Source organism: Coptis chinensis, chromosome 6 (assembly GCF_015680905.1).
Source record: "Coptis chinensis isolate HL-2020 chromosome 6, ASM1568090v1, whole genome shotgun sequence".
Lineage (NCBI taxonomy): Eukaryota > Viridiplantae > Streptophyta > Magnoliopsida > Ranunculales > Ranunculaceae > Coptis > Coptis chinensis.
The window spans coordinates 15,147,397-15,218,670 of record NC_141461.1 but is presented as its reverse complement, the minus strand read 5'-3'; the positions used below and the strand labels follow the sequence as shown (position 1 = coordinate 15,218,670).

The 71,274-nt window shown below is 37.0% G+C and overlaps 7 protein-coding genes across 9 annotated transcripts; 6 read left to right on the top strand and 1 right to left on the bottom strand.

Moving 5' to 3' along the window:
* The first annotated feature begins 1,228 nt into the window (after positions 1-1,228).
* On the top strand, positions 1,229-5,440 carry PUB15 (Plant U-Box 15). The gene is made up of 4 exons (XM_086566647.1): positions 1,229-1,602; positions 1,695-1,811; positions 2,491-2,919; positions 4,175-5,440. The coding sequence occupies exons 1-4, from the start codon at positions 1,267-1,269 to the stop codon at positions 5,234-5,236; spliced, it is 1,944 nt and encodes a 647-aa protein (XP_086422773.1). The 5' UTR covers positions 1,229-1,266; the 3' UTR covers positions 5,237-5,440.
* Positions 5,441-21,478: 16,038 nt separating this feature from the next.
* LOC147491690 (uncharacterized) lies at positions 21,479-21,844 on the top strand. The gene has a single exon (XM_086567307.1). The coding sequence runs from the start codon at positions 21,479-21,481 to the stop codon at positions 21,842-21,844; it is 366 nt and encodes a 121-aa protein (XP_086423433.1).
* A 10,440-nt stretch (positions 21,845-32,284) lies between these two features.
* LOC147491689 (ubiquitin domain-containing protein DSK2b-like) lies at positions 32,285-39,115 on the top strand. Its single transcript, XM_086565111.1, has 8 exons — positions 32,285-32,865; positions 34,694-35,458; positions 36,151-36,368; positions 36,454-36,567; positions 36,873-36,955; positions 37,732-37,760; positions 38,383-38,472; positions 38,631-39,115. The coding sequence occupies exons 1-8, from the start codon at positions 32,619-32,621 to the stop codon at positions 38,777-38,779; spliced, it is 1,695 nt and encodes a 564-aa protein (XP_086421237.1). The 5' UTR covers positions 32,285-32,618; the 3' UTR covers positions 38,780-39,115.
* A 981-nt stretch (positions 39,116-40,096) lies between these two features.
* LOC147491688 (uncharacterized) lies at positions 40,097-43,124 on the top strand. 2 transcript variants are annotated; one of them, XM_086565115.1, is made up of 4 exons: positions 40,097-40,235; positions 40,745-41,701; positions 41,784-41,867; positions 42,790-43,124. In XM_086565115.1, exons 2-4 carry the CDS (start codon positions 41,029-41,031, stop codon positions 42,888-42,890), a joined length of 858 nt encoding a protein of 285 aa, XP_086421241.1. In that variant the 5' UTR covers positions 40,097-40,235; positions 40,745-41,028; the 3' UTR covers positions 42,891-43,124. The 2 variants fall into 2 exon arrangements, with proteins under 2 accessions (XP_086421241.1, XP_086421242.1); XM_086565116.1 differs by lacking the exon at positions 40,097-40,235 and adding an exon at positions 40,254-40,590.
* Positions 43,125-44,192: 1,068 nt separating this feature from the next.
* Positions 44,193-48,458, bottom strand: LOC147491687 (PLC-like phosphodiesterases superfamily protein). Of its 2 annotated transcripts, none has more exons than XM_086565113.1 (8): positions 48,124-48,458; positions 47,883-48,005; positions 46,462-46,599; positions 46,281-46,379; positions 45,875-46,178; positions 45,522-45,745; positions 45,158-45,244; positions 44,193-44,670 (listed from the first exon to the last, which is right to left on the bottom strand). In XM_086565113.1, exons 1-8 carry the CDS (start codon positions 48,205-48,207, stop codon positions 44,635-44,637), a joined length of 1,095 nt encoding a protein of 364 aa, XP_086421239.1. In that variant the 5' UTR covers positions 48,208-48,458; the 3' UTR covers positions 44,193-44,634. The 2 variants fall into 2 exon arrangements, with proteins under 2 accessions (XP_086421239.1, XP_086421240.1); XM_086565114.1 differs by having other exon boundaries at positions 47,930-48,005; positions 48,124-48,186.
* A 1,177-nt stretch (positions 48,459-49,635) lies between these two features.
* On the top strand, positions 49,636-50,343 carry LOC147491686 (zinc finger protein ZAT3-like). Its single transcript, XM_086567306.1, has one exon. The coding sequence runs from the start codon at positions 49,636-49,638 to the stop codon at positions 50,341-50,343; it is 708 nt and encodes a 235-aa protein (XP_086423432.1).
* Positions 50,344-50,676: 333 nt separating this feature from the next.
* Positions 50,677-55,509, top strand: LOC147491685 (catalase isozyme 1-like). The gene is made up of 8 exons (XM_086565112.1): positions 50,677-50,825; positions 51,237-51,333; positions 52,002-52,279; positions 52,953-53,729; positions 53,952-54,041; positions 54,638-54,705; positions 54,790-54,883; positions 55,088-55,509. The coding sequence occupies exons 1-8, from the start codon at positions 50,811-50,813 to the stop codon at positions 55,145-55,147; spliced, it is 1,479 nt and encodes a 492-aa protein (XP_086421238.1). The 5' UTR covers positions 50,677-50,810; the 3' UTR covers positions 55,148-55,509.
* The last annotated feature ends 15,765 nt before the right edge of the window (positions 55,510-71,274 follow it).

Sequence of the window (71,274 nt, the reverse complement as noted above, 5' to 3'; positions counted from 1 at the left end):
TCGATGGTAAACAAAAATAAAACGTAAAATATCCACTCCTTTGTTATAAACCCGAACAACTTTTCCGTAGCGAGAAAACCCCAAAGATCAAGTCGACCGTCCACAAACCGGACGATCTTTTTTGTTCAAACCCCCATTTTTTTTCTTCTCAGTAAAACTCTCATTTTTTTTTTTAAAAAACTCTCGTTTTGTTTTTCCTAAAACTCTACGTGAGAAACTCTATTTTCTAGTTTTTAAAAACTTCTCAAAAAAAATAAGGATAACTCTTATATAGTTATTTACGGGCTTTTATCCGTAACTACTGGATATCCTATCTCTATTTTATCTATTACATTATTATTATTATTATTATTATTATTATTATTATTATTATTTTATTATTATTAGGAAAAATAAAATAAAAGACGGGGTGTTATAGTATATGTACTGAGAGAGTAATGAGTTATTAATAATAAAATGTTATCTTTAGCAAAAAGAAAACAGCCATGAACATTTGCTAATAATGTTGCTATTCTTACTAATTTAATAACGTTACCAAATGTGCTTAAAAAGACATTGTCATTAGGATTTGGTGGATAATCATACATGGGCCATGACGCAACTCTCATCCGCCAATTATTGAGCTAGACACTTTTCCAACATAAATAATACATGATTGCTCTCGCATTAATTAATCACTAATACTACACTAGTGTGTTATTTTTCTGTGTCAGTGTAGTATTACTTTTAATTAATTGGGAATTTATATTATGTAGATGTCAAACACTAAAAAATAAATAAAAATACATAAACATTTCGTTGTCATTTTCTGATTGTTTGTGCTTGGTTAGCCTGTAATTTTTGTTCCTTTTAAACCCCTGTTACAAACCTAAGAAATGCCTAGACCATAATAATTTTGATCTAAACAATAAAATACGAAGAGGCCGGATGCATGGCTTATTACCCATTTATTTTGGAGGCACCAAATAAATCTTATTGATCAACTAGTAGTCTAGTACTAAAACAAATCTCAAATCCAAAAATATCTACACACACGTGACACGTGTATATAAAAACAAAATAACTAATTTTCAAAACAAAAAAGACAAATCATTCAAAAACCCCCGCGAAATTCACTCTCTTACCATTCAATTTCATCCACCCCCTAAAAACCCGCCAAAAATCTTCCCTAACAAATCATTCAACCTCTTCTTCTCCCCATTTCTACAACCCCCTTCTTCTCCTCATTTCGACACCCCCCTCCTTCTTTTTTACGTAGTGAAAATAATGGAGGAGCCATTTGGAATTGCAGGAGGAGGAGGGTGTGTTGTTAACGTATCGAAAATCGAGGATGTGAGAGATGAAGGTGATGTGGCACAAGAAATAATGGATGTAATAAAAGGGATTGGATCATTTGGAGAGTATAGAAGGACACAGAGGAAAGAATGTATTAATCTTGTTAGAAGGATTAAGTTATTAGTTCCTTTCTTTGAAGAGATTATTGAACTTGATAATAAACCGTTACCTGATTCGATGGTTGAGTGTTTGTGTAATTTGAAGATGGCTCTTGTTTGTGCTAAGAAGTTGTTGAAAGTTTGTAGAGATGCCTCCAAAATTTACCTGGTTAGAATTTGTTTTTATTCTTTTTTCGCCGTTCTTTTGTTTTTTATTTTTTCAATTATGTGCTGATTTTAGTTTTGTGTCTTTTTTGTTAGGCTTATGATGGTGAGACAATCATGACTAGATTTCATGCTCTTTATGATAAAATGAGTCAAGCATTGGATGGTATTCCTTATGGAGAACTTGGTATTTCAGATGAAGTGAAGGAGCAGGTGTGTTTTTTGTTTCAATTTTTTAATGTTTGGTTTTGGGCTTTTTGTCGCATTTTTATTAGAGTTCAATGTTTTCCATATGAAGGAGTGACATGTGATCGACATTGTTGATCGTTATATATCATTCTAACTGATTGTTGAGAGTGATTATATTGTTAAACCGTACCTAAGCTTGTTGCTATTTGTAGTTAAATATATCATTGTTGGTGCTTTCCTAATCCCTTTCCTGATTGTTGCATAAATAACATGATGGTACCAATTGACTTTGATTGCACATAGCATATATGACAGTACATATCATATTTAATGTGTCCTCGCAAACTCATGAGTCCTCACAGATGATGCATAGTCTGTCCAAGGTTACTTCCATTGCAGAAAGGTACTAAACGATACCGAGAAAGATAAAAGGATATTTGAAGTTGGGCAAGTGAGTAGAAGAAAGCTTAGAGGGGAGAGAAGCTCAATGCAAGTACTTTTATTTATTTATTTAATTAATTATTGCAATTATAATTTGGAATAGTCAAATTGCAGTTCATTTATGTTTTGACCTTTATATTTCCTTGCATTGGTATAATCAGTATTCTTGAACCATGCTAGACTCAGTGTTTCCTATGCACTAAGCATCTTATAGCCTGCTCCCTAATCTGCTGCATTGCTTTGATGTACTTATCTGTTTTAGGTTGAGTTGGTGTCAGTTCAACTTAAAAGAGCAAAGCGGCGGACAGATACACAGGATATAGAGCTTGCAATGGATACAATGGTTGTATTTTCGGAAAAGGATGATCGCAATGCAGACAGTACCATATTGGAAAGACTAGCAAAGAAGCTGGAGCTACATACCGTAGTAGTAGACTTGAAGATGGAAACTATAGCTATAAGGAAAATTGTGAAAGAAAGAAATGGTCAAAATGCAGAAAGCACCCACAAGATGATAGACCTTCTGAACAAATTTAAACAAATTGCCGGGGTTGAAGTGTCTGATGTGCTCAATGAACTTGCTGAACCGAAAACTCTTGTGAAGTGCCCGTCTCTGTCTGTCCCTCACGAATTCCTTTGTCCAATCACACTTGAGATAATGACGGACCCTGCTATTGTGGCTTCCGGACAGGTAAACGTTTGGCCCTTTTGTTTTTTCCTTTGTAACAAGGGTATCCCATCTCTTAAAAGAATGTCTATGTTACTATTTAAGTTCATTTGTCCTTGTTCAACACCTGTAGGATACATGCTAATGGGGAGTGTCTTTGTCACATATCAGGTTTTCTGCATATAATTATTTTGGTCTTGAATAGCTAAACTGCCAATTGATTTAAAAACACAGTATAGGGCCAAAAGTGAGAACCTCAATTAGGAACAATAGCAAGGAAAAGACAAAGTCTGATTCATTCAGTAATATTCCACCGTACCAATTAGAATGAGAGCCTCAAACATATACTAGGTTTTTCATAGGTCAATGCCTGACACCAAAATGTAGTGTTGCACGAAGGGAAACTCTTCCAAGCAATACTTTATTATTGAGGACTCGCCCATACCATTATCTCCATATAATCCAATCAGCCGCGTGCAAGGGTTGGATTGAACCGTAATCCTGTAAACTTGCTCTAAATGCCAGCATGACTTACTCCCATCATGTCGTATTCCTTCAGAGGATGATTACTCTATACTTTATGTGCTGTATATCATTGTTAAAATTACTTTTTGACAAAGGAATTTAGAAAAGAAAAAGAAGAAGAAAAATAATATTTGAGTAATTTTTGTTCCGGACGTTGTGGCTGAGTGAAATATGTTATTTTTAGAATTTTCCTGATATCCATATCTTATTATCTTTTGATTTGAAAGTATCGTAAAATTTCTCACACCACCTTAATCCATGTCATTTTACGTTTGTTCTAAGTTCCAACTGGATGTGCTGCGCAGATCCAACAAAGAGCACACATGAGCTAGGTTGCAAGTCTTAAACATTAAGAACAGTGCAAGAAGAATGTAAAAGGTGGTGGTGGTGGTGGTGGTGGGGAGATACAGGCCAGGCACATGCCTTAAGAAAAGATACAGTTTTGTTTAGGCCAAATGGAGGCTCAGCACTCATAGGCAGAATCTAACTAACAGAAAAACCTGTTGACATTTCTGTATGAATCTACTTATGTTAACTTTAACCGCTAACCCCTTTCTTAATTCATTTCTGCCGTCTATGGTTGCATGGACCTGTTACTATTTTCCTTTCTAGATGAATAACCTATTTCAATTTCAGTATCTAGGATTCCTATATGTTCCCGTCGATGTTATTTTCTACTGTAATGTGCTGGAGAGGTATGTAAAGGGGCCTAACGCATTTCATTTCTTTTTGCATCTTTCTTATTCCTTAAAAGACTTACGAAAGGGAAAGCATACTGAAGTGGTTTGAGGCGAACCACAGAACCTGCCCAAAGACCCGACAAATTTTGGCTCACCTATCTCTAGCTCCAAATTTTGCCCTCAAAAACCTTATTCTAAGATGGTGTGAGAAGAATAAGTTGGAACTGCCAAAAAAGGATTCTGGTAGTGCTGAAGCTGATAGTTCCTCCCGTGAGCACGAGGAGAAAATAACTGCTTTAGTCCGAGACCTATCATTTAGTCATCTGGATGTGCAGAGAAAGGCTGTTAGGAAAATTCGTTTGCTCTCCAAAGAGAACCCTGAAAACAGAGTCCTGATTGCCAAGAGTGGAGGAATCCATCCATTGGTTCAACTCTTATCTTATCCCGATTCTAAGATCCAGGAGCACTCTGTAACAGCTCTTTTGAATTTATCTATAGATGAGGCAAACAAGAGACTCATATCAAAAGAAGCGGGGGCTATTCCAGCTATAATAGAAGTCTTGCAGAATGGAAAAGTGGAAGCCAGAGAGAATTCTGCAGCATGCTTATTTAGTTTATCCATCCTTGATGAAAACAAATTGATAATTGGATCTTTAAATGGAATCCCTCCCTTGGTAGATCTGCTGCAAAATGGAACGATCAGGGGCAAAAAGGATGCTGCCACTGCTCTCTTTAACTTGTCTCTTAGCCAAGCAAACAAGGCCAGAGCAGTTAAGGCCGGCATTGTGACACCTCTATTTCAGTTACTTACAGGGAGAAACTTGGGTATGATTGATGAGGCTCTATCTATATTCTTACTTCTTGCATCCCACCCTGAGGGACGAAATGAGATTGGGCAGCAATCCTTCATTGAAACTCTTGTTCACCTCATTAAAGATGGAACTCCTAAGAACAAGGAGTGTGCAGTTTCGGTTCTTCTTGAATTAGGATCGAACAATTCATCTTTCGTTCTAGCGGCACTCCAATATGGCGTATTTGATCATCTAATGGAGGTTGCAAGGATTGGGACCAACAGAGCCCAGAGGAAATCGAATTCCCTTTTGAATCTCATGAGCAAATGTGAGCAGATCCTATGAATATGCAAAGCACTGTCTTGTAACGTTCTTGTAGTTTCCACAACAACTTTATACTTGTTCTCTTATGACTTCGTTGTTGGGTCTGCTTGTACTTCATGTTCAGTGGCTGTTTACCTCTGTATTCTTTGTATGATAATCTTCTTCAGTGTCATCTACACTAATTTAACTTCATATATTTGTGCTCTTACTGTTCTTACTTATGGATCCCCTCTACTTTATTTCGTTTAGTTGAATGCATAAGCTAGTTATAATCGGAAAAAAAAACAATGCATAAGCTAGTGCAAATAATGGATCAAGGATCCATCCCCTTGTGAAGAAAAACCCGACTCTCTTCTTTCTCCATTCACAGAGAAAACAATTTTTTTCTCCATTTTGAAGGTGCCGTCTTGAAGCCCGTCTCTCATTTTTATTTTCTTTTCCCCCCCCTCTTACAAGGCATCCATATGAATTTAGTAAATGACCACTCAGATTTCGTCTAAATCTATTCACTCCACACTTGTACAGTTGTAGGCTTGTAGCATACTAGTGTGCGCCTGCACCTCCGACCCAAAATATCCTTTGTTGACTTTGACTGTATGAATGAGTTCCCCTGACGTTGTTAGATGGTCCGCGTGATAAGATATCATGAACTGTAGCATCAATGGTTTGCCTACTATATATTTGCCTACTATATATATATGGTTTGCCTACTAGAAATTCCCTTCATATATATATATTCAAGGATTTTTCTCGTAAAAGGCCATTTTAGAGCTGCCTGCAAATGCCTATATTTTGTTTTCTTTTTACTGTTGTAAATTGCTGTAGGAAGCCATAATTTCCGACATTTGGCTTCTGTTTTGACAACAAACATTCTATATTGCACAAATGAGTGTAATATTATGGTAGAATTAAACAACCAATTAAAGAGACAAAACACAAAAATTTATATTGGTTCGGAACCAATGTGGCAACCTACATCCATGGGAGAATAAATGTTTATTGCTTGATTGATTTCTTATGGTTCAATTCCATAGATATATATATATAGGCACAACACAAGTGCACAAAATCGTGTATATTCTAATAATGGAGTCTTCCCTTTTATAGAAACACCAATATCGGTCGAACTTGTCATGAATTGACTGAGCGCGCACGCGCTGTCTCTTTCTTCTCCCACACTCCCCCTCAAGTTGGTGCGAAAATATCCAGCGAACCCAACTTGGAAAGTATATCATGGAACTTGAAAGTTGGAAGTCCCTTGGTAAAAATGTCTGCAAGCTGTTGGTCACTTCGAACAAAGGAGGTAGTGACAATGTTAGATTACACTTTTTCACGCACAAAATGACAGTCAACTTCAATATGCTTAGTTCTCTCATGAAACACCGAATTTACAACAATATGCATAGCAACTTGATTATCACAATAAAGTATAGTTGACAAATGCAAACCAAAACATAAATCCTTCATAAGAGCGCGAAGCATTATGATTTCACTGGTGGTGGAAGCTATAGCCCTGTACTCAGCTTCAGCACTAGAACGAGCCACTATATTCTATTTCTTGCTCTTCCAAGTGACCAAATTAACTCCCACAAAGGTACAATAACTAGAAGTAGACTGCCGATCAACTGGACATCCTGCCCAATCAGCATCTATATAAGCAGTAATAGATGTATGCTCATTTTTCCGCATCCAAATACCTCTGCATGGCGACCCTTTCAGATACTGCAGTATTCTGGAAACTGATTCGTATGTGGAGTCCTTGGAGCATGCTACAGTATTCTGGAAACTGTATTCGTATGTGGAGTCCTTGGAGCATGCATAAAACGACTAACCAAACTTACTTTATAAGAAATATATGGTCGGGTAATAGTTAAATATATTAGTTTACCAACTAATCGCTGATACTGACCAATGTCAGTAAGAAGATCACCGGTGTTGTCCAACTTGGCTCCACTGTCAGTTAGAGAATCAGATGGTTTTACCCCCAGCTTTTCTTCTTCACTCAAAAGATCTAACACATACTTTCTTTGATTTAGAAATATACCTCTTTTTGAATAAGCAATTTTGATCCCAATAAAGTACTTCATAATACCCAGATCTTTAATGGCAAATTTCTTGTGCAGTAACTCCTTGAGCTTAGAGATTTCAATATGGTCATTACCTGTGATAAGAACAGCCACCAAGCCTGACATGCTAGACTCAACAAATAAGAAAGGATCAACATCACTCCGCTTAAGACCGATCATAGCTAGAACAGAACTGAGCTTGGCATACCACGCTCGTGGAGATTATTTAAGTCCATATATAGCATTTTTTAACTTGTATACTAATCCAACCTTAGTCTCCTTTGGATGTCCAGGTGGAATGCTTATATATACTTATTCTTTAAGATCGTTGTGTAAGAATGCATTTTTAACATCCATCTGAAACAATTTTTAGTCTTGATTTATAGCTAGAGATACAAGAACTCTAAACGTGTTCATCTTTGCAACTGGTGCAAAAGTCTCCTTGTAGTCCTGACCATATGTTTGGGTGAATCCCCTTGTAACGAGTCGTGCTTTAGACCTCTCTACGGAACCATCACTGTTGAACTTGTTTCTGAACACCCAACGACAATCAACGGTTTTATTTCCGTAAGGCAACATAACAATCTCCCAAGTTTTATTCTCGTCTAGAGCACGAAGTTTTTCTTGCATCGCATTTCTCTATACCGAATGAGAGTTAACTTCTCTAAAGTTCTTAGGTTATTGCACATCATCGAAAGTACTCAAGAAAGCATGATGAGATGAAGTGATATTGACATACGTTATATACTTGTACGCCCGTATTTAAAATACGTATTTATTTATTAATTAATTTAATTATTTATTTAATATTTGATTGGATTGGATTTGGGATATGTGGGCTTGGTTTCTGGGCCCGAGTTTGTGTTGGGCTTGGGTTTCAAACCCAAGTATATAATCACATTGTTATAGAGAATAGGGTTTTTAGAGAATAAAATAATAAAAATGGAGGCGGCTTGTTTGCTCGAGTGTGGGGAGCGCAACGAATCAGACGAAAAGGATTCATGGAGATTTTTATTAAGGTGAGTAACTACTTTTTACCTATTTCACCAAAGCACGGAATGATCTAAGCTTTCTTTCTTTGTCGAGTTTTGCTTCCATTAAACGTATTTTTTTTATGTACGCTTTCTGTCAATAATTTTTCCTCTTGTTGTATTGATAAATCGTTACCTCCAAAACTCGGAATTGGCTGTCGAAGCTTTATGGCCCGTTAAGGGCAGTTAAAGCCCAACCTATAGAAATCGTCATGTTTCTCTGTTTCTCTGTTTGCACTCTTTTTCTTTACTGTGGCTTGGAATTTGTTGATTGATGTCGGGGGTGTAGTATTTGAAGTTGGTTGTTGAGCTTGGATGGGGTGTTGTCGGGATTGAAACTTGGGGGTGGCTGTGAAGCTTGCACGGTTCATCAATGGCATCTTCGCGATTTGGTGGAGGGTGAGCGGTCGATGGTTAAACTGTCGAGATTGAAATCGATGGTGAAACCGTGGGGATGGGTGAAGTGTGTTGATTTAACTATGATTGGGTCGTGTACTGAAGGATGGGGGTTGCTGAACCTTGGATGTTGTTAATGGCGGCTCGCCCAAACTCTCCAGTAAAAGGTGTTGAACTGTTTTTCGGTTGTTTATGTGGTGAATTGAGGATTGGTTGAAGTGGGGGAGTGTAGTAGAGTGAGGGGGCAGCTGTTAAAGCTTGAGGAACCATTAAAATAAGGCGATATCATGCATATTGTTAAAAAGTCCTGATATTGGTAACAATATTAATATCAGGCATATTGTCAAAAAGTCCTGATATCATAAACAGATGCAGATATCAGGCATAAAAAGTCCTGATATTGGTAGCAATATTGATATCAGGCATATTGTCAAAAAGTCCTGATATCATAAACAGAGGCAGATATCAGGCATAAAAAGTCCTGATATTGGTAGCAATATTGATATAAGACATATTGTCAAAAAGTCCTGATATCAGAAATAGAGGCAGATATCAGGCATAAAAAGTCTTGATATTGGTAGCAATATTGATATCAGGCATATTGTCAAAAAGTCCTGATGTCAGAAACAGAGGCAGATATCAGGCATAAGAAGTCCTGATGTCGATAGAAATGTTGACATTAGGCGTAAGAAGTCCTGATATCAACAAACGTGTTGATATCAGGCATATTGTCAAAAGTTCTAATATTGACAGAAATGTTGATATTAGGCATAAGAAGTCCTAGTATCGGTAGACGTGTTGACATCGGGAATATTGTCAAAAAGACCTGATATAAAAAACAGTGGCAGATATCAGGCATAAGAAAGTCCTGGGATTGGCAGAAATGTTGATTTCAGGCGTATTGTCAAGAAATCCTGATATCAAAAACAAATGCAGATATCAGGCGTAAAAAGATCATAGCTATCGAGCAAGATATTCGTAGAGAAGGAATCATGGAAGATCATTTGATAATAAAGGTATGTGGTAGTGCTTTGATAAAAATAAATTGGCAGACTGATTTGATTCTAAGTATCACCGATACTATTATTTTAGTTGAGGATATCGAAAATGGTATTTTCTTTCTGGTTTAATTCTAAGTATCGCCGATACTATTATTTTAATTGAGGATATCGAAAATGGTATTTTCTTTCTGGTTTAATTCTAAGTGTCGCCGATACTATTATTTTAGTTGAGAATATCGAAATGGTATTTTCTTTCTGGTTTAATTCTAAGTATCGCCGATACTATTATTTTAATTGAGGATATCAAAAATGGTATTTTCTTTCTGGTTTAATTCTAAGTATCGCCGATACTATTATGTTAGTTGAGGATATCGAAAATTGTATTTTCTTTCTGATTTAATTCTAAGTATCGCCGATACTATTATGTTATTTGAGGATATCAAAAATGGTATTTTCTTTCTAGTTTAATTCTAAGTATCGCCGATACTATTATTTTAATTGAGGATATTGAAAATTGTATTTTCTTTCTGATTTAATTCTAAGTATCGCCGATATTATTATGTTAGTTGAGGATATCGAAAATGGTATTGACTTTCTGGTTTAATTCTAAGGGTCGTCGATACTATTATTTTAGTTGAGGATATCGAAAATTGCATTTTCTTTTGGTTTAATTCTAAGTATTGCCGATATAATGCAAATATGGGAAAATTACAAATAATGGTGAAGTATCAAAAACAAAAGATCAATGGAACTAAGAATTTAGAACAGTCCAGAAATATATAGTGTTAGCAAATTATGGTTTTGAAGCAAAAGGAGGATAGTTTAAAGAGGATTGTTCAGAAGTGCATCAACATCAGATAAGGTGGCCTCAGTAGTTGGAGTAGCATCAGGTGGAAGCTCGGGGTGGTATCACCCACGATTTGCATCTTCATCTTCATCATCCGAAAGCATATTGTTTTCCCTAAGGATGTTACAGGGAACAAAAGGCTTGCAGATATCCAAACTTATCACCAAGGGAATTAATAGTTGTCATGACATTATTGAATTCAAAGATCGCAGCCTTGAGAGGCCTCCACACTTCTCTATCTTTTCGGCAGCAAAATCATCAATCATTTTCTTCGAAGTTCGGCATGATCAACTTCTTTATCGATAACGTTTTTCGGTTTTCTCAGATTGTTGTTTCATAGCAACCGTTAGTTGACTAATTTCCTTTCGAAACCTAGTGATTTCTTGGGATAATCGGTCGAATTCTAATCGCTGGGTAGTCAGGGTTTTTCTAATGCGCCCGATTTCGCATTCTTGCTTATGAAGTAGATCAAATTATGCCATGGCAAGTGCTTTCGCCTATAAGAATATCCAAAATAGATAAGTACAAAGTAAAAAGACAAAATTGGTATGAAATAAAAGAAGACAAGATATAAGTACCTTCTCTATATGGTCGAAATACTCGATAAGCCGTTCGGAGGAGTCAATGTTGAGAGCAGCAATTTTGTCTTTCGGAAGAATAAAGCTGCTGGCTAAAGCAACACCTAGTTCAGTCTTATGAGTATCTTCGAAAAGAGAGGCAGTTAAAGGGATAGGGCTGCTATCAGCAAGGTAAAATTCAAGTTTAAAGATTTCATGAGTATCGGCGGATGAAAAGGAGTGAAGGTGTTGACCATCGGAAGACTACTTTCACCCCATGAGGGAGTTTTTCTTTTTTTAGAAGAGGCATTAGTAGTTGGAGGGGGATTGGAGGTATTGGGTTGGGATGCAGAGGGAGGATGATTTTTAGGAGTAGTAGGAGGATTAGTAGGGATGGAAGGGGGAGCAAGTTGTTTATCAGCAGCAGGGGTTTTAGAGGAGAGATTTGGTGTTTTCTTTTTCCCTTTCTCAGATAAATAACGACCAGCGTTGGCATTCATCGGCATTCGAGGAGCCATATCTATGTACAATAAAAGATGTTAATTAAATATATTTTCCAATATCGAATATTCATAAAAATTAGAAACTTCTTTTTTAATATCAGGGAAAAGATTGGGAGTCATGGTACAAGTGTTATCTAGATAATCATAGAAGCTTTTGGGAAGTGTGGGAGGCAATTCGTGCAAGGTAAAGGAAGATATAATAAAGGGTAGATCGTCTGAGGAGTCGTTTAAAGGAGAGTGAGGGGAGTTGGCAACTGACCCATTTTTTGAAGAGCTCGATGTTTGAGAACATAAAGAGGTGCCCGATAGTGGGAGATATCGAGCAAATGAACAGTAACCCTAGGATTCCCTTCTTTATCGGCACCCATTTTAATATCAACATCGGCTTTAGTTCATTCTAAAAGCCTCAATACTCTGTCAGAATTGCCACGAGCTTTGGCAAAATGAGGTAGAAGTACTGAAAAGACGCACATGAGAGGGAAATTAGATAAAGGATTCTGAGGGCTGAAGAAGGAAAACAAAGGAAAGGGAAGGACATACTTGTGGGAATGAAGACTTGATGTTTCAAAGGGGGATTTGCTGGTCTATCGGAACTTTCCCAGTTACCTAAAACAACAATAGGATACTGGGTCCACTGTTTGTCGCTATTGCGGTTTTTCCTAAGAATACCCTTAATGTTTCGTTGGGTATGTTTTTTGGGATAAAAGTATCCGATAATCTTTTCATAGAATCTATAATGCATAAGAATATCGGATAACCTAATACAATCAGCAACATAGTTATCGGGAGAAAGGTGGCTGTTATAATAATTACATACAAACCTCAGCCACCAGAAATTACCACTACCCTGACCAGGAGAAATATTTAAATGGTTCATTACTTCACGATCAAGGGTGGATAGAGGAAATCTCAGACCAGCAGCGAGTTGGCCGACAGTAATAATGATTCCATTCTTCGTACCGCTCTAGCATTGAGTAAAAGCCCGAGTACCATCATAGTGTTGTAGATAAAGTGAAGAAGGAATTTGATAGGTGGTTTGAACTAACGATAGATTGGGTCGTTTAATAAAGAAATTGCAAAGACCAGATCTCTATCGGCTGGTATCTTCTATGGTATCACGTTCAGATTCAAAATCAGTGGTTGCAAAATGATGGCATGGAATACCTTCTACAACATAAGATAGGTCCCAAGTAATAAAGGGCGAGAGTTATTGCTTGAAGTTGAAGCAAAGTTGTGACTAAAAGGTCTATCGTCAGAAATAATATCGTCAGAAAGAATGCTATCCGATATGGTATCCTCAGAAGGGAGACTAGCATCAGAGATGATATCTTCACTGGCCATTAAGATGACTATACACAAAAAAGGAGGGACAAAGGTATTTTTAATATCGGTATTTCAATATTTATAATATTATTAGCCGCATAGTATTGTAGTATCGGCAAAGCCGATATAAGTCATTAGAGATACAAATGAATATAGTTGTATCGGAATAAAGTGATATAGGGAATATTGTGATACATGTCGATAGTCAAGCCAGAACAAACAAAAAGATAAAAACTAAGGTAGGAATAAAAAGATTCAAACTTTTATATATTTGGAAGTTCAAGGTAGTAATATATGCCATTACATAAGCATTAGTACATGCAGACATGCAAAATTAAGTGATTCAAATGTAAGCAAATAAAACTAAGACAAAATATAGCAAGTATATCAATGCGTGTGTTAGAAAGATTAATAAAGTGCAGGATGAAATAACATACTTTATGGATTGCAAGAGAGATGAGTTCTGGGAAGTTAAAGAAGAAGAAAACTTGAGTTTTTTTTTAGGTATTTGGAGGCGTAATGAAGAATCTAAAGAAATTATGTATTTAGGAAGTGTACTGAAGAAGCTAAAGATGTTTAAATTTATTTATTTTGAAATATTGGATCAGGTGTTTGTTTGGGCCCGATAGTTTTCATATCCGTTATTTGGTTTAATTTCTTCTCGAAAAGTTGAAATTTCAAAGGAAATTTCAAAATTTCGAGAGGGGGCGATGTAGTAGGCAAATATCGTACTTATAAACATGTTCGTTTTGATTTTTTAAAAACTAGAGATATTGGCATAAAAAAAAAGGCCAATATCTCGGTAAATCTCGTGGGTGTTCAAATTATGTTGCAGGTACAAAGCGGGAAACAAAAAAGAAAGGCAAGTGACACGTGTCAAAGATTGATTGGATCCAGGCCAAATGAGACACTATATAAAGACTAGAAGGGCATCAGAAAGGAAGGAGTTTTTTCATTCAATCCAGATTCTAAAAAATTGTAAAAACAGGAGAGAGAAACAGAGAGAAAGAGAGATTGTAAACATTTATTGCCAATCAATAAAACTTTGATTCAATTTCTTCATTCACTCTTCCCATTCATTCTGATTCATTAGTAAGGTTGTGTGATCTTAGAATACTTAAGAAAAGTGTTCTTAGACATCACAAGTCTGACTAATGAAAAAGGGAATGCAAATTCCCAATACTAAAGTAGAGTGATGGCTCAACTCTATCCTTTATCCCTAATAACATCATCAACGCATTGTTATAATCCATTTCCAATGTGACAGTTGACAATTTATTTGGCAATTTTCGTCACCAACGACCGCCAAATCATCGTTTTTATTTTAACAATTGTCAAATCCGAAACCAAATTCGTCAGAAATATAGAAATGACTCGCACGGGACAAGTTGTCCCGTCCAAGATTTTTTCCTTTTTTTTTTAATAAAAAATTAAAACTTCTCGATTTTGTATGTGGGGCCCAAGATGTTGGACGGGACAAGTTTTGCCATCTATAACTTTTTCAATTTTTTTTAATAAAAAATTAAAATTAACAAATTAAAACTGGCTATATTTTTTTGGGCCCAAGATGTTGGACGGGACAACTATTCCCATCCAAAATTAAAAACCAAATTTTGCCCAAAACGCGCTGGTTCTTTCCTTGGTTTTAGAAATTTTGAAGTACAAAAACTGCTGGGGTGTCACAATGAAAAATGGAAATGCGTTGATGATGTTCTAATGTGCATATTTTAGTTATGTTGCTACAATGCTACAGACAGCGCAGAGGCATTCGAAGCAAGACCTCTTGGGGGCATATTACTCTTGCAACTCAAAGCAAGGCCATCCAAGAAATGAAGTCCAGACAACTAGTGCTAATTAATAAAGCAGCAGCACTCAGTTGAACACTTAAAATAATTGTGGGAGAAGAAATAGATCGCGCGTGTGCGCTTCAGTTGCACATGATGAAGGCGCGTGCGCACTAAGTCGGTTCATGACAACATCTTTACAAAAATTCAACTCGTTTGATATCCTCTAACTTAGATAAAAATTAGACCGTTATTTAACGGTCTAGAAATTAGACCCTCTAACATATCTAACGAAACTAGACATTTCTAGACCGTTAGATATTTTTTCAAAAGTGGACAACAATTTTTATCTAAGTTAGAGGGTATCAAATGAGTTAAATTTTTGTAGAGATGTTTTTTATGGTTAGTAGATCATATGCACAAAAGATTAGGTTTTAAATCATTTTGTAGGTGAAGTTATGGTTATTTTAGATTTGGTACTTATTTAAGGTCATTTTAGGAGCCGGGCTATATATATATATGATCTACTAACCATAAAATACATCTCTACAAAAATTAAACTCGTTTGATATCCTCTAACTTAGATAAAAATTGTTGTCCACTTTTGAAAAAATATCTAACGGTCTAGAAATATATAGACATTTCTAGACCGTTAGATATGTTAGAGGGTCTAATTTCTAGACCGTTAAATAAAGGTCTAATTTTTATCTAAGTTAGAGGGTATCAAATGAGTTGAATTTTTGTAAAGATGTTCTTTATGGTTAGTAGATCATATGCACAAAAGATTAGATTTTAAATCATTTTGTAGGTAAAGTTGTGGTTATTTTAGATTGGGTCTTTTTGTAGTACGTCACACTATAATAGGGCATATTTGAGTTTAGTCACACGAAGTTCAAATATTTGATTTTAGTCACACTCTGTCAACTTTTCTGTCTCAATCTGTTAGTCAACGTATTTGACTAAGTCAAACCGTACATTGATATATATATATATATATATATACATAACCTTTTTTTTTAATACAATCCATCATCACTCACCACTATACTCGAGGACAATCTCAGTGGTAGAAAACAAATACTTGTTGGGAGAAGTATAAGTCATTGGGTCAACCTCCAAATATATCAACTCTAACAATCTCTCGATCTCTCTGGCTCTCTAACAATCGAGCTCTCTCAAAATCTAACAATCTCTCTCAATATCGGGACGAAATGGGAGGAGGGGAAGAAGGCGAATCATCTAAACAGGTAAAGAATTTGACCATCTCAAGGAAATTTGGGTTTTTTGAAGAATGATAAAGGTATTGATATTTACCCTTTTTGTTTTGCATTTTGGGTACAGGGGGGTTGCTTTCTTTGTGCTGATATAGACCACATGAAGAGAGACTATCGTTGGTTGAACTACTTATGTGTGTTGTGCAAATCAAACACAATGACTCTATTTTTTTGTAAGCAAGGCAAAAACACTGGTAAAAGGTTTCTAAGGTGCAAAAGTCAGCCTAAATGCATTGCGTTCAAATGGATTGATCTCCTAGATGAAGAACTTAATGAAGCAAGGCATGAAACACTTGTGAAAAGTGACAAGGTGGGCACTGAAGGAGGGAAGGTGAAAGTAACAGTGGAGGGTACCTCTAAATTGATTGTAGAAGGGAGTGTGGAAGATGTATGTGCCCTTGTTAAGTCTTTAGGGTTTGCACCCTAAGTTGTAATGGATGTACTGCTATTTGAAATGAAATGAATGTATTTTGGGTTTGGGTTTTTCAGTTTGATAATGCATAATGGCTTTTGAATTCTGAATGCACAATGACGTTTCTGAATTTGACTTAAACCAACATGATTACATATGTTCCTAATAACAAATCTATGTTTCCAAAACCTAATAACAAATCTATGTTTCCAAAACCTGATAACAACCACCAAAAACATTCAGTACAACCCAAAATACATATAGGGTACTCATACATACATTTGTTCCAAAAAAAAAAAAAAGTAAAAACAAGTTCACTGAGTTCCTGAAGTTAAACTTGGTGGCTGAGAAGCACTTGCAGCACGACCCTTTCTTGTTGGACCCTTTGTTTGTTGGGTCGAGCACTTGTAAAGAGCACTTTCTTTGTTATCGGAGAAGAATTTTCACTAGTAGGACCCTTTTCTTTTGGCTGAGAAGCACTTGTAGCATGACCCTTTGCTGTTGGCTGAGAAGAACTTGCACCAGTAGGACCCTTTGCTTTTGGCTGAGAAGAACTTGCACCAGTAGGACCCTTTGCTTTTGGCTGAGAAGCACTTGTAGCATGACCCTTTGTTGTTGGCTGAGAAGAACTTGCACCAGTAGGACCCTTTGCACCAGTAGGACCCTTTGTTGTGGCTGAGATGCACTGACACCATTCTTATGCTTTTTTGTCTGTTGCAAAGCTTGTGTTGATGGGTCTTCAAGTTGTCTCTTTTTTTGTGTTTTACAGGGAGCTTTTGGAAGTCTGACAAACAACTCTGGACACATTGTATCTTGAGATGGAACTGTTAAAGTCTCTTGAGATGCATCCACTTTGTCCCCACCTTTTTCTTTGGATCCTCCACCTTTCTCTCAGAATCGGTCCACCCTTGTTCTTCTTTGCTCCACCTTTCTGTGCAACTGGCCCCCCTTGACAACTGACTTTATTATGACCAATCATCCCACATTTACTACATTTTCTTTGCTTTTTTGTGGACTGTGAGGGCCCCTCATCTTCACCTCTCTTCCTGTTTACCCTAGGCCTACCTGGTCTCCTTGAAAGCATGGGTGGTAGCACATCAGATGGTTCCTACATGCACCACACCATGTGAGTATACAAATGTCACAAACCATGTAAGTATAAAAAAGGCACAACAAAAATCACAAATGCAGCTCTCGACCTTGTCCCATGCAGTCTCATGAAGTGGTGGTAAGATGTAGTCTGCATATGTTCTTCTATACATTCTAACAGTTAAAAAAGGGCTGCAATACCTACAAATAGACAAATAGACTTGAAATGACAAATATCTTATAAAAATGAAATAAATAAAGGGTATAAATATGAGAGTAAAACTTAAAATACTTTATCGAGTCCAATTTATGCCCTTGCGATAGTCATATGAGATATAGCACATACAAAGATGAATACATGGTATCCCGTAAAAGATCCCACTCCTTGCAATCACAGCTATGAGCATCTAAGTTCACATTCCACCATTTACTTTCAGTTGACACAACAAATGTAAACTCAGTTGACCACGAGACATTATATCCCCCCGACAAAGATCCAAATGCTTTGCAATGATCTCCTTAACCCTAGGCACAAGTTCAAGGTCCTGCACCCATACTATCTCCTTGGACCCTTTACGATACAATAAACTACTCATCATCATAAGAGTGAATTGCAAAGCCACCTGGTGTATTGGTTTGTCCCTAATTTCTAGAATCCAAGAATTGAATGACTCTGAGAAGTTATTGGTAACATGTTCAACTTTTGACCTTATATCAAAAGCATGTCTTGCCCACAATTTAGTTTCCTCTTTCATAAGGTACTCCTTGGCTGTCTTCACCTTTGGTCTCTTTGGCTGGCCATCTTCACCATTACTTGGTATCCCTTTCTTTCTGATTTCTTCATTCAGTGCTGCAGTTTCAAGGTCTTCCATAAAGGTCTTGAACTCATGTTCTGTGTATGCACTAGATGCTCCCCATGCCAATCTTTCCATCAGAGGCCCTCTGTGATACTTTTGCATGTTCTGAAATATATGTCTAAAGCAGAACCTCTGATCAGCCCTAGGAAATATAGTGCTCACTGCTATGTCCAAATCCTTCTGTCTATCAGACATGATAGTTAGATTGAATGAGTGATCCTCGAGGTCATTCTTCATAATCTCCAAGAAATTTGTCCAATTCTCCTTGTTCTCCACCTTGCAAATGTAGATAGCCAAAGGGAACATGCCATTATTACCATCTAAACTTACAATTGACAAACAAATCCCACCATATTTACCCTTTAAGAAACACCCATCCAATCCAATAATGGGCCTACAACCTCTTACAAACCCTCTCAAACTAGCTTTTAAAGGCCACACATAACCCAGTGAACTTCTTTGTAGCATCATCCCTTGCACACTTGAAACTACTACCAGGGTTAGCTATTAGCAACTGCTTACACATCTCAGGTAGTCTATTGTAAGAGTATTCATAATTGCCATGAATCTGATCCAAAGTTATAGCTCTGGCATGCCAAGCCTGCCAGTACTTGATCTTAACTGTGAAATCCTTCCATATGATCTTAATGATATCTCTAGGTCTGTATGACTTGTGATGCAACCTCATTTGTTCATCAATCTTGCTAGAAATCCAATTAACATTAGCCATAAGGTTTCTATGATTGCTTTCTGGGTTGCAGGTGTGCTCAAAGTTTGCAGTCTTGAGCTTGAAAGTGTGCTGATCATTTAACCTAGTCAAATTGCAAAACCATTTGCATTTGGATTTGTCTTTCTTCCCTTTCTTTTGTTTCTTTTGTTTCTTTTGCCCTTGTTTCTTCCCTTTCCTTTTCCTCCCTCTATTCTCTTTCTTGCTTTGTGAATGCTCTGTGTCACAAGTTAATCTCAACCTCCTATTGTCATTGTAATCCCATGATATCACAAACCTATTTTGAATACCATAAGTCCTCATATATTGTCTGGCTTCCTCTTTTGTAGCCCATTCCTGACCAAGCACAAGTTTTAACCCCTTACCCACATTAGTTTCCTCAACCCTCTCTTCTGGATGACATGTAGAATTATTCCTAACAAACTCCTCAATATTTGAACCTACACCATACTTCTGAATCTCTTCCTCTTGTTCATCAACCTCATATGCATCTTCTAACTCACCCTCAACCTCAACATCATCCTCATCCTCCACCTCAACATCAGCCTCATCCTCTTCTTCAGTTTCTATGCCTTGTTCTTCATTTAACTCTTCCTCATCATATTCACTATCTGAAAGATTACTGTGATAGCCTTCTTCAGGCTCCACATGATCAATATCTACTCTGACCCCAGTATCTATACATAAGAAATAGATATCAATGAAATAGATATCAATGAAACAGACATATCCATAAATTTATAACAAAATCAAATATAAACACAATCATACCTTCAACAGCTTCATGATCATTGACATTCCCAATAGTCCCAGTAGTCTCTATATCAACACATTCTTCATCAACTGTGTTTCTCTTCAATGGTAGATTCTTCCTCTTAACTGCTGGGTTAGTGGGGTTCACCTTACATTGTTGTGTGCATTTTTTATTGGTTTGTGTTGTAGGTGGGGAAGGTAGGACTAGGTTATTGGTCTGTGTTGTAGGTGGGGAAGGTATGATTGGGTTATTGGCAAGTGTTGTAGGTGGGGAAGGTATGACTAGGTTATTGGTCTGTGTTGTAGGTGGAGAAGGTGTGACTGGGTTAATGGTCTGTGTTGTAGGTGGGGGAGGCATGACCCCAGTGAGGTCTTGTAGAAAATCCACATAAATATGCACATGTCCATTTTTGTCTGGATTTGACTTAGTCCAAAAGTTCATCACCCTAGCATCAGTCTCTAAGAGTAACTTTGATCCACTCACCAAGGAATAAATCACAACTTTTTCATTAGGAGGAGAGGGAATAACCTCATGCATCCAACCTAACAGTTTCCCCTTGGTCATGTAATTTTTCTGAATGTTTTTTGAATCAATCACATTACCTCCAACGTAGTGAAATAATCTTAATCCATTAATACGATTAATAACCCATTTACCACCATAATGTGCCCTAATGACCTTGTAACCAGGCTGACTTATGCCTACATAGCAATTGAACCACGAACACCACGCTAATTAGTAAGCAATAAACATCAATTGACTAAATTAGGGTACCCTTTGTTAATTAGACAACAAACCCCCAAATTTTTGTCATTAAAAATGGATGAAATTATAGTAAACATTGTTAAATCAGGGTAACAATGTTAAATTAGGGTAACAATGTTAAATTAGGATAAGCACATACCTTTTGAGGAGAAGTTAACAAATTGCGATCTCTCTTTGTCCCTGCCTCTTAACTTCTTTCAAATGCCATTAATTCCCAATTGGATGTGAGTAATTTTGAAGAATGTTTTGTTTAGTTTCGGGAACCATTAACCCTAGTTTTGTTTGTTGAGTACCCTAATTTAATTGACTTTCGATATTCATCGAGATTCAAGTTGTTAGACCAGATTGATAGAATTTGTTTTCTACCACTGAAATTGTCCTCGAGTATAGTGGTGAGTGATGATAGATTGTATTAAAAAAAAGGGGGGGGGGGTTATGTATATATATACGGTCAATGTACGGTTTGACTTAGTCAAATACGTTGACTAACAGATTGAGACAGAAAAGTTGACAGAGTGTGACTAAAATCAAATATTTGAACTTCGTGTGACTAAACTCAAATATGCCCTATTATAGTGTGACGTACTACAAAAAGACCCTTTTAGATTTGGTACTTATTTAAGGTCCTTTTAGGAGCCGGGCTATATATATATATATATATATATATATATATATATATATATTCCTCTAATGGAACCCTAAGAAATCAATCAAGCAATAAACATTTCTTCTCCCGTGGACGTAGGTTGCTGCATTGGCTCCAAACCATTATAAATTCTTGTGTTTTGTCTCTTTAATTGGTTGTTTAATTCTACATGGTATCAGAGCGGAGCGCTTAATCTCTCCTCTAAATCAATCTAGATAAACACAATACACTATGTCAAATCCAAAACCAAACCCAAAGTCTGTTGTTACAACAGAGACTGATTCTAATCTTGGTTGGAAGCTGTCATCAATTCTCTTGAATGGAACAAACTATATACCTTGGTCTAGGACTGTTTCTCTATCTCTGGGTGGCAAGAGGAAATTAGGGTTCATTAATGGTGCAAATGTGTGTCATGCCATTGATAATGCCGAATTTGATAATTGGGTTTCTAATGATCAGCTTGTTCAATCTTGGTTACTCAATTCTATGGAGTCAACTATTGCTGGAATTTTTACTTTCTCTGATTCTGCAAAGAAGATGTGGGATTTAATTGAAGATTTATACGGAAACCAGAACAATTCTGCCCGTGTTTTTTAACTTTAACTCGCAATCGATGCTTTGCAACAAGGTGAGAAGACTTTTACAAAACACTTTGGGAATTTGAAGAAATTATGGGATGAGTTAAACATATATCGTCCACACACCACAGATGCTAAGACTCTTTTGAAATGGACTGAAGAGGATAAAATCTTCACCATATTTCGTAGTCTTAAACCAGAATATGAGAATATGGAAAACAATATTCTAATGGAAAACACTCTTCCAACACTTGATGCTTTTGTGCAACTATTCAGAAAGATGAAACAAAGAAGAAAACCATGAACTCCGAGGTGAAGTCCTCAATCTCTGAATCTACTGTATTACTTGCAGAAAATGATTTTCGAAAGAAGTCACAAGGATTTGAAAAAGGTAAGGGAAAACGGGAACCGTCTCACTGTGATCATTGTGGAAAGAATTGGAACACCAAGGACCGTTGTTGGGAGTTATATCCGCATCTGAAAAAGGAAAAGGAACTGTCAAAGAAAGAGCATGCAGCAGTAGCCAAGACATCAATGTCCAACTCAGATATTAGTCATCAGTTAAGTCAAATTTTCTAATAACTCACTAAGTCCATGCTATCTAGCAAAGGTCAGTCTGTCTCAACTCATGTGCCAAGTAATTTACATGCCTATTTTACTATGCCAGAAAATAGTAACTCATGGATAATTGATTCGGAGGCTACTGATCATATGGTTAATTGCCCTGCCTCTGTCCATAATTTTGTGTCCAAAATCGACAAACATAATATTTCCATAGCTAATGGATCCACCGTTCCCATTCTAGGTAATGGTCAAGTTAATGTTTTTAATCAAAGTCACAAGAGTGATGCTTTAGTTGTCCATTCTTTCCCTGTCTAACTTCTATCTGTTGGCAAACTTACAAATTCTTTAAATTGTAATGTCATTTTTTCCCCTAACTTTGTCGCCTTTCAAGATCGAAAGTTGAAAAGGACGATTGGTGAAGGAATTTATTCCAATGGGCTTTATTTGTTGAAGTCGAATAAAAGGGCGTGTCAAGCTAGTGGGTTACTTGAGAGTCGCATTTTGCATAAAAGACTTGGGCATCCATCTAGTCATGTCCTGTCAAATTTGTTTCCGCATGTTTCTATAAACTCTGATGATGTTTGTGATGTTTGTCAATTTTCTAAACAAACCCGTTTCTCTTTTCCAATCTCGCATTTTATGTCTAATAATTTGTTTAAGTTAACCCACTCTGATTTATGGGGACCTGCTCCCGTTAATTCTTATGATGGCTATAAGTATTTTGTGTTGTTTATTGATGATAAATCTCGTGCTATATGGTTATATTTGTTGAAATCGAAAACTGAGGTTGTGAATGTTTTCAAAGATTTTCATACTATGGTTACTAATCAGTTTGGTGCAAAAATCAATGCGTTTAGATCTGACAATGACACTAAGTTTTGCAAAGGTCTGTTACCTGATTACCTTCGTAACCATGAGATAATTCATCAAACTAGCTGTGTTGGCACACCTCAGCAGAATGGGGTGACTGAAAAGAAAAAACAGACACCTTTTGGAGACCACTCGTGCTCTTAGGTTGGGCATGAATGTTCCTAAGTAATACTGGTCTCATTGCGTCTTAACTGTTGCTTATTTGATTAATCGTCTTTCCAGTCGGGTTCTTGGTTTTAAATCCCCATTGGAAGTACTCAAATCTAGGCCACTGGATCTCTCTCATCTGCGTGTTTTTAGGTGTGTTTGTTATGTGTATCAACAAGTTCTTCATCGAGATAAATTTGATGCTCGGGCTACTCGATGTGTTTTTGTTGGTTATTTTACTACTCATAAGGGCTATGTTACAATCCGGCAACAAGAAAATTGGTTATCTCTCGTGATGTCTGATTTGTGGAATCTGAAGCCTTCTTTCAAAATCCAGCTATACCTAGGAATCGGTCCCGGGGGGAGTGTTTGGCAGATTTGGCACCTCTCCCAGCAGTTGGTGAAGATATAGTTTATACCACAGAAGTTATTGAACCCACTGAAGTTATGGGTTTTATTGAAGAAAAGGCATGGCGCTTCTAGTGCTCATGACTTTCAAGAATCTCGCTGGCGCCCCGCGGAATGAGTCAATAGAGGTGCGGGCACGCTCTAGTACTCATGGCGTTCGAAGAATCGAGGCACGGGCGCTTCCCGTATCGAGCTAACAGAGGCGCCGCTTTCTAGTGCTCTCCGCCTTCTCCAGCTCCTCCAGTTTCTCGACAATCAGAACGAGAGAGACGACCTCCAGTAACTCTCAAGGATTACTATAAATCTGAAATAGAACTGCATCCCCCAGCAATTCACAGGAATTTTTATTAATTGCATGACGTTTCATATCCTCTACAGGAGTATTGTCACACCCCGAATTTCGATAGAATTCGGAAAAACAATATTAGTTCCCGACTCTTCGATCTTCGAGGTGTGACGCACTCTCCACTTCCAAAAACCCATAAACAGTTTAAAATATGCGGATAATTAAAAACCAATAAAAATTTTAAGATAATATTAGATTACAAATCTCTTTTCAATAACTCTTTATTTAAATACAACTAAAAATATAAAACAATATTTGTCTCAACTAAAAATCTATTACACCTTAAGGGAAAACAAAACATATCCTGAATGCGACGCTAATGCAACCACAAGCAGCAACCAACCTTCTTCAACATGAAACCTGTCAAGACTTATCAACTATGTTCATTTAATGAACACACCCGATAAGCAAACATGCAAATCGGGTTGGTGTGAGTAGCTCTAAAATACAACATATATTTATACATATACATACACAATCCATAAGGCAGTTAGTTCCTCCACCGAGGCGCCTTAACTCCCAACAACTAATACGACATTATTAACTACAATAAGTAAGGTAGGTAGTTCCTCCACTGAGGCGCCTTAACTTCCCACTAACCACACAACAAACCATACGCATAATAAAAGACATTTAGTTCCTCCACGAGGAGCCTTATGTTCTAACTAAACTAATAACCGGCCAAGCATATTCTATACTTACTGCATTTCATGCTCAATTACAGAGTGGGTCGTCTCTGCCCAAGTAATTAGTTTGACCCACACTTCTGCAAAACCATATACAATCATCTATCTAAAGATACATCATTAACCAACACATTACCATAATTATATTAATTAAGGCTTTCTTTGCGTGTCCCTAAAATCACGTCGTATCTATGTCTTACCTAGTTTCCCTGCCTACCACAATCACTTCCCAACGCCGAACATGTACATCCACATGCCTCCCCTTATATAATGAACCACTCCGTGCGTAACTACCCTGAGCGGGATGCCGCACACCAGGTAACCCTCACACGAAAGCCATTATGTAAGTACTGCCACTATACTGCATAAAATATCGTGCGTCTCGTTCTAGTTTTGCAAACGGAATAATCAAGTCACCATTCGGCTGCGATTGCCCAACACATGGGTCAATCAACATCTTATATATACACCCTACACAAGGGCCAATCATATCACATATGCCCACACAGGGCAAATCACATGAGTTGTGGTAGTTTGGTTCTAGAATTTTCGTTACGTAATTTATTCAGGTGTCATACATAAATGTCTCATAATCATTCTTATTAAAACCAAGCGGTTTCTATCGATACCCTGATTTTTACTACATGCTAACATATATATATATATATATATATATATATATATATATATATATATATATATATATATATATATATATATAAATGAAATTTGAAACTTGAATCCCTTTATATTGAATTGAAAATTCATGCTACACATCTTAATTGCTCATGAAATTTAATAGAAATACCTTTACATTATTGATAGAATACCTTCAGATTACTAACATTCTGAGGTTTTGCTAACACTTCCCCATCAGCTTTCTTTAGATAGAATGCTCCATTTACTCCCACTTTGTGGATAATGTATGGACCTTCCCAATTCGCCGAAAACTTCCCAGCTCCTTTTCCTTTTGTCGCCTATGTAACCTCTTTCAGCACTAGGTCACCTTCCTGGAAACTTCTTTCTTTTACTTTCTTATTAAATGCTTTTCTGAGTTGCCTATGATAAGAATCAAGCCTCATTTTTTCTTGCTCCCTTCTATCTTCTAAATTTAATTAAGATCTCTGCCTGCATCCCCTGATCATTCAATCCTTTTACTACAAGCATTGTCCTTGATGTCGACACCACCATTTCGGCTGGAGTTACATCTTCCATCCCATAAGCTAACGTAAATGGTGATTCTCCTGTTGCTACTCTAGGGGTTGTTCTATATGCCCACAACACACTATTTAACTCATCAACCCACAAACTTTTCTTGTCTTCCAGCTTCTTTTTGATGTTGTCCATAATGGTCTTATTCGTTGCTTTTGCCTGCCCATTCCCTTGAGCATAATAAGGTGCTGATGTAAAGTGCTTGATCTGATATGATTCCAAAAAATATTTCACTTTCCCCCCAATGAATTGAGGTCCATTATCTGATATAATAGCATGCGGCAACCCATATCGGCAAATCACCCTTTCAAACAAAAACCCAATAATATCCTGCTCCTTAACATGCTGCAAAGCTATCGCTTCTACCCACTTAGTAAAATAGTCAGTTACTGCTAAGATGAATCTCCTCTTTCCTCTTCCAGGTATGAGAGGCCCTACAATGTCCATCCCCCATAACGCGAATGGCCATGGGTTCTAAACACAATGTAACTACTCTGCTGGCACATGAATGGCATGTCCATGTTTCTGACATTGACTACACTTTTTCACATATCGCAAACAATCTCGCCTCATTTGTGGCAAAAAATACCCCTGCCTTGCAATCTTAGAAGCCAACGATCTTCCTGCCGAATGATTGCCACATTCTCTTTCATGCATTTCTGCCATAATTTTTTGAGAATCTTATGGCGATACACATTTTAAATGTGGTCCCCCTGGATTTTTCCGATATAACTGATCATCTATTAGTACATATCTTTCAGCTCCTCCTTTTATCCTTCTAGCCTCATTCTTATCTGCTGGCAACATTCCCTGTGATAGAAATAGCACATAATTTCTCATCCATGACGCCACCAGTGTATCTATTTCCATTATCTCTCTGTGTCTTATATTAATACTCGGAATTTACTGAACCCCTATATGCAACAATCGCCCCTCCTCATTTTCGAGCATCGCGACCACATATGCCAATGCATCAGCATGTCGGTTCTCACCCCTATCGAGATGCTGAAAAATAATATTCTTGAAATCCTTGAACTTCATCCTCACCAAATTTAGATAATCTATCATGTTATCACATTTTGCTGCATATCCTCCATTAATCTGGCTTACCACCAACTGCGAATCATTGAAAATCGATAAGTCTTTGACATTCAACGATTTAGCCATCTCCAAACCTGTTATTAGAGCCTCGTACTCAGCTTCATTATTAGAAGCGTGAAAACCTAATGCAACTGCTGTTTCGATTCTTTGGTTTTCTGGAGTTACCAGCACAGCGCCGATCCCACATCCCTTTTGCCCTGATGACCCATCTACAAAAAGTCTCCATCCCTTTGTTCCTACCCAAGGATCATCCTCATCCATTGCATTATCACTCTCTTGTATCAATAATAGATTCTCTTCTTCAGCTTTCCATTCTTCATCTTCAGTAGGAAAATATGCTAAGGAGTCAGCCAAAACTTGGCTTTTCTCCGATATTCTATTTTTATATTCAATCCCAAACTCATCAATAAGAACCGACCACTTCGCCATCATCCCCGACTTTGTTGTCTTAGCTAAAGTTTGCTTCAAAGGAAGATTTGTCATTACTACTATTGAATGGGACTGAAAATAAGGCTTTAACCTTTGAGTAGAATATAAGAGAGCTAATGCATACTTTTCTAACATTGAGTATCGAGTTTCAGCTTCAAGCATTGTTTTAGATTGAAAATACACATGCCTCTCAACTCCGTCTTCCACTTTGACTAGTACTGAGCTTATAGCAAAATCCGAGATTGCAAGGTATAAGAACATCATATCGCCTTCTTCTGGTTTTATCAAAGTTGGTACTTCTTGCAGATAATTTTTTAACTCAGTGAATGCGAGTTCGCATTTGTCATCCCATACAAATTTTATATTCTTCTTCAACAGTTTGAATAGAGGTTTACATCTATCAGAAGTTCGAGATATAAACCTATTCAACGCTGCAATTCTGCCTATAAGCTTTTGAATCTGCTTCCTTGTGCTGGGTGAAGGCATCTGCTGGATAGCTCGAATATGATCTGGGTTAACATCAATTCCTCGTTTTGTGACAATATATCCAAGGAATTTTCCTGAACTTACCCCGAAAGTACATTTCTCAGGGTTAAGCTTCATATTAAACTGTCGGAATATCTGGAACACCATATTCAAATCTTGAACATGATTACACGCCTTCTTTGATTTGATGACCATATCATCTATATATACTTCCACAATATGTTTAATCAGATGTTTGAACATCTTTTCGACCAACCGCTGATATGTCGCCCCAACATTCTTCAATCCGAATGACATTCTAATGAAACAATAAAGACCCCCTTCAGCCACGAATGTTATTTTCAATTGATCTAATATCGACATAACAATCTGAAAATACCCGGAATGACCATCGCAAAAACTCAACAATTCGAATCCAGCTGTCCTATCCACCAGTTCATCAATTCTAGGCATCAGATAGTAATCCTTCGGGCATTGCTTATTAACATCTGTAAAATCCACACATATACGAACCTTACCATTCTTTTTCGGAACAACCACAATGTTTGCAACCCATTCTGAATTATCGATCTCTTTAATGATTCCACATTCCAGCATTTTCTGAATTTCATTTTGTACTGCTTGCGCGTACATTGGCCTAACCCTTCTATGACGCTGATGAACTGGGATTGCTTCTTCTCGCATATTCAATTTATGGGAACATATCTGAGGGTTAATACCAGGAAGATCAGCCATCGACCAAGCAAATACATCTTTATTCTCCTTTAGAAACTCAATTAAATCACTCTTGATTTGTGAACTCAACTCTGTTCCAATGAAAGTGAAACAACTTTCATTATTTTGTCCAATATTGATCTTCTGCACTTCTTCCATTGTCTTACTTAGGATTATCTCATAATCTATTTTCGCTTCTGATGTAAACTGAACCTCCTCCTGACGACTTTTACTATCGGACTTTGGAACTGAATTTTCCATTAATTGCTATCTGGCGACTTCCGAGACGCCCCGGTTTACTTTTTTTCTTTCATCATACCCTTCACAGTAACAAAATTGCATTTCTTGGATTCCGACTGGTCTCCTCTTATCTCATGTGGCCCATATGTTATCGAAAATCTGATAACTTGATAAAAAGTGCTCGGAACTGCTCTCATAGCATGTATCCATTTCTTTCCCAAAATGGCATTGTGATCTGAATGATGCTTTATGACTATAAATTTAGTCATAATGGTTCGTGGCCCCTGCCTTTTATCGGGTAATTTGATTTAAGCCGGCTGGTCTTGTTGAGGTTCCATTAAAACCATACAAATTAAACTGTGGTTCTTTTAAATGGGATTCATCGAATCCGATACCGGTATATGCTTTCCAAAATAAAATATTTACTGAACTACCACAATCGACCAATATCTTTTGGACATCATACCCTGATATCCTTAAAGTGATTAGCAAAGCATTGTCATGAGGTAACATTACCTTTGATAGATCGTCGGGTACAAACATAATAGCTCCAGGTATACTTGCCGATATGAGAGCAGGGTCTACTGGGATTGGTTCCACATTGACTTCCAGCACCTCTTTAACCGTTGATATCTTTCGAATTTTGTCCCTTATGATCTTCTTCTGTGGAATAACTCCCTTATATATCATGTTAATCACCCCTAAAGGCTTATCATTCATCACCGCTGCCACCTCTGGTCTGGCATCAGCTCTAAACTCCCTGAGCTTTCCCTCTCTCATTAATCGATCCACCTCCCTGAGCAATTGAAGACATTTGTTTGTCTCATGATTTTTCACCTTATGAAAATTACAGAAAGGTTTATCTTCTATCTCCCGAGGTTTATGAGTCGGATGTTGGAAGTATGACTCTTTCCCTACCCTTCTCAAAATGTCTTCTAATGTAGTATTAATAGCGATATAATTGGACGGGTCCAACTCTTCTTTTAATGACCTTTCGAACTTCTTCTTTTGTGAAGATTGACCGTCAGCTTTTGAGTAAGAATCATTTGCCTTTCGCTTTTCGGATTTATGATGGGTCTCTTCTTTCGCTGAATTGCTTGCCTCAGATACTTGCAACACAGGTTGAATTAAAGCTGATAAAATACCTTCTTCAACTTGCACGTCTTTCTCGGCTTTATCATATAACTCTCTAAGAGTTTTAATCTCCTTTCGAAGCATATACTTGTGCATAACGGACGCAGGAATGAGCCCTGTCTGAAAGGCCATTACTGCCGTCATTTCAGATTCATCCAAATGTTCTACTAGCTGCGCCTCTGCCTTGAATCGTGACAAGAATCCTTTTAGAGATTCCTTCTTTCCCTGCTTTAATTGGAACAACGCCGATACCTGCTTCGGTTTTACTCGCTGATGGCCATAGTTGGTCAGAAAATTTTCTTCAATCTCCCTATAACTTGATATTGAACCCTCTTGTAAAGAACAAAACCACTTCAACGCCTTTCCCTTTAAACTTGAAGAAAAATATTTGCATAACAACGAATCCAAAAATGCAGTTCCCTTATATATTGAAAACTGATGCCGATATGCGAAAAGATGGTCCATCGGATCCGACGATCCATCATATTGTATGAACTTGGGTAACTTAAACTTCGGCGGAACAGGCATCAACTCCATACTTTGATGTAGATGTATCGGATTTCTACTCACATCATCCGCTAACTTTCTTATTGATGCTGAAGTCTTCTCGAGCCCTTGATTTCCCAGTTGCTTTATCATAATTTCTTGTATCATCTCCTTTGTGATAGGCTGTGGTATCGGAATTTTCGATATTGGAGATATTTCGGCAACTCTTTCCTTTTTTGTTGATTCCTTTCCAGTATAATGACTACCCGATTTCAAACTGCATTCCTCTTCGTCTTCCTTATGAAGATCTCGTACTGCATTACTTAGACCTCCCTTCTTTATCTCTTGGTTCTCTTTAAGTAAAACAACATTCAGTCTTTCCACCTCTTTCAATCTTTTCAATACTTCTTGAAGTGAAACTTCACCCTCAATATTTTCTTCTTGTATCCTCCGACTTACAGAAGTTCTTGTATTCCTTGTATGTGATTGATTATCGTTATCTATTTGCTTGCTATCCGCTTTCTTCCTGGGAACCATTATAATCCACTTCTCACTCCTTTTTCACACTTCTTTCACTCAAATTCAAAGAAACACTTCGAATTCTTGATCAAAGAAAAAGAAAAGCTAAGTTCTTCTTGTCTTTGATGCATAGACGGCGCCAATGTGATGTCTAAGAACACTTTTCTTAAGTATTCTAAGATCACGCAACCTTACTAATGAATCAGAATGAATGGGAAGAGTGAATGAAGAAATTGAATCAAAGTTTTATTGATTAACAATAAATGTTTACAATCTCTCTTTCTCTATGTTTCTCTCTCCTGTTTTTACAGTTTTTTAGAATTTGGATTGAATGAAAAAACTCATTCCTTTCTGATGCCCTTCTAGTCTTTATATAGTGCCTCATTTGGCATGGATCCAATCAATCTTTGACACGTGTCACTTGCCTTTCTTTCTTGTTTCCCGCTTTGTACCTGCATCATAATTTGAACACCTACGAAATTTACCGAGATATTGGCCTTTATGCCAATATATCGAGTTTTTAAAAAATCAAAACGAACATGTTTATGAGTACGATATTTGCCTACTACAAGACTCATTCACTCAAGTGCATTGCATGCCCTCAGCCGCCTCAGGCATTCTTGACTTGGTTATGGCCTTATGGGCAATGCAACCATGTCTGGCTAAGGTCAGTCTTGTTAGCTTAAGCTGGATACAAATTCATCTTGTAAAACAATTTCCTTAACCATGTAGTAGAATTTGAATGTTAGATGTAGATTGAGCACGACGAGCACAATGAGGAAAAACGTTTGGGATATTAAGCATTAGGAATATTTGGGTTGCATATGCGACAAGTAAAAGGCAAAATAAGTATATTCTTTTTGATCTCCAAAGTTACGCATATATGTTTTAGGAGCAGTCCATATATGCAATTTCAAAAGAAGTTCGTTTTTTACCATTATCTTTAGAAGAAAATTACCTCTTTCCTAATCTCTATTAGTGGTCGTATTCTACCTTTCAACCCTCGCACTAAAATACTTAAACGAATCTCACCACCACTTTTATCTCCAACACAACACTTCACCTATCATTCCCCCCACCCCTTTAAATTGGTCGGCTCCTCAAAATTCCATAACTTAAATCTCGAAGCATCTCAACGTACCACAAACTCTCACCTACACAACACTAACCAACATCCAAGACCACAGAATCACAATAAAAAACAATATTTACTCCTAAAAACTCTCCTCTTGTTCTCATCTCAATTTTTTCATCAAAAAAAAAAAAAAAAAAGACCCGTCCTCTTTTTTTCACCAAACGTCGAAATCGTTCCAGTACGTGTTAACATCTCTCGGTGGAATAATTAGGTTTAGGGTTTAGTATATATAATCACTTTCATATTGTGAAAAATTTCAGATCTGTGTTGAGTTTTTTTTAAAAAAAAAAAAAAAATTATTATATTATTATTTGACATGGCTGCTAAAGATGGTGATTCTGTTGATACTAGTAGTGATGTTGTTGTTACTAGTGTTGGTGAAGAAGTGAATATTAATATAAGATGTTCTAGTGGTTCGAAATTTTCTGTGAAAACTGATTTGAAATCAACTGTTTTGGAATTTAAAGCTCTTCTTGCCCAGAATTGTGATGTTCCTTCTGAACAACAACGATTGATTTATAAAGGTCGGATCTTGAAAGATGACCAGACTTTGGAAAGCTACAGTATGTTTTTTTTTTTTTCATTTATCTTTTTTGATTTTATATATGTTTATTGCTTAATTTTTATTAGTTTTAACTTGATTGGATTGTAGAAGAACAGTAGTTATGTTGAATTCATGCATGTTAGCTGGAATGCTGTTTGTGATCTGTTGTTATTTTATCATTGCATGGATATATGGAGAGACAATGGCTGGAAATTTGTTAATTTTTTGTGTAGTATCCTTGTTTTTGGTGATGAATTCGGAGAGTTTGAGTTGTAATTGGGTGGAATATTGAAGCTTTTATGAAGCGAGTAGATAGAATGTCGGAACTTATAAATCTAAGATGTTTTTTTTTAGATATTTAGAGCTGATGATTTGGTGAACGAGCAGTGAGAATGTCGGAACTTTACATCTAAAAATGTGTTCGGCATTTAGAGGGGTGATTTGGTAGCCTAGGAGAGAGAATGTCAGAAATTTTGCATATAAGGTGGTTTTAGATATTTAGAGTAGTTCATTTGGTGAATCACGTGCACTATGTTGAAATGTTGGCACATGGAGGCCAAAAGACGGAATCTTGATGTCAACAGTAAAATGTATGCGCGATTGTGGTGTGGAGTTGCAGTATTTATGATTTTCTTCATAATTTACCTAATTTGTTTCCGTTACTGAAAATTACCTAATTTGTCACGCCGGAGTTAAACGTGTACGTTGGGGATAAAGGTGTCCAGTCTTGATAGGTAATGGTAATGTTAAGGAAACCAATTTCTCTAACGTCAAATGGTCTTACATTACATCTGTCATATGCAAATTTAGCTGGCCGATCACTTGGTGAGATGGGGCCCCATTTCCCCCTCACTTATGTAACTTATTTTTATCGCTTTTACTGTCATATCTTTGAAAATTTAGGATAGAGAAGTAAATACAATTAGTTACACTCTATATTAGTGTGTCCAAATGTGGAAATTGTCGAAAACTAGTGCCTAGCAAAATTCCAAGTGTATTGCAAGGTTTCCATGTATGCTTTACATTTATGAGCATTCTCAGTTCATAAGTATATTATATTTATTCAGTGGCGATTTTGAAGGGACTCTTTCGGACTCCTGTCATACCTTCACTTTCTTGTTATTTATCACTTAAAGAATCCAAATGCAAGATAATGACGTGTTCTTTTAAATGGACGTATTGGTGGGGAACCTGTCCGTTTTCCCGATAATGTTGTGATCTTAGAATTAAAGCTTATTTTGGTCATGCCTCACGGATATTGTCAATTTAACTTTTAGGGTATAAGAGCTTGAAGACTGTGTTTGATTGGAATGTCTTGTCAAAGCTATTGTGTAATTAGATTGGAACACATGCTTGTGTTTTGGATAAGTTTAAATACATGCAAAGCAATTGTGCCCGTATATTAAATCGATAATTGTCTTTATTATGATAAGTATAGAAGTGTCTGATTAAAGAAATCAAGAAGTGAATGATTAATTGTAATGCATTTGCTTTTCGGCGTAGTATCACCTGTTACAGGCTTACGTCTATGTAGATATGGAATTTACTTATTATGCATCTAAGTTACATTGACATGGATAGGTGTGTCTGTATCGGACTCGGATCTGAAGTGTCGACACGCAAAATATAAATTGAGGTATATCACATACAATGTGTCTGATATGTGTCCCGACACGGACACATGGATTCAGATCCCACACGGATTATTTTTGAAATATAGTGTGTCCATGTTACATAGTTATGCATAAATTGTGATATCATCTACTGACAATTCTGAAAACTGGAAATGCGTCTTTATGGCATGTGTCTTCCACTTCTTTATTCTTATGTTCTGCTTTGTTTGATAGGCTTGCAGGCTGATCATACTGTTCATATGGTTCGTGGCTTGCCACCTACATCTACAACAACCACTGGTGCAACTAATCTTGGAGGTCCAAACACAACTTCTGGTGTTACAAGAGGTGTTAGTGCCACTGAAGGTGGGGGACTGGGTGGAACTGGTCTTGGGGCATCTTTATTTCCCGGAATTGGTATTAATGGCCTAGGTGGTAATGGAGGATCTGGCTTGTTTGGAGCTGGTGTTCCTGAGTTTGAGCAAGTGCAGCAACAACTAACTCAGAATCCTAACATGATGAGGGATATAATGAACATGCCTGCCATCCAGAATCTTATGAATAACCCAGATCTAATGCGTAACATGATAATGAGCAATCCACAGATGCGCGAGATCATTGATCGAAATCCTGAGCTTGCTCATATTCTTAATGACCCCAGCACACTTCGGCAGACACTAGAAGCGGCCAGAAACCCTGAACTCATGCGGGAGATGATGCGTAACACTGACAGGGCAATGAGCAACATTGAGTCTTCACCTGAAGGATTTAACATGCTCAGACGCATGTATGAAACTGTTCAGGAGCCATTCCTGAATGCAACAACGCTCTCTGGAGATACAGGGAATAACATGGGTGCAAATCCGTTTGCTGCTCTTTTGGGGAACCAAGGTGGCTCTGCGGGTAGGGATGGGTCTAACCCTTCGAACACTGGTTCAGAAACTACTACTGGTTCACCTGTTCCAAATACAAATCCACTTCCAAACCCATGGAGCAGTGGTAAGTTTCATTTTATTAAATCAGAAACTGTATCTTTTGAATTTTCACTAATCTTATGTTTGATAGAAAATAAGAATCTAAAAGAATCACTATGAAGGTATTGCCCTAAATGGTTTGTAATAATTTTTGGCTGGAGGAAGAAGGCAGCTAAGATAGCGAGATAGTCTGAACATACTCTTAATTCATTTAAAGAATCTGGGACGCTTTTGGAGTTATTTAACTGTCCTAAAATTGAAAATGATAGTTAACAGTAAAAGCCTCTTGAAAAAAATAAGACGTGCTTGTATAACACTATAGACCATTTTATCATTACTAACAGAGAATAAATTGCTGGGATTTAGAGTTTCTTAAGGAGATTAACGGATATGTTATAACTGCTGGTTTTAATGGCTGGAAAGAATTAATTATTCTATTAGTTTTACGTTTTTGATGGCGGGACCCTCTTCTAACTATGTAATTCCACCCTTCAAATTTTTTTGAGGGATCAAGGTGGTCTTAATTTTGAAATATCTCTTTTTCCCTCCCTCTCTCCTGTTTATGAAAAAATATTTAAATTGTAATCAGTTGAAGACACGTATTCTCGATTTGCTTAAATCTTGAACTCTGGAAAACCCCTGCTTGGTAGTTATCTTGCAGTTTATTTAGTTTATTATTCATAACAACTCAAGAAGCATTGTCATATATGGATCCAGCTACAGGAGGTGCACAGGCGAACACCACTGCTCGGTCAGGTACAGATGCCAGGTCTGCTGGTATTGGTGGTTTAGGTGGGCTTGGTCTGCCAGGGTTGGAATCGATGTTTGGTGGCGGCGGCATGCAGGATCCAGCTCAACTGAATCAGTTTATGCAAAATCCAGCTGTGTCACAGATGATGCAAAGTCTCCTTTCAAATCCTCAGTACATGAACCAGGTACTGTTAATTGATAAGTGTAAGTGGTTATATTATTGTCATTGATATTGGAACTGTTTTGTTTTTAATGTTTCCTGTATCTCAGATTGCAAGTCTCAGTCCACAACTTCGCAGCTTGCTTGACTCCAATACCCAATTAAGAGAAATGATGCAAAATCCAGAATTTCTTCGCCAGATGACTTCCCCTGAAACACTGCAGGTAACTCAGAAGGATCTGCTTAACATTTTCTTCAATCTTTATTAAAAGGAAGATTATCTTTGTGTCCATATATCCATGATACAATTTTTAGGTTGAAACACTGTTGTCCACATGTCCTTAACTTATTAGAAGAAAAGGTCAATCATGATATATGTTCTTTGTCAAAAATAATTTCCATCGGGTTGAACTATTAAAAGAACCATTTTCATTATCAAAGTAATTTCCAAGTTGGCAAGTGCTATATCATGTGTGTAAAGTAATCTCTCTTTTTGCCTTTACAATCTCTCTTTTTGCCATTTCTGCAGCAAGTACTGAATATGCAGCAATCTTATGCATCAACTCTTGAAAGGCAAAATCAATCGCTTCGATCAGCTCTGCAACCAAACCAGTAAGTCGGGGAATATGCTACTTTTGATTTCTTACTTTGCTGTTAATTATACCTCTCTTTCTAGCTATATTTATCCCAGAACCAATTGACAGACACACATACACACACACAACATCAGACACTTGCACAAGCACTATTCAGTATGAAGTGTGGTAAGCGGATTTAAGAAAGAGGGTGATAGAAAAAACGAATGCATACATGGGCATGTAATCTATAAGTCGGTTATTGATGAAATTGCTACTTTTGAAGCAGTTGCTAGAATCTATTAAATGAGACCAAAGATGAAAGTAAACACAGTACACACATATGCAGGGGATATTGGTGACACTAACTTTTGCATGCGATCTCTAATACATGTACAGTCACATGCATACACATCTGTAACCATGAAAATTTTAGTAAGTTGCCTGCATTATAGGTTGGTGTTGGATTCTTAGATGTAGTTAAGAATAGAAAAAGTAGAAGCTTGATATGTAATCAGGAAGGTCAACAACAGAACCCTTTCAAATAATTAATGTTATTTGTTTTATAATACTGGATCAAGAGATCATGGTTCAGATCCATGTATTTCAATGTGTTTATAATAATCAATATATGCATACAAATGTGCTTGTGTACAATTGTACGCCCACATATACATACACTAATTCATAATAAATATATATATATACTTTTTTCCAAAATGCATCGGAGCTCTGTCTTTTGACTTTGATATCTCCCTTATCATTAGTTTTCTTCTTCTTCTTTTTCTTATGGTGTACAATGTTCTCTTGCAGGGAACAAGGGCAGACTGGTGGCGGCACAGGTATAAGAGAAATTTTACTACAAGACTTTCTTTCCACTTGCATACTGCTCTTTAATTTTTTGAATTGCTATCTTTCTGTGCACTGAAAAATGCTAATGGTGGATTATTGGAAGAGTACGACTAGATATATCAGGTCTAGGTTGGATATACATTTGGCATGCATCCTATAAATTGTTTAGCACCCCTCCTCATTTACCTACTTTTCTGGTTGTCCCTGTTCGAAAGAAAGCATTAACAATATAAGTTTTTTGAGAGAGTACTCTGGACTTCTTTGCTTCCTCCCTGCTTATATGTTTCATGTGAAGTTATGTTTGATTTTCTTTCTGAAATTGTAGAGCCAGAATATTTACTCAATTTGTTTCTACATACATTACAGTTTGTTAGAAGATCTTTACTTTTCTTCTTCATTCCTAATGGAGTGCATTTTTCTCTTTCTTTATATAATAATAAACCTTGACTAGGCACACAAATAAAAAAGAAAAAAGAATGGAAAAGGAAAGAAAGCAAAAAAAGGACTATTTTTGATTGATATGCATAATTTATTTAGTAAGTGACATTCGGGAATCATTTGATGGGTTCCATTAGTATGCTATTTTCAGTAACAGCAAACAAACATGTGCAGGAACAGCAAACAACATGGGGTTGGACTTATTAATGAACATGTTCAGCGGACTTGGTGCTGGTGGCATGGCCGTTCCTAACCCATCAAATGGTTAAGATCCAGACATTTTCTTTATATGATTAGGCCCCCACCCCCTCCCTTTCACTTTTTTCTTGTTGATCGAGACATCTTTATTTTTTTGGGGGGGGGGGGGGTGCTTGGATGTCTTTTAATTATTTTGACTGATTTTTTCGTTATTGGTTTTGTAGTGCCACCAGAAGAACTTTACGCCACTCAACTGTCGCAGCTTCAGGAAATGGGTTTCTTTGATACCCAAGAGAATATCCGTGCTCTGAGTGCTACTGCAGGTAATGTTCATGCTGCAGTGGAGCGACTTTTAGGAAACCTTGGTCAGTGAATTATGTTCTCTATTTCTATGTTTAGTCTGTGTTGCTCATGTGGGCATGTAAGAATAGTCAGTTCGTATCCGTGTTATGTTAAGATCGCAAAACACATGTGAGCACATTCAGACTCCATTTCCGGCTTGAATAAGTATACACTCTTAAAAGGCAAAAGCTGTGAATTTAGTTGATATAGATGCAGAGTTGGACCATCGGCCCTCTCTTTCTCCTTATGCTTATTGAGAAAGATCTCGTGACCTGTGAATTTGTATATATACAGTTAAAGATGTCTGTGTTCAACTTCTCCAAAGTTTTAAGCACATTTTATGGTTATTATGAATCATTGTTACAAATTTTCTTGGTTCTCGAAGGAGTTGAATGTTTGGCATCCATAGTCGCAAGGCATCCCACACAACATGTGTACATATTCAAGTTGCAGGTGCCAACTAGCAAAGTTGGTAAAACCTCTGGGTGATGATACCAGAGGTTTGGGGTTCGAACCCTGCCAGTGCACCAAAGAGTTATTTATCTCGTTTAAAACAGGCTTGCGAATTAAAAAAAAAACAGAAGTGTACATTCAAGTTCACTTCTTCATTTTTAAAAGTGAAGAAAACTTAGTAATTTGATGAATGGATTATTTAGGTTAGAAAATTGTGATTAGAGGTGAATCGTCTTTTGCTCATTAACTGAGTTAATCCACCTAGGCCACGATCAGCAAGCACATTGTTTATGGATATCATTAATATCGAATGGGTTCAGTTCCAAACCCACGACGTCCTTAAATCTGGAGGCACTAGAAGGTACAGGGTTAACTTGCGTTGAAGATTTGTACAAGGTGTTTCTTCTTTCTAGAAGGTAACGGATCTCATCGTACACTTGGGAATTCTTGTTGAAAAATTTGGATAAATAAAAACGAGTACATCACATCTCTAAACACAGAAGCAATAGCAAAGAAAAAAAAACCGAATATCTATTTGACCGATAATTATTGTCGGAAGTCATTTTGTTGGTTTATGTCAATCCTCATTCCTCTCTCTCTCTCCCTCTCCAAGCCCTCTCAATCTCTCCTTCTCTTTCCACTCACGCCTCCACTGCCTAACAATATACTAGTACGTATCTTTATAAAACGTTAAAACCACATAGCAGCTATGATCCAACGTGCCCTTCTGTTTCAACTGGCCAACCTTATAACGATTTTCTGGTTACGAGAAAGTGAAATTGGGGCACGAAAAGAATAGTAAATATCGAGAACAGTATTATATTTATAAAAAAAATAACCGACGAGAAAAAGTAAAGCACGAGTTCCCGCCACCATAAGAAGAGAGAGAAAAAATTATTTGTTTAAAATTATTTTTAATATAAATAGAAAAAAAAAAAAAAAAAAAAAAAAGGATTCTTTTGGAGTTTAATAGAATCTTGAAGTTTTCCCCTTTTAACCCTCTCAATCTCAAGTCTCCTCCTCAAAGTAGTGAGGTAATTTCTCCCCTTTCCAAATCTGATTAGTTCTAATTTGTTTGAATAGAGGTTCTTATTGGAATTTAAATTGTGGAAATTATGGTTTGGGTGTTATCTGTTTGAAAAGTTAATTTTTTATATGAGCTATGATGGGATTTTTTTCATTGGGTAATAATGTTTTTGTTCTAGGGCATGCTATTACTTAAAACAAATCTGTAGGGTGAAAATAATACATTAGATATCCATTATGAGAATCCCTATTCTCTTAGTTGTATTAAATATCCCACCTTTTATCTAAGTCCAAGTGCCATTGTTCATGTGCCTCTGCTTGAGCATCTGAGGTGTGATAATGTGCTGTTGATTGTTGAAAGAGGTAGATGACATACTTTCTTGGCTATAGTATTTTTTTGTATACCAAATGTCATATAACGTTACTGAGTTGGTTCTTCTTCCTATGATTTTCAAGGCACCAACGTAAAGTATAACTTCCTATTGAAACTCTGAGTAATGTGATCTTGTTTGTTAAGTTTCTTGTTGAAGGTTCCCCGCACGGAGCAAGGAGGGAGCAATAGGGAGGCTACAACGACCTTCATTGCATATTATATGGTGGATTATAGGCAGGACTATTTCATTGTATGAATCGAGGATATATCTGAGATGCTAGCCAATTGCTTTGCATTCAAAATACTACTCGTTGCAGTAGTCTTAGCAGGAAACACAGTCCTACTTCTTTCAGCTCTTGTTTAGGTTCTATATCTCCAGGCTACTTTTTCACTTACTGCAAGAAAGTGACTACTTGATAGTTGCAAAAATGATTGATTCTAACCAGAATGCGCATGGCTTGATTAATCCTGGAACTCGCTTGGTCAGTCGTGAGAAGCACCAACCAGCTGAAGCAAGGAAGACAGCACTAAGAGATCTGCAGAATGCTAACACAATGGTGGCACTCCAAACAGCAAACAGAGGGCCCACACTAGATTCCTTTAAGGTCTCTGGCACAAAAAGATCTACACCTGAGTTCCCTATGGGCCCTCCATGTCGCCAGTCTCCAAGCAGTAATGGCACAAATGGGAATTTTGTTTACATGCGCAGAAAATCTGAACAAGAAGGAGAGAAGATCAACACTTTTGGAAACTTGGATAATAATGGTGGTTGTCCACAATCGAGACAATTTAGCCATGGAATACAAGAAACACCCAGGCAACAAATCCCAGTGCAGGGGCCAAAGGGTTTCTCAGCATTCGCACACATTCCTGGAGCTTCTCTAAACCCCTACCCATCTGGAGGACCTTCGCTTCCTGTTTCTCTTGGAAAGCCTGTTGATGCTTTGCCAGTAAGAGAGCTAAATCATCCCGCCGGTTCTCCTGCAGTTATTCCTCTTGATTCTCAAAAGGAAGATGATCAACATTTCATGGAGCGGTTCCATCGTTTGCAGGCATTTTTGAAGAGCTACGACAATTCAAGTCATGAAGAATACACACAGAGTAAGTTTCTTTCGATTTGGTGGACTAGATCTCACCCATTTCAAGTTCCTGACTTACCTATTTTTTCCTTTTCAATTCAAAGTGCTTCGAGCTTTAACCTCTGCTGGCCGTAGTAAACATGCTGTTGAATTGGAGAAAAGAGCAATCCATCTTTTGTTGGAAGAAAGTAAGTGACATAGTTTTGCACTTCTGGGATTCCTTTTCATTTAGTCTTTAGATTTTTCTTTTATTTGCTAAGGAGAAACACAGAACAAACACAAAAATAAAGAAACAACATAAAAGAAAAGAAAACAAAGGAAGTGCCTATAAATTATGTGATACTAGAATGTAGAATAGTTGCAAGCTTTCATTCTAACAGAAGGGCTCTAGATAAACCTGACTGGCCAATGCTAGCACTAATAACATTTGAGTTCTTTTTATCGTATTCCTGGTCTTGCACCTTTTTGAGAAACTCTTGTTTTATATATGCTTGTAGCATGACATACAAGACAGAATGCATGCTCATATACCATTAAGCAATGCAGTCAATCTTATTGGCTTTCAGATGGTTCACACACATAGAGTCCCCTGATTCAACACCATCTCATTTATGGAAGTCTCCTTCATCATTCATGTAGTTATTAATAATATCTGTTAGCTATGAGTCTAAAATGAGTAGTATATATATAGTCTATAATAACCCTGGCCTAGTTTTGAATGATATGCACTCTTCATGTTTACAACAGAATTCGACAAAGAAATTTGGAGTCTGCTGGGAATTATGTACAATGTGTTCCTTCCTTTTTCCTTTTGAATGAGTAGTTTGAGTTCTGCTTGCACCACTTAATGGTTTGACAGTTCATGAGTACATGATTTTCCTTTTCTCTTTTATCGTACTCTTAATGTTAATTTTTTTTCTCCTCCAAGGTTAAACATTTCCCTGTTTTGACTATGAGATACATAATTTTAGGGATACCTTGTGAAGATCCATGTAACAATTTCTGGTCATTTAAAAGAAGATGTTGCCTTGCCATGTTCAAACTGCATTTACTGATTTTTGTTGCCATTGTCTGCATCAAAGATTTAGTTTTTTTTTTTCTTCATTGTAGAAAAAGAGTTAGAGCGGATGAAAGTTCTGAATGTCTTGGGAAAAGCTACGCCAAAGGATAATGCATCACCTTCAGCTACACCAGCATCATCAGGGAAGTGAGAGCAATTAAGTATGCAATTTGCACATTATCTTGCTTCGGTGATATTTTATTTGGGCTTTTGCTTCTTTCTACCAAAGAACAAGTATTGTGGCCTGTTTCATTATGTATTGAAGTTTGTGGTTAGGTGATTGTCTAGTTATCATTTCTGACTCCTCAAGTAGGCAACGTACTTAGAAGGTTGAACTCTTTTGATCTTCTAGGTTCCAATAAAGTGTAATCCTTGGTTTGGTGTTTCTTGTTTTTATTTGTTATGTGCTTCGTTGAAGAATATCCCAATTTTATTTTCTGTACACTTCTTGAATTAGAATGATAGGGTTCATCGTAGTATCTTACTACTAACTTTTATACCACTTCTCCCTGTCAGGACACCACTGCGTGAAACCTTAGGTAGTAACATCTAGCCTTTAACCGTTCCTAGTAATAACTGAAGTACCGTCTCATTTTACTCTAATATAATTCACATATAATCTATGTTTCTACCGACATAATATTAAGTATTTTGCCAAGGAGTGGTTGATGGAATCTAATCAAGTGGCTGGGAACACAAGTCGCCTCCGATACTGTTGACTCCGGTATATTTAGCACAATTACCTGGTTTATAAGGATGTTTGGTGCTTTTTGTTAAAGGGCGCCAACTTTTGAGTTTTAATCTCTGCTATTTGTTGGACTTGTCATTTTAAAACCATTGACAGTGCCATGACAGGGTAACAGGGAAGGGAAGAGGTAAAGTGACCCTCCTTGAGCTTTTCTCCTTTCTTCTTCGTCCGACCTCTTTCGTTGTTTTATTTTCATCTTAGAGGAAAGCGAATGTACAAGAGTAGCTTCCAACCCCTGCTCAGAAATATTTAGAAATGTACCCCAGATACCTTTTTAGAAGAAGTTTCATTCTGTCACAGGTACTGAAGATGATCCACTAGTAGAATGTCAGAGTTTCACTGGTCTACCTTTATATGTAGGAAACATTCGAAATATTATTTTTGTATGAAACCACTTGATTCTTACCAAGAGCACAACAAGGGTGTTGTCGGGCTTCTCAGCCATGAATGCAGGCTTATAAAAAGTACTTTAGCACAAAGCAGCGGAGAGGTTCAAATCCAACTCCTCTAGTTAAGTATGTTATCTGCAAGTACATCTACAAGTTTGGTACGAAATGTTGCATTGAAATCCGACAGGCGCAGCTTTTGTTACTACTATCACTTGGTTTTGCAGGATAGTAAGTATATTACTAGTTTCAATCTAACTGGACCCTGTTCCACCATGTTTCTTAGTACATTGACATAAGATGAAAGTGAACAAGAAAATTGTTATACATGGTACTTGATTTCGATATATCCAAAAGCCCTGTAATGTTATGCACATGTGCCCAATTTTGCTGTATATGAACACGATTTCTCTGGACTAAAACGTTCCTTCTCAGTAACGCGATTTGTTTTCTCCTCATAAAACAAGAAATTAAGAAAATGACAACGATACACAGGACCTCTCCGTGCACATTTGCACTTGAAGGGACTCTTAACTAACCCCATCAAGTGGTGAGATACAGTACCGGAAATTTTTTTTTGAGAGAGAGATATATAAAAGGAAAACTTTCTATTTGATATAGATGCCAACTTTTCCTACTTGGACACTTAGTAGTAGAGATCTTTTCACATCCATTCACCTTCCCTGTAAGGATAACAGATATCACAATCTGAATATTACCTACCGCCACTGGGCGCTTCAAGTTCACTGAGCATTGGAGTCTCATGGAGGGGTGCATGCTCCAGATGTAGACCCTGGCTGCACCATAATGATATTTTTAATATATATGTGAATGAAGATAATTATTTATATGTTTTACATGACAATTGACACAACAAAGTTATTGATCGCAGAAGCACAACTGAGGATAATCACAACACATTGAACAAGGATTCAAAAGGGCATCCGGTGGATTCAATGTCAGGACATGGTTTACAGTTATATTTAAGATTTTGTTGAATTATCTGAGACGTAAATCACTCGTGAGTTGCATGCATACAACTCACTGTAAGACATTTCTTGTCTCGCAAGTTGATTGAATGATTGTGAGTCCAACTTTTAAGTATGAGTATGTAACTCTGAGTCATGAGTCAGTTGCTTCTTACGCTTCATTGATATATACCATAGTTCGAACATCTGAGCCTAATCATGAATTGTACATTTTAAGATCAGCCTTTATGAACCTATTCCTGTCTATATATTCCACTTATGTGCCCCAACATTAGGTATGTTGTGAACATCTTACCACACATGCATGGACGTCGTCGCATCCGCATAGCAGCCTTCCATTCAGCATGTCTGTAGCTTGAAATGATCCTCCTCCTTCGCTTTTCTGTATTTTGAAATGTTTTTTTTTACAAAACAGAGGCGTGCTTATGAGTATGTGAGTATGCGTGCTTGCATATTGCTAAAATTTAGTTTTCAAGTAATTCCAACTAACAGGAAAAAACTAGAAGATACTAAATTACTAATGAAGACACCATTATGATACTTTGGTAATACTTTGATGCAGTTTACTTGCTACAAATTTCTTTACAAGAACATCCCAATCAAGAGCCATGCTTACATGCTGTCATTTTTTAAATTTGATGTTTAAAGTGTAAACATACCTTGTAGTAATCAACTGCAACAAAGTTTGCCCATCTGTTAGCGGCTGAACCGTAGCAGGTATGAAGCATGTTGATGAGATCCCCAGAGTTACTTTCACATGATAATTGCTTGATTGGAATTGAATAAAAGTAGTTCACCAAGACCAAAGATTTACTCTTGTCATCTAGTGGGCTAGATTCACCTCTATTAGGACAACTTCCCGCTTTCATTCCATCATTTCCATCTAAAATTTGATAAAACAGAAGAGCCCTTAGCTTAGATCGAGCTTCAATATGCAAGGATATGGATATGGCAAATTTACACGCACACACATGCATGTCAGCATGTGTAAGTAAGGACATTAGTTACTTACACTGGTTTTCAACCATGTAGTTCCATTGATAAGCTATTCCTTCAGTATCTTGCTTAGCCCTTTTAGAAGTAAAAACAATAAGTCTTTGGTTATTAGCAACCATATCACTCACCAAAGGCCAATCCTTCCCATTTTGTGGCATCTTTGACAAAGGAAACCAATACTTCATCAAACCAGCACTGGTGAAAACATTTGTCAAGCCATTTGGTGTTTCTACATAGTCTTCCAAAATCAAAGTGACTATTTCTGATGGATTTGATGCTAAAAACGCTTCTATTTCTTTTAAGGTGTCCAAAGCTGGCCCCTAGAAAGTGAATTAAGAATTAGCCAAACTAAGGTGAACCATAAAGATTATAAATGAAGAGAACTTTGATATATTATAGAATCAATGATATGAAGAACTCACAAATGCAGTAAAAATATTGCATTTTCCACCATTTGAATGGCACAGCCATATATCTCCCTCAAAGTCATAGGTATCAAGCATCAATGCTCGAGCACCATTCTGTTTAGAAGCAACATATTTAGTTTAACTAAATTGCAATTAGTACCAAAATTGTGTTAAAATTAATGGTAGATCACAGTACATTTAACTGCTGAGTGATACTGTCTTCTTGGTTTGAGAAGGTAACTCGAGGAACTCCCGTATGTGAAGGGTACCCGTCAATTGCAAAAGCATTGTGTGTCGTCAGGAATGCATATTTATTGAACGGCAATGAATTATTCTGTCGGAGTGGACGAAGAGAAGAGCACAAATAAGTTTTTAAACAAAGATTGTTTAATTACACAAACAAAAATTTCACCCATATATTGCAATATATTCAGCATGTTTGTCTAAGGTATGGTGATTTCGTATAAGCCTTGAAAAGTTGTATCTCGACACAGGGTGCAAAACTTAAAGGATCTTATTCTCTTTTGCTTGGAGAATGACTCTTGTAAGTAGTCAGTGAAAACAAGTAAAGCCCGCAGAACGGTTGTTGATGGAGACACTTTTAGTTCACATAGACCGCCAGTCTATATTTAGCCAAATGTAGCAAAATCTGTTTGGATTTAATCCGATACCAATCGATCCGCACTACATAGATAATTTGTACTAGGATCAATAACAACTCTAATCAACAATCTAAATATTTCCTACAATCTAGCTAATATGCCCAACTCGCTAAACAACTATTAATAACAGATAATAATGTAAAACAGTAAAAACATACCACAACACAAAGATATACTGTGGTTCGGCCAATAGTGCCTACTTCCACAAGAGCTAATCCTTTTATAAAGTAGGAAGAAAGATTACAATCACTTCTTTCAATCTCTCACCTTACTAGATCACTCTTCTCTCTTTACAGGCTTGTCTCTCTGTAAAGATTATCTCTCAATCTTGATTGCTTTCAAGATTGGGTTTTCTCTCTATGTGCTGTGTATTTTCTTGTTTTCTGACTTAATTAGGTTTTGCCAAAAATCCCAACTTGTATTGCAAACTCGTGGTTCTGCAAAAATAGAATTCTTCTAAATTTAGGCATGGGCGCGAGCGCACTCTTGGCAAGGCCAATATCGAGTGCGCACCCTGAAAACACTGGAAGTCATCCAAGGCATGGGCGTGGGCGCACCTTGAGCAAGATTAATAAGAGCGCGTGCGCGCTCAGGCTTCTACAAACAAGCTGAACTCCTTTTTCTCCTCATTTGAGGGATAACTCCAACAAAATCGATCTCGTAGGATTTGCACATCAATAGTGACATACTGTATATTCATTTCTAAATACCATACATGTTCTTTAATTTCTTATCGTACGCCATAGTTCAGAAATGCTTGCAGGGAATACACGTTGGCAGACATACATTTCTGCACTTAAAAACATGTTTAGCATATGCCCCTTTTTAAGATAGCCCAAAATTTAATACTGAAAACGGTTGAGGAAGTCACTACTCACTAGACCAAAGCATACTGAGTTGAGGAAGTCACTACTCTGAACAAAATTAATTAAAAATATTGCCACAAAGTAGTTACCAGTAACTTGAATTGGTCTGTAATGGTTGTTCTCACACATCTTGTACCTGAAAATCCTTGTGGACATGAGGAACAATATAGTCCAGCCTCACAATCCTCATTTGACGAGCATTCATCAAGGAGCTATAATAGAAATAAAAATCAACAAACCCAAGAAAATGAAATCAACGAACTCAAATATGATCAACAGAAACCAAAATAAGAACCAGTCGGATAAACATGAAGAACAAAAACAGCTCACCTTGCATTGCCCATTGGAACAAGCATTAGCAACAGTGAAAGAAGCAAACACTATGATAAAAAGCACGCTTTTGAAAAGACCCATTGTGGAGAAGTCTAAGTTGGTAGGATATAGATGCAGAAGAAACGTATATGTGGTACAATTGGAGAAATGACAAAGTTTCTTAATGTGGTTTATTCCTTTGTATTGGACATTTGGCTGAGAAAGCAAAGACAATAAATTTTTAACCGAAACTTTTATGGAAAGCAAACAATGTATGGAATACTTTTGAAATGAAAAAAACTATGAAGTTGGCCATCTAACAAAGACAGAAATAGAGCACAGGTATGATACATAAGATATAAATTAAATAGAAAGTAAAGGTGTTACATGAGGAAGATTTCGAAGCTCATGAATATTTTACAATGGTTGAAAATTTAATTTAATTGAAAAACATTGCTCCAAAGTCCAAACTTTACAATACTTTATGACACATTTTTCTTCCTTTCTGGTACCTTTGAATGAGCTAAGAGACCAAAAAATCCGTCAAACTTTATGTGAATTCACACCCCTCCCCCAATTTTGGTGTTACTTATTTGGCCAAATTTTAAGTGATCAAGGAATTCAATGGATAAGCAACATGCACATAGGTACAGCTATATTAGACACACCCTCTGGGGATTATTAAGAAATTGCATTCAAGCTTGGGCCAAAAACAAAAAAATTCCTAAATTATTGAGGTAATTTTTGTTTCCTAAATCCTATGGATAGGGTATTAAATTCGTTTTCAAGTAGCAATCTTAGGAATTTAAAGGTGGATCTTTTCCAATTGAAATTGTTACTGAATTTGTTGGAAGATATTCTTTGAATTTATATAAAATGGTAATTTGTTTTTTGTATTGATGGGATACTTTAATTTCTTAATGAACTTTACTAACAAACCTTAATTGCACTCTGTGCAGCTGGCTACAACGAAGTGGGCTGAGGCCTGAAGCCTATGGGTTCGTCATGGGCCCGGCTGATCCCGTGATCGCTGTACACGTTTGTAGTAAAGTGAGAGACGTACGGCTCCATGCACGGCCATGTTTCTGTGATTGAGTTACAACTTACAAATGCAACTGCAAGAAAGTGATCAGCCAGCAGCTCGTTTTCAGTCCCACCAACACTAAGGACCCAGTAACAGTAGCGTCAATGTAATATGTTGTGATCTAGTAAGTACTAAGGATGCATTTGGATCAACCCTTTAGAGGTTCAAGCTAAAATATGTTCATGGTCTACAAATCATATTACAAATTTGTAATACAAACAGATGGATCTGGGCTTTGGCATTTCCATATGCGAAAAGATAACCCAAGCTGAAGATTTTAAAAAAGGTTAGTTGTCAGCACACAGCAAATTAGGATAAGTAATAACTGGAAATAACTGTCTACTTCAATTCGTCCCAAAAAGGAAGTAACCGCTCTCTACATAACATGATAACAAGAAGAAGAATTTTCACACACATTGTTTGTTTTTTCCTGTTGCCATACTGAAATGTTCACTACAAAAAACTCTCCAAATTCCTCTAGCCAAGAAAGCTTGAATGGAGTCAATGGACCACTTAACATTGGGTCCCAGGTTGAATCCTATGAAAATCATACGAAAAAAAGATCCAAATTCATTCAAGTTGGAAATGTTTCGCCTTTGAACAAATTGTCAAAGCGAAAAATTGTTAAGAAAACTGAGTTTAATACCCCTCGTTGTAGTGAGTGCAATAGAAAATTTTCGTCACGGAAGGCCTTGTATGGGCACATGAGGAGCCATCCTGAAAGACAATGGCGTGGTATGAATCCACCCCGAAAGGTTGGAAGGAGTACTACATTTTTTCCTAAGAGGGTTCGTGAGGTTGCAGCAACTTTGTTGATGCTGTCAAGTGGGTCTAGAGCAATGGAGGTCGCGCCATTGCAGACTTTTGATCCTAGACAAAACGATGCTGTGGACTTAATCGCAGGGCGTTCAGGTGCTGGAGGTTTGGATACTGATTCTTTGAGTAGTCACCAAGCATTAGATGGTCACAAAAATGTGGAGGGTGGTTCGACTAGTATTGGACCAAAGGATGGTGAGGAAGAAAAGAAGATGACCGTGGTTTCAAGTGGTGAAGCCCTTGGAGGGCATCAAAGGTGCCATTTGGAGAGAAGGGATGACCATATACCACATGGCCTTTTGGATCTAAACTTGCCTCCTCCCATAGAGATTGATTAGAGCTCTTCATCCTCAGAGGTGGTCTAGCTATACCAACATTAAAAATAATGTGTTATTGTGTGTCCATGGACTCTTTTGTCTATGATAACAACTTTCTATCCTTTTTATTTCATAGTAAAATTAATTTTATGGATATTTCATCATAAGTGGATATTTCATCATAAGTGGATGTGTTAATGGTTATTGTTTGTATTAATTTTGGATATTCCATAGTTCTACAAGAACAGCACTCATTTTTTACTTACCCAAAGCTTTAAAAACCAAGCACTCATTTCTAAATTAAAATAAAATTAGAACATGTATATGTACGCAAGATTGCAAGTGTGCAACGCACTTGAAGACAAAGTTTGCAGTCAATCATACATCGTTATCCACATCGAAGTTCTAAAAGTCTTGAAGGTGACTGCAATATTAAAAGTGGACTCAATATAAAGAGAGGAAAGTTGTTGTTCTGTATCACCATCCCCATGGATCCTTACAAGGTAACACTCTTTATTACTAACTTCATTCTTTCATCCTCAATATAGATTGCACCTATATTTCTTGTTTCTGTATTGTCTGTCTTTCTGGTAGAAGCTGGCTAATGGCATATTCAGTTTGATATGATCCCACAAATGGATTTCAGTTTGATGCTTGGTTTTCCAGTAAAAAAAAATTGCTTATGTATATCATATTTTGAGCTGAAATATGCATTCTTATGCTATTCATTTTTCATGGATTTATAAATTTTTGCTATCTTTGATAAAGTGAAGTTAGTGGGGTTTGTTGATTGATATTAAATTAATCAGAAACTTTTAATCTTTTGATCTGTTTCCTTGTGATACATTTGTTTTCACTATTCAGTTTGAGTACACTCTACTTATATTTACATTTGTTTTATGGAATTGATGTAGTCAGTCCCTTCAAGTGCTCATAACTCGCGCTACTTCACAACAAATTCTGGAGCTCCTGTTTGGAACAATAACTCATCTTTCACTGTTGGACCTAGAGGTAGTCACTCTGTTTTGTTTAATCTCATTGTACTGGTTATGTCGTCTTTGTTAACCTAATTTTAATAGTTGATGGTACTAGAGTCGTACATGAATTCCTAGCTTATATAGTATATACTTGATCGTGATGCATAGTTGTTAGGGTCTTGCCATTTAGCGGACTTGATATTCTATATTTGACAGGCATGCTTTTACTCTGAATCCGCCCTCCCCCTTGCGGCGATAAGATCCAGTTATTGTATGTGTTTTTTTTTTCTTATAAAAGTTAGTTGTACCGAGCCAAATATGATCTCTCTCGGGTTTTTCCTATTGTAGTTTTTTTTAGCTTTAACATTATAATCCTTCCATATTGGACGAGTATGTTGATGTGGGGATCTAGCTTGCATCGGATCGTTTAGAGATTCCTTATTTCAATAAATGAATTGATTGTAGATTCTTTCTGAGATTTGTTGGCTTTAGGCTTCCATTCTGTATTATCTTAAATTGCCTAGAAGCATCAACTTCATAAAGTATTACGTTATTGGTGGAATTCAAGTGGAAAGTGTTGTTTGGTACTCGGTAGTGACAGATTTTACTGACATATTTCCCTTATGCTTTTCTTTCTTGCATTCTTCATTTAAGCCTTCATTTTCAGACAATTTCAGATTTGAATTATGTTTCAATTTGCAGGTCCAATTCTACTTGAGGATTATCATTTGGTGGAGAAACTTGCTAATTTTGATCGCGAGCGTATTCCAGAGCGTGTAGTTCACGCTAGGGGAGCAAGTGCGAAAGGATTCTTTGAAGTCACCCATGATATTTCCCATCTCACATGTGCTGATTTCCTACGATCCCCCGGAGTCCAAACGCAAGTTATTGTACGGTTCTCTACTGTTATTCATGAGCGTGGAAGCCCTGAAACCTTGAGAGACCCTCGGGGTTTTGCTGTGAAGTTCTATACCAGAGAGGTACTATACATTTTTTTCTCAGCAGCTACGAAAATGATCTTGCTGGGAGACTTCGAATTAGCATCCGATTGATGAAGAACATGATTTTGCTCTAATCTATATAAGAAACATTTGGTACATTTTATCTTCGTTAAACATATAAAAACAATTGATGATGAACATGAAGTGTTAGCCCTGACGTTCCTGTATTACAGGAATTTTATGAGTCCGAGCACGAGATTAGTAAGGACCAACCATTTGATTGGTCCAGTAAAGGATACTTAAACTGGCTATTTCATCATAAATTCATAATGATGGTTGTCAGGAGAAAGTGATCTTGACTACATATGGAAACTCTACTGATTGGGTGGTGGATTTGGAGTTAATTTATGACTTCCAGGTGTGTGTATGCCTATCTTTATGACTTCTAGGTGTGTATCTATCTTTGAGCCCTGGGTATGAAGTAGCATCGCTCAGATATATATCTTGTAATTGGCAGTTTAGGATGCTTACGACATTGTTGAATGATTTGTCAAATTGGCCTTAAACTTTGAATGCAAGATGTTGTTACAATATATTAACTTCTATCCGACTGAAGACATATGATTTAAGCTTACTTTGACTGCTACTTTCAAACCTTTCAACGATCTTCTATTTATTTATTTATATCAGCTGTTACCTTACTTGTCATCAGGGCAACTTTGATCTAGTGGGGAACAATTTTCCGGTGTTCTTCATTCGTGATGGAATGAAGTTTCCAGATATGGTTCACGCTCTCAAACCAAATCCAAAATGCCACATTCAGGAGAATTGGAGGATCCTTGACTTTTTCTCCCACCATCCCGAGAGCTTGCACATGTTTACCTTTCTCTTCGATGATGTCGGTGTTCCACAGGATTATAGGCACATGGAAGGTTCAGGTGTAAACACCTACAATCTCATCAACAAGTCTGGGAAAGCACGCTATGTTAAATTCCATTGGAAACCCACCTGTGGGGTCAAGTGTCTGTTGGACGATGAGTGCATCAAGGTGGGAGGAGCCAATCACAGTCATGCTACCAAAGATCTTTATGACTCGATCATGGCTGGAAACTACCCTGAGTGGAAGCTTTATATCCAGACAATTGATCCTGATCATGAGGACAAGTTTGACTTTGATCCTCTTGACGTTACCAAGACCTGGCCAGAGGATATTCTGCCTTTGCAGCCAGTGGGCCGCTTGGTCCTGAACAAGAACATTGATAACTTTTTTGCAGAGAATGAGCAGCTTGCCTTCTGCCCAGCCATCATAGTTCCTGGTATATACTACTCAGAAGATAAGTTACTCCAAACTCGGATATTCTCTTATGCTGATACCCAGAGGCACAGGCTTGGACCAAATTACTTGCAACTTCCAGTGAATGCTCCCAAGTGTGCTCATCATAACAATCATCATGACGGTTTTATGAATTTCATGCACAGGGATGAGGAGGTAGTCTACGTTTAATTACTGATTCTATTTTGTTGTAAAAAAGTAAAAAAAAAAAGTTTAGGTTGTATAGCTGAAGCAATGCCTATTTGCCATAAGGAGTCAAAACTTTTAGTTCTTGAGGTACAATCCCTGATAATATGGTGCAAGATGTAGTTTACACACTTTAATGTTCTTTTTTGTTTTAGCTCTTTAGATAATTTTCTGAAGAGAAGTTTTTTGTAGGTCAATTACTTCCCATCGAGGTATGATCCTGTTCTTCACGCTGAGGGGGTCCCCATTCCACCAGCTACATGCGCTGGGAAGCGTGAAAAGGTCAGTTTTATTATCAGCATGGTTTTCAGTTGGTTCAGGTATTTAGTCCAGCGAGGTAGAATATATAGTGACCTGAAAGTGGGCCGGGATGTTTTTTTTTTGATAAGTGAGTTTTATTGAAATATAATAAACATAGAGAACAGTACAAGGGGAGTGAGAGAGAGTCTCACCAATAACACCACAGCATTACAAAAAACAGTGCACCCTCAAGAGTGGGCACAAACTAATTAGTCACCAGTAATAAGTAAACCTTTTCTTAACTAATGGGATGTAGGACATAACATGGCCTTTTTCTTTTTAACTAAACCTTTTTATTTAGTTGAACACACTACTCCTATTCAATATCAAATACCTGTTGTCCTATTCATAAATTAAGACTGAATCATATGCCGCTGCTGATGAGTTGAAGGATTTTTTTGTGCTTGTGTCCAAAAAAATAAAAATAAAAAGAGTAAAGTGAACTAGGTATTTAAGCAGTTTCAGTTGTTTAAGCATTTTTGGATTGTTACTGTGATTTTGTTTCCGTGATCTTCCAATAAAAATTTGTTAGAAACTGTGGAAATCTTAAGTACAAAATGTGTTTTGTGGTTAAACAGTGTATCATTGAAAAGGAGAACAACTTCAAGCAGCCTGGAGAAAGATACCGGTCCTTTGCACCAGACAGGTAAATTTTGTTGCATTGTTTATGCAATTGTATAGACCTTAAATTAAATTCTAACATGACTTCCAAATGTTATTATGTTTGCAGGCAAGAGCGGTTCATCTGCCGGTGGGTTGATGCTTTGTCGGACCCAAGGGTCACCCACGAGATCCGCAGTATCTGGATTTCATACTGGTCTCAGGTAAGGCTCCATTCTACAACCAAAGTTTCCCACTAGGTGGTATTGGTTGGTAACGAAGTAGTGTAAATGATTTTGTCAAGAGAATTGGTGCTAAAAACATTTATATTGACGTCACATGCATAGAGAGAATTAGTACAAAGACTGCCTAAAGTAGTTTTATGAAATTATTTGTTGCCTAGCTTATGTTTTTGTCTTTTTGAACAGGCTGACAAGTCTCTGGGACAGAAGCTTGCTTCGCGCCTCAACATGAGGCCAAGCATGTGAAGGTTGTTGAAGGTTTTTAGTGTTGCAGTCGTGTATGAGGGAGAGTTATGTAGAGTAGGGTGTTCACCAATGGCATAAGCAGAAGTCAAAGTTAAATCCTCTTAATGTATCGTTAATGCAGAAGAAACAATGTCGAGTCCTATGGACTATAATCAGCTTGTAACAATTTGTACGATCGTGTAATAAGCTGTTCTTCATGCAAAGTTGTGGAGGATGTTCTGTTTCTTAATAAGATTTAACTAAAAAATCTAAGGTATCTGAACATCTGAGGTGTTTATCAACAAAAGGTAGAGAAACTGATACCCACACATGGTAAATGTACGTGAAGCTGGATGTATCAATGCACGTGTACTTGTGTAGTAGTCGAGCTACTCATTGATGCTATCTTTCAAATGCAGCCTGATTCATCCCATTCCGAAATTCCAACCGAGTCTGATTGGTGTAGGCTGTTCATTACTACTTAAAAAGTTAAGCTGTATCAGAGATTCATGAAGAAAAGGTTCATTTTGTTATACTGTAAAGCTCAATTCGGGAGACCTAAGTGGGTTTTTCAGAAGGGATTGTGTCAGACTCGCAAAACAGATTGTAGCGTCCGAGTAAAGCAAATGAAAGATTATGAGTCTTGCCATCAAAACAATAATAATTGACAGCAATTTTAGGACGGTAGAGTTAATGTCATCTTGAAGTAGACAAAGCCATACAAGTTGGTAATGAAACATAGATCAGTGTTTCTTGTACGGATTTTGCCGCATAGTAGCAATCTCCAGTATATGGTCGGTTTGAGATGTTCACTATAGTGCGGACTGCGGATAACCATCACTCAAAGGATCTTTTTTTTTTTTGCAAGTTTAATTTGGGATAGATAATTTTGCTTATAATTGTGTGTATGAGGAGCATGTTGTCTGTTGTGAATAAACAACTGCGGAAATAACGTTATCTACTACAAATAGATCAACCCTACACAAAGATTGATCATTCTCTCTAAACAAGACTTCAATACCCTCCAAGTACTATCCTAACGCTTCTTATTAACAATTTAACAAGCATATAAAGTAAAGATAATAATGCAAAATAAAACCAACCACAAGACAATGATATATCGTGGTTCGGCAATTTGTCTACGTCCACTGGCGAGTTCCAAGCTTTACTAGATGTCCAGAGTAACAGATTACAAGAGCTCTTAATTCACTCACAAAGAATGAACACTCAACTCACTAAGAATTTCTCTCTTACAATCTCTTTCTTTCTTTCTTTTTGGTTAGGTTAAGTTTTTATAGAAAAAACTTATATTTATATTGTTTCCGAAAACAGTCGAAGTTACATTTGAAATCGATGGGATGGTGAGGTGCTTTGGCGAACAAAAGTCGAAGGTAGCCTAACAACACCTGTTAAGTAGCCAAAGAGAGGAGTCTTGGGGAGCCCTTGTCCAGCATACATGGGATGGCGCCTAACAACTTTGTTAAGCCAAAGAGAGAAACAACTCCTTTTTTCTCTACATTCTCCACCTCGGTAAGGTTTTAACACATAAAACCAAGCTGAACACATCCAGCAAGAAGTACTAGTCCCGGAACTCGCCGTCAACTGCCCCGAAGGGCCATGCCCACAAAGGGCTATGCCAGCGAAGAGCCACCCACAAAGAGTGTCTTGCTCACGAAGAGCCACCTACAAAGAGTCATGCCCACGAAAAGCACGTCGTGCCCACAAAGAACTATCTTCACAAAGAGTCATGCTCACAAAGAGCAATCACGCCCACGAAGGGCCATGCCTACGAAAGTCATCAATCAACAATGCATGAGCCTCCACCATTTGTGGAGTACCTCCAACCAATGTTAGAACTCAACTCCATAGAGAACCTTCTATAACCCAAAGCCCTTTTGTCCGTAGGCAATGAAACAAATTCCCAAGTACAAAACTTGTCACGAGTCTCCACCATTTCATGCATATCCACCGACCAATCTTTGCAATGACCATCTCTAACAACTTCTTTGAAGTCGTTTGGTTTATCACCCTCGATATTCAGTACGTACGCAACCGAGTCCGGTTGACCATAATGCTTCACTGGCTTATCATGCCCATACTTCGTAACTTGTTTCACACTTCTCTTTGGCTTTGATCTAGCCAAAGCTTGCTGCTCAGGTTGTTATAGCTCTACTTCTTGTTGAATAGTTCTTTCATTAAGAACCTTACTCTCTATAGTACCTTCTGACGCTTCCATCTCAATCACTTAAGATTGTATAGAATCACCACTATTTCCAGCCTTCTCTGGCCTGCTAAATGTAGCACCGAAGTCTCATCAAAGGTAACCTCACTGCTGACTAGGAACTTGTGGTTCTCAAGACACCACAATATGTATCCCTTTTCTCCCTTTGCATAGCCCAAGAATATAACTTTTTTAGCTTTAGGATCAAGCTTACTATCCTTCATATGGTAGTGAGTACTAGATTCAAACACGTGCAAAGTAACAATAACTCCATGCAAAAGTAGATACAAGAATCTGATTGAAACACTTGTCTCCATTTTGAAGACAAAAAAATGAAGATATACAATACCTATATCGAGGAGAAATCTAGGCACTCCATCTTCAGGTAAAGCTAGAAGCTCAAGTGCTCTATCTGAAAGCTTAGCCTATAGAAAATGAGTAAAATATTTGATAAAATATTTAGTAAAATCAGTAGTGATATCCAAATATTTAGTAAAAGCAATAGAAGCAATAGGTTCTGTTTCAATTACTTCAGATTCGAAGCAATTTCTGGATGGCTCAATCTACTCCTGTATCTAAAGATGCTGAGTCTCCTATTAAATCCTCCACTCTCATACTTGTCTATGTTGCTTTATCCGTTGTAAGTTGCATTTGTTTGTTTTCGAGAGGTATAGTTCAAACAATAGTGGGGTACAAGACGGCCACACTACTTTTCAAGAAAATGCATTTGTGTCTCTTTCGAAATTGATCACTAGAAGAATTGAACAAAATAAAAAAATTGAATAACAGCTAGAACAAGGATATTACTTTAAAGTTTTGAAGAAAGAAAGACAAACCTGGTTAATCTACCGAAAATTAGTTTTGAGTGCGAGATCTATTTTTCATAACCAAAAATTGCGGCGGTGATGAATTAGTTTTGAGGGGATGATGATTTTAGGGATGCGGCGGTGAGAGAGAGAGCCAGGAGAGAAAGAAATTTTCGTTTTTAACTCAATGATATTTCGTTTTTTTTCGTTTACCCCTTTCGCGAAATTTTCAAGTTTTTAATTTGTAACATTTCTCCAATGCTTTTTAAGCGTTAGCAATTAATTCCGAAAATTCAACCAAATAAAGTAACGCTTTACAATATTGCCAACGCTTATTTAGCGTTGAAAATTTACTAACGGTAAATAACCATTGCAAATCAAAAAAGGTGCGTGTTGCAAATATCCTATTATGGTGTAGTGAAGTCAACCACCAGCTTCACCTTCACAACCCAGCACTAGAAGGAAGTCCATTTGTGCAAGTTCAAATCAAGAGCTAACTTCACCATCATCACAACCCATCACTAGGAGCAAGTCCAAAGCTGCAAGTTCAAGTCAAGTACCACCTTCACCATCATCACAGCCCAGCACTAGGGACAAGTCCAAGGAAATAGTTGTTAGTCAGCCAACATCATCACATCCCATCACTAGGGCAAGTCCAAGGAAACTTCATTCATCAAAGACTAGGGACAAAACCAAGGAAGTAGCTTCATCATCACACAAAGGGCCAAAAAACCACTTCAGGAAGACTAGGGCCAAAACCAAGGAAGCTTCTTCATCACCCAAAGACTAGGGCCAAAACCAAGGAAGTAGCTTCATCACAACCCAGCAATAGGGCCAAAACCAAGGAAACAACTTCATCACGGACCCGGCAGGGACAAAGCCAAGGAAGCGGCTTCATCCGCCAAAGACTAGGGACAAGTCCAAGGGCGATTTGTTAGTCAGCCAGCATCATCACAGCCTAACACTAGGGCCAAAACCAAGGCAACATGTTCAACTGTGACAATACCAACAAAGGCTACTACAAAGCCTTCTACTATGAATTTTCAACCACCAACACCAAAGCAACTACAAACATTGGCAGCTGGTGGAGTGCCATTACCACAGAAGCCACATAAGGATAATACATTCCAGGTAGAGTATAATATAGGTTTATGGGTTGATAAGTTGAACTGATTTATATCAAATTGACTCTATTTTGTAAATTGGCTGATCTAGTGTTTATTTGATTAGGCTCGAGCAAAGGCATGGTTTTTTCGACCTTATGAAGAGGCTCGAGACACACATTCCATTCCACCACGTGAGAAAACTAATGGCGGTTCAGGGTGCACCACCAAAAATGGCCAAGGCCACAAAACAAAACAAACCACCACTAGCTCCTCCACCAAATCCAGGATCAAGGCAGAAGTTCCAAACTATGAGGCCGATTAGAAACTGGTTTGGGTTTAGGAACTCTGCGGGGAAGGGTTATTGTGATTTGGGTACCTTTGTTATTTTGGATGGTTAGAAACTCTGCAAAGACTTTGTTACATTTTGGGCATGTAATGACTTGTTTTGTTATTTTGATCTTTTTTGTGGATGGTACTTGGACAATGTTTGGTTTTGGACCTAAGATATTATGAATGACTTATATATTTCTAAGGATACCTTATTTCTAATTTTTCGTCATGTTTTATCTTATGTTTTAGTGGAAATTTAAACTTATTGTATTAGGGAATGACTTATATGTTTTATGATAGTAAACTTAACACCAATTAATAACACCAACAAACCACAATTTTGATTAATAGCTAACAAGACAACAAGACAAAATAATACATCAAGCCCCCGCTAAAATTAACATGCTAAATTTGTTTCATGACTAACTCCAATATTTTCCTTTAAGAAGAATCTTTACATTAAATGCTTCAGATAAATCTTCTATGACTAACTCAATATTCAATTTCAAATTGGAATTGGACTTCAAGACGATGACTCCTTAGCCTCTTCTTGTTTGGTTTGTTTTTATTAATTCAAAAAAACCAACTTCTTTGGTTCATACTTCTCCTTCTTACAACTGCGCTGATTGCAAGTTCCAACCATTCAAAGGTTTGTGATTTGATATAGATCACACGCCATGAGATATTAGTGTTGGGCATTTCAGAAACTTTCGCCCTTGCTTCTTAGTTGAGTTGAAGTCCTCCGTCCCCTAATAGTAGTACACATCTTGCGTGATGGAGACCGCTTCCAAGGACAAGTATATGACCAATGGTCCTCGCTTTACATACAAAGCATCAGATTGCCTTTCTCAAATAGAAAATTTGGACTACCAAGATCATTGGGTTTGTCACCTGAATTTCCCATTAAATCATCTAGCCATTGTGCCAATTCACATTTCTGACATTTGATAAACCTTTTTTTGTTATTTTCTTCAAGCAAGTCGCATTTTGTTGTTGCAATTCTTACAAATTTATTTGCATCCAAGGGCATTGAGGCAATTTTATGTGTCTTTTGGCCACACAATAAGCATGAACAATCTGAAACATTATAAACATATTTTAGACATACCACCCCACTATTAAAACATTAATTAGTAATAGCCCCCCAAAGTTCAAATTAACGATAAACCAAAAGGTCTAATGTCTTACCTTTTGAAAGCAACAAGAAGACAATATTAAGTACCTTGTAAATCGGAATGCAGTTGGAGTTTGACTCGTGACCGCCACCCATCTTCAATTTCATGGCTTTAGGGAGAAGATGAAGTCTGTTTTTTATAGGGAGAAGATGAAGTTAATTTGATGGCTTTAGGCAACGGCTAGTTTTACTTTAGTTTCGATCCGTTGGATAGAATGCGCTGGATGACTCCACGTGTCTATCTACTTTGACTGAGAAGTAGCTTCTTTGGTAATCTATTATGACCGTTGGATTACTTTCACAGGATGGCGACATGTGTTTCACAGTTCAAACTTTGGTAAATAGTCTAGTGGCAAAAGAGTAATTACAAGATCAGGGGTAGTTGGTGTCTTTTTCTTTGGATCAATTATGACCTTTACTTTTTTTTCATTGGAGATCATGACACGTGTCTAATTTGACCTGGTGTGATGACTCAAAGTCAAGGGGTTTTTTGCGTCATTACTCATGGCTAAGGGTAGTTTGGTCTTTTCACTTCTTATTGACTTTTTGAGATAACTTGAGTCAAGACTTGTTGACTTGGGCGACACGTGAAAATGGGGGTGACCCTAATACTTTTGAAAATGGGGGGGTATCCCTAGTTGGAACTAGTTGGAACTAGTAATAGCCATTTGGCTAACCCTTCATTTTATTTCAACTAGCCATTTGGCCCGGCCTATGGCCGGACTTACTACATAGATAGCTAATGACTCAAAAGCCTAAAGTCCACTTGAATATATAATATATGTATATTGATAGCTAATGATTTATTGCTTATAATATATTTTGTTTGAAGGGTTTATGTTTTTGTAATTTTTTTAGAAGGGTTTTGATGAAGGGTTGGTCATATGCTAACTAGTTAACCATATAGAAAACTTCTTTCACCCAGAGATCTACAAAGTTAAGATAGTTGTTAATAATTTAATATAAAGCAAGATCAGCAAAGTTAAGATAGTTGTTAATCCTAATAAGTCAAACAACCCACCATTCGTTAGACTTAAAAACAAACTCATGCTAAGTATTCCCTGGTAGGGCAGGGATCGGGTCGGGTATGGCTATATCCGAATCCGAATAGTTTTATAATATCCGAACCCGATTATATCCGAAATTTAATATCCTAACCCGACCCGAACCCGATCGGATAACACTAAAAATTTAAAAAAAGCCCAAAAAATATATCCAAACCGAATCAAAAACCCGGACCGACCGAATAAGTAAACGGATATAAAATTGACCGAACCGAATAGTTCGAGGGTTAGAAAAGGTCGGAAAAAAGGTCCCTATTCCCTGGTATAACAATGAGAATTTAATTTGGCCTTGCAAAATACTATTTATGTTTCACAAACGGGGCAATTATATAATAAAGCAGAAAATGTAGATAATAGTTACACAACCGAACTAGAGAAGGCAAAGAACCGTCCACATCAAAAATTTAGTGAAATCCAATATAATATTTATATCTCATAGCTCTACATAGTTACTAATAATTTTCATAATAATTTAATATACTCAACCACTCTCTGTTTTCCATAATTTTTTGTCATAAATCAAATTAATTATGTTTGTTGAAATCAAATTTGTTTTTCTTTTATTAATACTATGTTGTAGTATTAGTGTTGACATCAAAATTTGAAACACTACAGTGGTATTCTATAGTTAAAACTTTTTGGCACATAATAGTTCATGAAAACTATCCCTGTTCTTTATACTTGCAGCATAAACAGTGTAAGTGGCATTTGGTCAGGCAGGTGAATCAACGTCAATAAGGACATTTGGTAGGGGCAGCAATAGTAGTGCATCCAACATTGAAGGTCATGTTTCTGATGGTAGGCAAATTTCATTTTCACTATATTCCATGTAACCAAATAAAAAGAAAGATTATGCTGAGCAATGGATGGGTATACCATCTTTGGGATTTGTTTCATGAAACTGCCGAGACAGTTGTCTCTTACTCCGTTTTTTTCCCTGATGCCACTACAGGTATTCCATCTAACCAGATAAAGTTAGTGAGTATAACTTTGGTGTTCCCTCTCTAGATAGTCGGTATTTATTACATGAGAAGAAAAAGAAAGATTATGCTGAGCCATGGGTGGGGTATTTATTACATTAGAAGAAAAAGAAAGATTATGTTGAGCCATGGGTGGGTATACCATCTTCTAGGATTTGTCTCTTACTCCATTCCCCCTCTTAATGCCCTGCGGGGATTACTCTGATTACTATCCTACTACCCTTCCTATAAGGAGGTCTCATTCTGGAGACCCTGGTATGCTTTGAATTTGTCTTGTTTTGTATTGTACATCTATAAAATCACCAACAAATTTGAATGAAAAGGATATCATTATTCGTAGTTTAGTGTCCTCACAGCCTCATAATACAATTATAATATATATGTGCATATTAAAATTGCTATATGGTAATAACATCAATTAATTAGTGGTGTGAGAGACTGAAAAGTAGCTATCAATATATTACCAAAGTATATTCCCTATTACCTAGTTTGACAATATGTTAAAGAAAAACTTGCATGAATAGAATGGTGGCTAATAATTTGTTTTTCTGAATGCTGATAACTTTCAAAATCTAACTCGGCTGCTAGGTTTGATAGTTTTAAGAAAGTTTGTTTGCTAAGTTTGAGAGTGAGTTTGATATAAGAAGTTGAGTTTTTGGTTTAGTAGGTTTTAGGAATTTTGTTTTATTAGGATTCGTATGAAAGGCTGGAATGGGTGTTTTTTTAGGAGTCTATGAGAAAGCCCGATTAAGTATCTACTGCTATAGGATTTTGAGATTTCATTTTCATGATATATTTAAGCCTATTCATCTATAATATTTTATGCTTCATTACTTTGAATACAGGAAGAAAGTTATTGTTGTTCCCCGAGGAGTGAGTACTTTTTTTGCTCGAGTATGTGTTGTTTGATGAGGGAGGATACTCTCTCCGAAGATGTTTGAGGTTTTACATGGCATAGAGCATTCTCGCCATCAATTATATTCACCAGCATAACTATGTTCGCAAGTATTCCTCTCTTATACAATGAGGCAATGGCACAGGCTGAGGTACTCTCAGTACTCGAATGGGCGTTGAAGCAAACCTTCATGGTGCAAGATCCTTCTATTGAAACATTGTTGCCTGAGGCCAAAGGTAGTTGGGAGCTTTATCAGTCTAGAGGCTCGAGGGGATATTGTTGATTATTTTGAACAATTAAATTACATTCAATTCTTTTTATTTTTGTATTATTGGTTTTGTTTCTTCATCAAATAGATTGTAAATACACGACTATTGTGTGCTTTCCTATATTTTTTCTTTTTCTCTGTTTCTTGAGAATCAAAGAGGTCTTTACAACTTTTCCTACTCTTATAACACGGCTATTGTGTGCTTTCCTATATTTTTTCTTCACTATGTTGGTTTGATTCACTATGGTATTGATGGCTTTCTCTGTTCGTATAGTAAGTGCTACCTAAGCTCAGATATGTGTTAATGTATGGCCTTGAGTCGGGGTTCTTCTTTCTTTCCTTGTTCAAGCGCTCAGATATGTATTAATGTATGGCCTTGAGTCGGGGTTCTTTTTTTTACCTTGTTTGAGCATCGAGTCGGGGTTCTTCTTTCCTTCCTTGTTCGAGCGTCGTAGTGTTGCTTGGAGTCAATTATGAAGTTGATTTTAAAGAATGGGAGTTATTCTTAAAAATTTCCGAACTCGTTCATACTTTTTCTTACATTTTTTTTGAAAGCATCCTCTCTTTTTATCTATCAGAAGATTAAACAATGCTGATTATAACTGTATCCTTTGTCCCAACTATTTTCTATTTCTTGAAACATATATACACCTCGTTCTATTCCTTCAATATATATACCGGATGATTGAATTTGGTAAAACATATTAAAAATAAAAGTTGTTTCATAATAAGCTATATATTAGAAATTTTTATAAAAAAAAAATTGCTATATAATAGAATAAAAAGTGAATGACACGGCTTATATGTATTCAATATATTAGCATCTCAATTCAAGTACTGATTGTTGTTGTTTGGTGAAGATCCAAAATCAATGACTTTGTTCAAATTGAGAATCAAGATGGTGACCAAAAGGATTGCTCAAAAGTCAAAACTCATACTTAGAAAAAAAAAACATTTGACAATATAGACAATGAAATACAACATTGAATGACACTGACGTCTGATGCCCACTAAAACTAAGTGCTATAATATGTCTCGAACCAAAAAGAACTATTGGGGATATCCATGAAATGCACCATTTTTTCCTGTATTGCTTTGCTCTTCGTCAACATTAAGTTCCTGTAGCACTGGTGGAGATTCTCCCAGAGTATTGTCACCCTGAGGATTACCATCTCACCATCACTATTCATCACCACCATACTGTAAGGCATCAGCTTCGTATACGATACAGTGTTCTTCTTGTGGTGTCTGAAAAAGGCCAAGAACACATGCTTAGATGCCAAAAGAGAATGCAACTAACCACCAATTCTTGATGATGAAAGAAGCAACTCATTAACATGAAGTTTCAGTTTGTGCTTTGTAACTCCTAAAAGATTCTCACTATATAGTCTACCATCATTTACATTGTAACAATGATTTCCTTATTTCAAGTATCAATTATATGGATTGCAGATATATAGACAATTATTCAAAGTACCTTTGAATACCACCTAAGTTGCATAACGAATGCTTGTAGTTTGTTCCAGTACCACCAATCAAAGCAAATAACCAATTGTAACCTTCATGCTAAACCACCTATAGTTCAATTTGAATGTATTAGTTAGATAGACTCATATTCTACATAGCTCAATGATTGCACAAACTTTCTGATACTTTCATCCATTCACTTCTCTCTTAATTAGTAAGGTAAATGTTCGAGATGGAGAGCCAAAACATCCAATAACCCATCAGTTAGTACTGCAATTTCATGTACAGAGTACGGGGTACCTAGAATGTTAAAATGATTTTCCTTTCATACTATTCATGTACCTGGCAAACCAATTCTTTAATTAAGTCATTGTTTTTCATAACTATGGTGGATTAAGTACTTGTTAACCCCAAACCTAAATGAATTGAATAGAGGTTTGGTTCAGGTCACTTATAAGAGTTGATGAGCGTACTTGAATTGTTATATTATATGAATTCCATTATGTACCTTGAAAAATGAAAGGGGGCTATAGGAATAGAAGTCACAACCACCCCTGTTTCTACGTACTGCAATGTAATAAACTTAAAAAGTATGAGCACTAAAAGTGAAGAAATTAATAAATTCATATAAAATGAGCATATGTAAGTGTAGTTTGTAAATCACTTGTGACAACATTTCAAGTGGCAGCCATGGCCACGACATTTGGTAATTAATACAAGTGATTTGTTAAAGTAGGTGGAGTGTGGAAATGCCAAAGGCATCTCTTCATGTGTGTTGAAAGCACACAAACATGTCCAGATAAATGTACCGAAAAAGAGGAAAAACATACCAGTGAAGGTTCCACGTTTGTGCTTAAGATACATTTCAATGATCTCATCGTTCGGAAAATTCTTCTCTGTGGAAATTTTTTGGCAAACACCAAGTTGCCAATTTTCATGTTTCTTCTGCTCCTTATTTTTCCTATCCTGACCAATCAAAACAGGAGTCTTATTATAGGTGAGAAACGAATAAGGTGTGGACTGAAAAGGAAAGATATTTTGATTTCATATAGGACCACTATAGGTTCAGTTCCACACTTGGTACTACCAATCTTCGGTTGGTAGTCCCTCTTTATGAACAGTCATATCACATATACGGAACAACAACAAAAAATATATATGGAGCAACAAACAGAAAATAGAAATATCAGAAAAGAGAAGTACCAAAGTGCAAGTGGGACATCCACATTTGAACCCCGGTGGCCTTTGCGTGCAATTTTCCTTACCATTGGTTACACAATGCTCACAAACAACTTTGGAATGGGCTATCTTGCTACCTGGATGTCCACAATAGGAACAATGAGGAGATTTTGTCTTTGGTGAGTTCTCATTTGGACTGGGTAGGTCACAATCTCCAGCAGACCTGCTATCAATCTGAAATAGAGAAATATCTCCATTGCCTATGTCATGTAACCTGCAAGAGATGCATATTTTGATAACACCAAATCATTCCATGATATAACATAAATTGGGTAGACTGAAATTTCCGACTAAAAATATTCTCATCAAACACACCTATTCAAGACATCTTCCTCAGGAAACATTCGAACAAAACACAAAGCTGTCTCAATACCAATCCCAGACACCCCACCTAAATCATGGTCATTCCAAACCAGAAGTGAAATTGCAACCAAGTGTACTTGCTTCAGTCCAAGTCCAGCTTCGAGATCTGACATGTAGTAACACTCAAATGGTTCCTGCATAAACAATGCAACTCTCAGCCTTCCTAGCAGAGCTGACATCTAATTGACCGGTAATTCAATCTGTTAATGATCATTGCAAACATAAAAATGGGGATGCCAAAAACAGAGCTTGTTGAAATGGACAAAAACAAAAAGGAAGACACAGAGACTCACAAACATAAAGAAGCGAGCAAAAGTCTTGAAACAATTTAAAGGGCAAGTAAAATTGAATTATATCCATCTAAAACAATTTAGTATAATATGAAGCTATTATGCCAAGTTGCTGAATTGTCAAAATTGCTGTAAATTAAATTAGAAGTATTGTACCTTGTCTCTAGACCTTCCACTAATTATGGCAGTTGGGAAATGTCTTTCAACAAAGAAAACACAATTACGTCCAAAACCCCAAAAAATCAAGAATAGATGCGAAATAAATATGCTAATTTTTTTTTACAAATCAATGGATTGATTAAAATGGGATAAACATCTGTACCTAAACAAACAATTTCGTGTATGTTTCTTTATTTATGGAATCAGTCCATACTGATAAGTTAGGTGAAGAAATAAGGAAAAGAGAGTTTCAGACTTTCTATGGTCTAAGCCATAATTTATTCTATCCAGTATGTCAATTACTATTTTTTGATGTCAGGTTTTTAAACAGAATTTCTTGCAAGATACTCTTGAGCATACTGGTAGTAGCTCGGTATGCAATCTACTTCATCAAGGTCGTTGGGCATGGCTTTACTTCGACAGGTATAAAGCTAAGCAGAATAGAAACAATTTATAAATAAACAACTAATTGCAAATAAGAGAGAGCACTAAGACGTAAAGCATAGCTTGTAGGTTTAACCATCGTTGACATATATACTTCAACCAAAAACTTATAAACCATAATTTATAATATGCAATTTTATAGTATAGAATCTCAACCATTTCTTAGTATATCTAAATAAAATCAACGCTTGAAGAGAACCTGTTGGAGGAAATCTAAATCTAACTAATAGTAAATCCTTCCGGTGAACTGTGGTGATTGAGTGTGTCAGAGTGTCCGAACAATAGATGTTATGCCTTAGGTCAATGCTTCAGTAGATGTATCCACCTGATTTTCAATATTGCACCCAGTCTCAGGCAGAAACACACACGTCTTTCCAACCGAAGAACGATTCTTATCACACTTGTCATTTCTAGGCAATGACATCTTCGTACGATCATTCTGTGTCTGATTTCCAGAACACTGAGCAAGAATTTGACTATAACGACTTGCTACAACCCTCCCACTTTTAATTGGCCTTTTACTAAAGGATGATTGTTCCCCCTATTTGAAAAGATTCTTTGGTTGAACACAAAAAAGAACTCGATCATCTTTCTTCATAGTTTTATTAGATCCAGTTGTCATAAATCTTTGTTTGGACGCTTGTATCTTCGACTGGGCTAGACGCGATTGTGGGCTTAGACTCAGACTCCTACCCCCTCTTGCTTTCAAAACCTTTCCTTCATCAACTTCTTGCAACTTATAGAAGCATGACTTCCGCCGACTGTTCTGAGTGGATTGTATTGGAGGAAACTCTTGCTTTCCTCTCTGCTGGGATCTAGTACCAGAAATGATCTCTGATGGACAATGACCGAACTAAAAAAGTTCCCCACATCAATAAGTTCAATTGAAACGGAACTCCAACCAGCCTTCTTCCTCGCAAGGGTAACAACCAAGTATATAGCACAATCCTTCTCTTTCCACTTTGAAGCTGGATTTGTGGCAAAAGCAGCCAACACATTCTTAATCTGGACTCCGACCATAGCAGTAACCTGATCTTTATAATTTGTTGCAACCCCTTTAAGAAGTTCACAGGCAATCCTCCTCCTCGTATTAAGATCACTCCCTTCAATATCCCTGCGAATGAACTCAACATAATTCATCTCAAATAGCTCTTTGTCTTCATCCCTCAAGCGTACATTAGGATGTGATCTCACAGCAGAAACAATCTCCAATTGCCCAAGACTAATGCCCCTTCTATTATTTCTTGATAGAATTGGAGTAATTTCCTGTTTCCTTTGCAATCTAGCACCACCCGCAGCGATCTCCAAAGGCCCGATACTCACCACCCCCTTAGATTTGATCTCACTCCATTTCTTACTACTGGACTTCCTTCAATCTTTCTGGGCATAAAAGAAACCTTGGAAGTTTCTTTCTGCTCTACAACCTTTGGAGTGCAAAGGGGCACATTATATTTCTTGATGGTTTGTGTTTATTAAATTTTGAGAAATTAAAAATACGTACATTATTGAAATACAACTCCCATGATTTTTTAGACATAATAAAAATCATGGACCAAATGGGCAGACCATAGCTATTTGATCTCGATTGGAAAAAACATAAAAGAAATTGTAAAGTTATCGTTCATTTTCAACAATAATCTACTAACCTCCTTCTCAATCTCTTCCATCTCTTCATCAATCTTGCTATCATCACGAACTATTCAACCCCATTATCACAAACACTAGGCATAGGGTCAAGAAGACCTTGTTTAAACAAAACCTTTAATGGTTTCCCTTGAGATTTCACATTACCATTATTTACACAAAGAGGTTTAATATTCATTGGTGATCTTACCTTTATAAGGAAAATCTAATCGAGAATGCACGAACCTCTAACACGATCACTTACCTGGTTTAAGAGGCATTAAACCTACCACTCTGCAGATACAATTTCACCTTACATCTCAGTAGTACCAGTAGATTACTATTTTGTTTTCTACATATATGATATATCTACCAAGTCCAGTCCACATGAGAAGAATTTACGGAATTCTCTTCCATAAAACTCATAAGCTACAAAACATAGGAACCTCCAAACGTCTTTTGGGGAGCTTGGTCCAATTTCAAGCCATATCAAGGTAGTCTCAAGTATTCATCTCAGTAATGATATCATTTCTTTGTGTGTAGAAGACCTTGTGACCATCAATATAAGCTCATGTGCTAACAAATAGGAGATAACTACATAAGTATGCAACTGTCAAGAGAACTTCTTATCTAATGAAAGAAAGTGAAACCACACTTCTAATTCTAGTATATAATTAACCACCGCCACTGTTGCACCATTGACATCAGAGGAAATAAGATTATGACTACACAAACAGAAAGTACTACAACAAACAAAAAACTGCAAGGCTGAAGATATGACTAACGGGCAAAGTGGAAGTCCCAATGGACTTAGCAAACAGTTTGGAACAGGAATCAATCTTTCTCGAGGATGATGGAACCTGCAAATAGCACCATTATTTACAATCACCATTCTTCATGTAAAACTGGCATTCGGTTGACCGTGTCTTTTCGGGGAATACATTATCCCTCGCAAATTATAAAGCCCTTGAACTTCATGACTTGTTTGACTTTGTCGAGGAGTACCATAATATTGATTGTTTCACGGTGTTTGTTGTTCGACGTTCAAGAAGATATTGAACCAATTTGTCCCCTGAATCAAAAGCAATGTAGGGATTTCTTGAGCAAAAGAGAGGTTGGTAAAAATTATGAAATTAAAAGGGATGGTGACCATCACTCATGCCGATTAAAGGCATAAACTGGCCAATAGATAAAGGGATAGATGAAAAACAGAAAACAGAAAAGTTTTGATTGAATCGATTTCAAAACCCTAAAAACACAAAATGAAAAAAAAAAAAAAAAAAATTACAAATCATTGGTCTGGCAAATTGTGATAATAAATTTTGTTGATTTAATTTGTTGTTTTAGGCCAAAAATAAATAAATAAAGAAAATAAAAAGTTATTTGAGTGTAAGTGTGAAACTCACTAAGATGTTAAGCTTCCTATTGAACACTGATGAGGTCTCTTCCATTAATTTCTCTCTTTAGGCTCGCACCGAGACACCGCAAACTGATCCAGTTACTTTATATCCAAACTGGCTCCACTCATGCAACAGTTGGTTGAGCTCAGTTTCATGACGTGAACATGTGTGAACCGTTGCTCCAAAGCCTACCAATTCCTCCATAATAGCACGCCTGATCACAATAAAGTTCAGAGATATATACCAAAACTAATCAAATAAAATCAATTAAAGTTCCGATATTAGAAAAAGAGAGACCCAATTCTTTCTCCTACTTTCC

Coding starts and splice junctions, on each gene's coding strand:
- LOC147491685 (XM_086565112.1), top strand. Junction 51,334..52,001: donor TTTCACTGTTGGACCTAGAG/GTAGTCACTCTG, acceptor TTCAATTTGCAG/GTCCAATTCTACTTGAGGAT. Junction 54,884..55,087: donor GGATTTCATACTGGTCTCAG/GTAAGGCTCCAT, acceptor CTTTTTGAACAG/GCTGACAAGTCTCTGGGACA.
- PUB15 (XM_086566647.1), top strand. CDS start 1,267: ATGGAGGAGCCATTTGGAATTGCAGGAGGAGGAGGGTGTGTTGTTAAC. Junction 1,603..1,694: donor ATGCCTCCAAAATTTACCTG/GTTAGAATTTGT, acceptor CTTTTTTGTTAG/GCTTATGATGGTGAGACAAT. Junction 1,812..2,490: donor CAGATGAAGTGAAGGAGCAG/GTGTGTTTTTTG, acceptor TATCTGTTTTAG/GTTGAGTTGGTGTCAGTTCA.
- LOC147491689 (XM_086565111.1), top strand. CDS start 32,619: ATGGCTGCTAAAGATGGTGATTCTGTTGATACTAGTAGTGATGTTGTT. Junction 35,459..36,150: donor TCCAAACCCATGGAGCAGTG/GTAAGTTTCATT, acceptor ATATGGATCCAG/CTACAGGAGGTGCACAGGCG. Junction 36,568..36,872: donor CTTCCCCTGAAACACTGCAG/GTAACTCAGAAG, acceptor CCATTTCTGCAG/CAAGTACTGAATATGCAGCA.
- LOC147491690 (XM_086567307.1), top strand. CDS start 21,479: ATGTCAAATCCAAAACCAAACCCAAAGTCTGTTGTTACAACAGAGACT.
- LOC147491686 (XM_086567306.1), top strand. CDS start 49,636: ATGTTCACTACAAAAAACTCTCCAAATTCCTCTAGCCAAGAAAGCTTG.
- LOC147491688 (XM_086565115.1), top strand. CDS start 41,029: ATGATTGATTCTAACCAGAATGCGCATGGCTTGATTAATCCTGGAACT. Junction 41,702..41,783: donor TCATGAAGAATACACACAGA/GTAAGTTTCTTT, acceptor TTCAATTCAAAG/TGCTTCGAGCTTTAACCTCT. Junction 41,868..42,789: donor CCATCTTTTGTTGGAAGAAA/GTAAGTGACATA, acceptor TCTTCATTGTAG/AAAAAGAGTTAGAGCGGATG.
- LOC147491687 (XM_086565113.1), bottom strand. CDS start 48,207: ATGGGTCTTTTCAAAAGCGTGCTTTTTATCATAGTGTTTGCTTCTTTC. Junction 48,006..48,123: donor GTTCCAATGGGCAATGCAAG/GTGAGCTGTTTT, acceptor TTTCTATTATAG/CTCCTTGATGAATGCTCGTC. Junction 45,245..45,521: donor TTGCAGTTGATTACTACAAG/GTATGTTTACAC, acceptor TTCAAAATACAG/AAAAGCGAAGGAGGAGGATC.